Source organism: Hordeum vulgare, chromosome 1H (assembly GCF_904849725.1).
Source record: "Hordeum vulgare subsp. vulgare chromosome 1H, MorexV3_pseudomolecules_assembly, whole genome shotgun sequence".
Classification (NCBI taxonomy): Eukaryota; Viridiplantae; Streptophyta; class Magnoliopsida; order Poales; family Poaceae; genus Hordeum; species Hordeum vulgare.
The window spans coordinates 12262411-12323358 of NC_058518.1; the positions used below are offsets into that span (position 1 = coordinate 12262411).

At 42.4% G+C, this 60948-nt stretch overlaps 5 protein-coding genes and 3 pseudogenes across 5 annotated transcripts; 5 read left to right on the plus strand and 3 right to left on the minus strand.

Annotated features, from left to right (window-relative positions):
• LOC123395323 overlaps positions 1-904 on the plus strand; it is a 1420-nt pseudogene extending 516 nt beyond the window's left edge.
• Positions 905-1049: 145 nt separating this feature from the next.
• On the minus strand, positions 1050-1380 carry LOC123404645. Its single transcript, XM_045098587.1, has one exon. It carries the CDS (start codon positions 1365-1367, stop codon positions 1062-1064), a length of 306 nt encoding a protein of 101 aa, XP_044954522.1. The 5' UTR covers positions 1368-1380; the 3' UTR covers positions 1050-1061.
• A 22631-nt stretch (positions 1381-24011) lies between these two features.
• LOC123395332 (protein FAR1-RELATED SEQUENCE 4-like) lies at positions 24012-26744 on the plus strand. Its single transcript, XM_045090321.1, has 4 exons — positions 24012-24803; positions 25536-25895; positions 26234-26326; positions 26526-26744. Exons 1-4 carry the CDS (start codon positions 24012-24014, stop codon positions 26742-26744), a joined length of 1464 nt encoding a protein of 487 aa, XP_044946256.1.
• A 2051-nt stretch (positions 26745-28795) lies between these two features.
• On the plus strand, positions 28796-30215 carry LOC123395339 (annotated as a pseudogene).
• A 145-nt stretch (positions 30216-30360) lies between these two features.
• On the minus strand, positions 30361-30691 carry LOC123404655. Its single transcript, XM_045098597.1, has one exon. It carries the CDS (start codon positions 30676-30678, stop codon positions 30373-30375), a length of 306 nt encoding a protein of 101 aa, XP_044954532.1. The 5' UTR covers positions 30679-30691; the 3' UTR covers positions 30361-30372.
• Positions 30692-53302: 22611 nt separating this feature from the next.
• LOC123395346 (protein FAR1-RELATED SEQUENCE 4-like) lies at positions 53303-56035 on the plus strand. The gene is made up of 4 exons (XM_045090344.1): positions 53303-54094; positions 54827-55186; positions 55525-55617; positions 55817-56035. The coding sequence occupies exons 1-4, from the start codon at positions 53303-53305 to the stop codon at positions 56033-56035; spliced, it is 1464 nt and encodes a 487-aa protein (XP_044946279.1).
• Positions 56036-58086: 2051 nt separating this feature from the next.
• On the plus strand, positions 58087-59506 carry LOC123395357 (annotated as a pseudogene).
• Positions 59507-59651: 145 nt separating this feature from the next.
• Positions 59652-59982, minus strand: LOC123404664. The gene has a single exon (XM_045098607.1). It carries the CDS (start codon positions 59967-59969, stop codon positions 59664-59666), a length of 306 nt encoding a protein of 101 aa, XP_044954542.1. The 5' UTR covers positions 59970-59982; the 3' UTR covers positions 59652-59663.
• Positions 59983-60948: the final 966 nt, after the last annotated feature.

Below are 60948 nucleotides of genomic sequence, written 5' to 3' on the forward strand. Positions count from 1 at the left end.
GACTATTTTATCAAAATGCAATCCGACAATCCAAACTTTTTTAGTGTCATGGATGTTGATGATGAATCCCGACTTCGGAATGTTTTTTGGGATGATGCAAGAAGCAGAGCAGTGTATGAATCTTTTCATGATGTCATTACTTTTGACACAACATACTTGGTGAACAAATATGATATGCCTTTTGCTTGTTTTGTCGGAGTGAATCATCATGGCCAATCAGTGCTGCTAGGGTGTGCTTTATTATCAAATGAAGATACTCCAACATTTGTCTGGTTATTTGAAGCATGGCTTACTTGTATGTCAAATCGCCATCCAAAAGCTATTATAACTGATCAAGCAAAAGCAATTCAGAATGGTGTGGAAGAAGTTTTCCCTGAATCTCGATATAGATGGTGCTTGTGCTAGTTTCATCATGGATGGCCGAGTCTTAGAGCGTACCGGTTCGGCCGTTGCTATGAAATCGGATGCATGAAATGTTGCTCACCGGAGACGAAACAGGGGTGCTGCCGGAGTTAGAGAAGAAACGCATCGAATCAAGGACGCTGCTACAGATCTGGTGGATGATTTCTGATTCAAATACTCTCAGCAGCAGGATCGGGAGGCCGCAGGATCGGGAGGCCACCACACAGCTTCCATAGCAGCACCACATAGCAGTCTCCCATGGCAGCATGGGTCCATCATTGCAACCTCGCCGGAGCTTCCGACGACCGCCGCGGCGCTCCACTGCAACCTCGCCGGAGCTTCAGCTACCGACCCGGCGCTTCACTGCAACCTCGTCGGAGCTTCATTCCAACCTTGTCGGAGCTCGAACGACCGTTGGCGGTTCACTGCAGCTCCGGCGGCCCTTCAACGCAACTCTGCGCCGCGAGCTCCATGGCAACACCTCGACGTGCGCCACCAGTGAAGCTGTGCCATGCCAACGCAGCGAGCTCCATGGCAACACCTCGACGTGTGCCACCGACGGAGCTTCACTGCGCCACGCCGGCGTGGCGGGCTTCATGGCAGCATCTCGATGTGCGCCACCGGTGGAGCTTCACTGCGCCACGCCGGTGCCACGAGCTTCATGGCAGCACCACGATGGCGTCCGACGAAGCGTCAATGCAGTGCTGCCACCGCGCACGGCGGTGCTCCAACGCAGTGAGACGCCGATGGGGTTGCTGTGGTGAAGCACATGGCAGGGACGGGCGGATGAACATGCGACGGCGATGCGCGTGCTTCGTCGTTTGCAGCACCGGCGGACACCATTGCATCCCCCGGTGAAGCCGCAACACCAGCGCGGCGGAGCTCCACTGCAGCCGCGGCAGCGATGCGCGGTGCTCCAATGTAGCGTCGGCAGCCCGTCGACGCGGAGGTGGCGGCGTTGCCATGGGACTCCTCTCTCGGGAGTGACGAACAGGGGTGGAGGAGGGGAAAAATGTGTGGAACAAGACGTTCGGGAATAGATAAGGTCATGGAGGGGAAGCGGTGGATGGTCGCAGAGGCACGTGTCAAACGCAGAGGGTGGTTTACATGTGGTGATAATCAACCAGTTTATTTTGATGCTTTTTCTTGAATCAATCGATTCTGGATCGGCTCCGGTGTCCCAGATGAACACGCTGCAAGGTAGAGGATGACAGGGTGGGACCCATAGTCAGTGGCGGAGAGCTGAGAAAGAAAAACAGAAAAAAAGGAAGTGGAGGGGTGGGTGCTCGCTGGGCTAAATGGGCCGGTCTGCTATTTCAATAATTCGCATGTGCGAGGTATAGAAATGGGCTTCGTCTGTTGTGCTTCTGTAGCCCAAGGTGAAGAGTAAACACTACGAAAACTAAATCGTGCATAGGAAAGTCTCTTGGCTAAAATAAAATATCAGTTAAATTCCTAAAATACTATAAACACACAGGAAAACACTATAGCTACATAAAAATAATGAACAATTTTTAGAGACCAAAACTAAATAAAATACACACAAAACTTTTGTAAATTATATTTTGGGGCTTTGTAAATGTTCCACAAAACATGTTAAAACTTCAGAGATAAAACCAAATAACAGTTAAAGAATCTGCAAACAAAATATATTGAAGGAGTCATATTTCCTTCTCTCATAATATTTTATTTTTTGAATGAGAATTGTTGTCAATATTCAAAATCGAAATGAGAGAATACTCAATTACTCCACCAATATTATTATTTGAGGAAGTCATATCATCCTCTCTCATTTTTGAATTGGAAATTCCTGAACATTATAGGAGCTTCTCATCCGATTTTTGGCAACTTCCGGGATGTTCTTCCCCTGATTAATTTTTCTGTTTTTTCTTGTCTTATGATTTTTTTCTTATATTTCGAAAATTACTTGATTTCGTCAACATTTTTAATTTTTTTGAAAATTTATGAAAACACAAAAATTACATGAATTCATGATTTTTTTTACAAATTAAAAAATATATTTGTTAACACTATTTAATTTATGAATTTTTTAATTTAATGAACTGTATTCAAATTTATAAATATATTTTCAAATTTTTAAACAGTTTTACTAATTTGGAAAACTGTATAAATGTTTAAACATTTTTTAAATACATGAACTATTTGGAATTGTGGTACTTTTTTGAATGCTTGAAAAATTTAAAATTTATGAACTTAATGTGAATTCCTGAACATTTTATTAATTCTTCCATATTTATCAAATTCATGTACATTTTATAAATTATGGAGAAAAATAGAATCCTCTAATATTTTATGAATCTGAAAACAGGTTTCAAATATTATAAAGAAATCTTGAGTCTGTTAACAAGTTTTTAGACTTATGAAGAAACAAGGTTTTGGGTTTAAAACTCAAGTTGTTGAGTATGAAAAAGTTACAAAAAAGCTAACATTGGAGAAGTGCTGGCAAAACGAAAAATTTCGATGAGCTCGTTTTATAATTTGCTAGTTAAAACGAAAATCCGGGAAGAAAACTAGTTAGAGAACATAGAAGTTCCTTCATATTCAAGCGCAGAGGAAAGGAACATGTTCTTGATGCATGAATCACTTGCTGAGGATGAATTCACAAGGACCTTAGGCCTAGTACTTTTCGCTTGATTCTGGTGATTCTAGGTTTGGAAAATCAAAAGCTTAAAAGAACTCGATTTGATTGTCTAAAATCATCACACAATCGCTAGAATCGGTAGTGCAATCGAAAATCGCGTGCAAACCTTGATTCTGGCGATTCTGGGCACTTCCATAAAATAAAACGATCCAGTTTGAGACAATACACCTATTTCAAACGCAAATTACAAGGGAAATGCCACCAGAGGCTAGCCGCACGAACGAAAACGAGTCGTGCGACTCCTTCCTCTTGCCCTGCATCCCCCACTCCCCGCTCATCCTCGTGGTGGGGTTCCAGGGGCGCCGCCACCCGAGTGCCCGCCCTAGCAGCTCCTCCGCCAGCCCAACGCCGACCCTCCGCCCCACTCCTCCGCTCCGCACGCTCGCCTCCAGGCCGGGAGCCGCTGCTCCGCCCCGTTTGGTGTTCTCAAGATGAAATGACTAATTCTCGGAGGCATACCACGGTACAAACCAGATGCCCAAAAGATGATTGTCACTTCATACATGTGTCTCCACAACTTCATTCGTGATAGCTAGCTGCATGATGAGCATTTTGATAACTTTGATAATGATGCGTATGTGCAACCCCATTGCCATTTACAGGCACCAACGCTCTACCACCCGAAGATGATGGTACCATGGCCGCAACACGTGAGGCTATTGCTACCAGTCTTGTACCAGGAGATTAGTCAATCTATTTGTACTGGAACTTCTTTTGTAGCAAAGAAAACGCGAAAACCTTCGTTACTGTAATATTTATCTATCTAAGATATTCATAAATCGTATTCATGCTCATATTTTATGATAAATTGTTTGAAACATCTAAGTGTTAGCAATCCAGCATCCAATTTTTGTTCAGAGGCGTTAATGATATTTCAACATACAACTTGCCCATAATATCAGACCACAATCTCCGACAAGAACTCGATGGCTGATTCAGGCTGATTTTGAAGGAAGATGATTGTGGTAAAGTTTCCCAAAAGCTGATCCTGGAGAATCAAAAGTTGAAAAGAACTCTGCCTTAGTGTCGTTGTGGGCTATTTGAAAGGTCATACATAAGGATATATACCAGTCGCCTCTTTTGATTTTCTTCATTTCTATCTCAATTTAATGTGTTTCCTTTAAATTTCTATGTTCCTTTGTTTTTATTATTGTTTTTATTTTTCTTCAATTTTCTTTCGTTTATTTTGCTTCTTTCTCTTTTTTTTGTATACATTGGCAAAAAATTATATGTTTAACCATTTTCAATACATGATTTATGTTTAAAAAATGCATGTTTAATGACTTTTTTTATACACATTGTATATTTTCTGTATATGTTAGGAACATTATTTTTACAGCTTGAACATTTCTTAAGTGTATGATTAAGATCGTTTGTTACGCGATCATCATTTTTTTTATGTTTTGATGTTCCATTTTTCAATCCATGTTCTACATTATTTATATACACCAGAATATTTTTTACATGTGTATCATTATTTAAATAGATGATTAATTTTTTCTCAAATAGTTTGTCTTTGATGACTACTTTTTCCGTACACATTATACATTTTCGTATGTGTCTCGAACAGTTCCAATTTTTTTGAAATACACGATTAATTTTTTTTGATATATGTTAAATAATTTGTTTAAAACTAGCAAAATAATCAAAGATTTACTTTTTTTGTGAGAATCAAAGATTTACTTACAAAAATACTCCCTCTGTAAACTAATATAAGAGCGTTTAGATTACTATAGGGGTTCCATGCCACCGACAAATGAGAGGAGCTTAGGCAATAAAATTTAGAGGTGTGGCTGGCCCAATATTATGGCAGGCCTTGGCTTGTCAAGAAGCGCTCTCACTTTCCCTTGACTTATCACTTGCAGCTATACATATAGCTTGAGACTGTCAAGGTGTGATCAAAGATATCCATGAAAATACCGGTGGGCTACACTCTAGCATTATCAAGGAGATTCATCTTACATCTTAGCAGTTCTCTCGCTATTCCATCATCTTCAAAGGAGGAGAAACTAACGTTGAGTCACATAGCCTCGCTAGACATAATCTATGCCTTTTTTTAGATGCCATGTGTGGCTCCTTAATCCTCCAGATCTGCGTTGTATCCCTATAAACTTTTTTAATCAATAAAGTGAAGTGTGTTTAGACTAAAAATAGCTAGAGGAGCTTAGGTGTTTTTTAGAAAAGGAGGATGAGCCCCGACTTGTGCATCTGGAAGATGCATGCAGTTATTTTATTAACTATTCATAAAGACCTTACAAAACAATACATCAATATATCTGAAGCCGTCATCTTGGCAACATCTATCGCTACTCCTATCCAATGATGAAGGGGTGCCGAATGTCCGAACTGAATACTAAATAGACATCACACCAAAGTCTCACATCTAAAGCTGGATGCCCCGATCAAGCCACATACCGGGTCTAGGGCACAAATCGGTTTGATGCACTCTCATAGGTCGTGGTCGTCGTCTTTCATCATCCATCTTCAGAGCACGTACTGACACATTGACCTTGCCAAGCCTGCCATCGATGCCCTCGCGGCGCTAGACAATGCCTCCACCGTACGCGCATTCATCATCATCCATCCGTCATTGAGACTTTGATGCGCCTCGCCGCCGAGACTCTACGACGTTGATGTGTCACAGGGAACATCGCTGCATCGTAGATGCCGTCCACTGGTCCCTCGAGCCTATGTACACCTCCAAGAATGACACCCTTAAGAGGGGTACGACACATGAGTAGCGAATAGAGGGTCTAAAGCTTGTCTCCAATGATGCCTTCAAGAAGGGGATGACGTAGAAAGACGCCGCCATCGCCGACCTTGGCAACGTCCCAAGAGTAGGGTTTTCACCCGGATCCTCTTGAGGACCCTCCATCCAACATCGTGTGCATGGAACCGCTACCAATCATCGTCGCCACGCATGAAGGTCGTACCAGTCGGATCGGATCTGACAGGAGACCAGGCCCACCACACCCCCGCCACCGGGATCAGATTTGATCTAACCCACCGCCGCTGCGGGTACGCAACCAATGTACAACGGGCCGACTCCACCGCATAGTCCCGATGAGGCCGCCGCCACCGTGATCTGCCACCGCTGAGCTGTCGATCCCCGCGCCCGCTTGACTCCGCCTCCTGTCGAGACCGCCCCGCACCAGCCCTTCAAGGCGGAAAGAACGGGATCCTGCCTCCGACTACCGTAAGGGGCTTGCATCGGCCGCCCCGACCGACGACGAGGTTGGCGGAATGTGGTGAGGAGGCTAGGGGAAGGAGATCCCCGCCGCCGCCCGAGTTGCCCGTGGGAGGGGGGCGCGGGGCTGGGAGTTGTGAGATTAGTCCTCTCACGCTTGAGTGCCTAACAAAAATGATACATAAGTACTGGAGAGGAGTGATTCACAGGAAACGACGAACTCACTTGGTGTCATGGGACATCATGCTTAGGCCCAAATCATATGGAAAATTGGACTCCAAGATATGAAACCGTTTACTTTGTGGGCAAGCCCGGCCTGGCCCGGAAATTTCGGACTGAGTTTGGGTTGGTATGGCCGGGCCAGGTTTCTCATGGCCAAGTCTACCCTTAATAGATTCTTGATAGATGTTGGCAATGCGTCCTCGACATGGCAAACTATTGTATATGGGCTTGAGCTGCTAAAGTAAGATCATTTGAAGGATCGGAAACGGTTCCCAAGTTCGAATATGGCATGATCCTTGGATCCTTCGTGACCACTCATGACGCCGATAACTGCAAAGCGACGGTGCCAACAAGTGGGTCGCTGATGTTCTCAACCCCCGATGGCACGCCCTACTCCAGCTGCACTTTTATCAGCCAGACATCGAGAGTATTCTACAGATTAAGACGTCCAACAAACTTGAAGCGGACTTCCTTGCATGGCATCCCAAGTTCCCGCTAAACGAGTGTGCTTCTCCAACATGGATTTTGTTTACGGGGTGTTTCGTTTCAAGGGACTAGACTTTTTTTTTAGTCCCAGGGACTAAAGAAAAAAGTTCCTTCAGTAAAGTCTTTTTTTAGTTCCTTAAATAAAAGTCCCTCCTGTTTGATTACATAGGAACTAAAAGAATTTTTTTTTATTCTAGTCTCTGTAAACAAACAAGGCCTTAACTGTATCCATGCACAATTCAAATCATGGCCTCCCATCACGCCTGGTTTCAAATTGAGTAGGCCCACCTAGCCATCCAATGTATCCCACAGTCACATGATATTCTCTCGCCCGTATATGAAATCATATTTCAACAGCTGTGGGATCGGGTCTTATAGATTCTTCTTTTACTAGGCCATGTAGTACCATGTGCTTTAGATTCTTGTCACCCGCACTGCAACCCACCATTTGTAAGGTGGCATGAGAAACCGCTATTTTTATGCTATGTTTAACCATGGTGTGGCTGACCCAATATTATCGGAGGCTTTGGCTTGTCAAGAAGCGCTCTCACTTGTCCTTAACTTATCACTTGCAGATATACAGATAGCTTCAGACTGTCAAGGTGTGACCAAAGATATCCATGAAAATACAGGTGGGCTACACTCTAGCATTATTAAGGAGATTAATCTTACGTCTTAGCAGTTCTCTCGCTGTTCCATCATCTTTGAAAGAGGAGAAACTAATCTGGAGTCACATAGCCTTGCTACGCATAGTCTATGCCTTTTTTCAGGACGCCATGTGTGGCTCCTTAATCCTTCAGATCTACATTGTATCCCTATGAACTTTTTTAATCAATAAAATGGAGTGTGTTTAGAATACAAATAAAGTTCTACCTAAAAGGGAGTTAAAATGAGGCACCCTGTATCAGAAACTACCATCTCTAAATTACATAACTAGGTACTTTTTCCTCTCCGCCTCTTGAACTTTCCCGTAGGCAAGTACGAGCTTGTAGTGTGGGCGTGGGCAGGTCGCGAGATACCGATTTGATTATATTCATTCCATATAGCGTTGTGATAACTGAGAACTCCTTATTTTGGTGGGCCATGTGAGTGTCTACACAATGCTTATTTGTATACATATTATTGCACATACAAACTTGTTATAACAATGTTGTATAATGCATGTGTAGGATGGTTTTGGACTGAGGAAGCAATTTTTGGTGCATATTTTAAAGTATGAAGAGAATGAAGCTAAAAACAATATCCCATCCATTGAACGAAGCATCATAGATCGCATGTATAGATGGACCTTCATTGCTTCAAAAGATGGACCTTCAAGACATGCTTATTTCTGATTTTTAAAATATACTTTTGTGACCATTATAATACAATTTGTGTGTGAACATGAATTTTATGCGGAGACATGTTTATGGACCGCGTGTTACACACGTTCTCATTTAGTTGGGAATCACACACGTTTAAATGGCTCGGTGAAAAAACTCATTAAATAAAAATCAGATTCAAAATAGATGTTTTTACTATAGATTATGATACGTGTGTTGGATCCCAAATATGTCACACTTTAAAAAAATATTTTGTAGCCATCTGAATTTTTTGATAAAAATATTTTACTATGATGCCATGCGAACTCATTTTATTTAAGACGTGCGTTGCACGTGCATGATTACTAGTCCTATTAAATGATGAAATATTCTCCATGGTTACGGTGCAATCATAAGCAAGGGACATCCGCTAAGAAACAACCTTATACCCTAAGATCCTACTCTAGGATGTGACCGACTCCACCGTCATAACGTTATAGCTGGAAAGTCTCGTTTCGGACAAATCGGAGGAAATATTTTTAAGAATTAGGGTATACATGTGTTTTGGGTGTTCCTAGGGGTTACCTTCACACAATCAAGCAAAAAGTTTCACTTTGCTGCCCCTTTCTGACGCCAGAATCTTTGTAAGAGCTAGGGCATTTTGTCTTTTGAAACAATTAATTAAAAAGTGCAAAATTAATTATGCAACTTCCTATCAAAATTATACTATATTGTTATGCATTTCGTTTATTTTCCAATTGGTTATTCATTTTACAATGGAGTAATGGCCACTGAGGAGCGGGACAAAGCTGTTCTTGGTTTCAAGGGATGGTAAGGGTGGGGCTTCACCCAGCAATAATTGATCTATGGCCAAGCCAAGTTTACTAGAGATGCAAGGTAACTAGTATGAGCTCTAGTAAAATTTTGATATCAAGGGGAATTGTAAAAGGCATTAAAAGAGGGTTTTTACCAAATCACGAGAAGGTGTTTGATGCTGTTTTGGGAAAGTAAAAGGGTTCTTCTTGTCTTGAGATTTAACAGGATCAAAGGGTAGATGGAAATGAGGTTGATCGCCCATTTTGGGATTATATGATGAAAGTTGCCAATGTAAACTTTCTAAACCCTAGAAATGGGCAGGAATAGATTTTCCTAGATCTGGTTATGCAAATCTATTCCCCTAATGCACCATTTGGTGTGGTGGCATTACTTCAGGAATAGAGTGTGTCCAAAATGTTTGCAACCAATTGAGGAAACTTGACAATGCAAAATTTCTTAATTCTAGCTAGAAATCAACATAAATGGGTTTGGGAGGATTTGGACAAGTGGATCTATTCTCCATGATGCACCACTTGGTGTGGACACATTATTAGGTGATTAGAACATGTCCACAATGTTTGAGAATAATTGGAGAAACTTGGCAATGTAAACTTGTCCAAGTTTCGACCTGGACACAGATGGTTTTGGAGTATGTTTGTGAATCATATTAATTTGGATTGAGACGAAACTTGGCAAGGTCATCATATATATCATGTGTGACTTACTAGAATTTTCTTGGAATTATTTAAGAATATTTCTTATAGAAATATTTTAAATACTTCAAATGAACAGAAATGGTTTTGGAGGGATTTGTACAATATTTTGTAACATACTGATAAAGAACTATTTAAAATATCCTAGAAATTCTCAAATTGAACAAACTAATAGAACACACTAGTATTAAACAATAAGAAAAATAATCATTCAAAAATCTATTTTCAAATTAAAGTTATTCACAAACGAGTGATTCACACAAATTTCAAACAATTCAAATTTAAACTATTCAAATTTGAAAACCAATGGCACTAACAGAAAGTTTATAATTTTTATGACCTAAGGCAAAAAGATTCACTCAAAAACACTAAACATTCTAAATGTTATTCAAAATCTAAAAACAAAAATTGTTATGTTTAAAAAAAGAAGAAAACAAATAAAGAAAGAAATAAAACCAAAGGTCCACCTCCCCACACGGAATTTGGATCTTCGATAAGGAGGACCTTTAGTCCCGAGTGGTGATACCAGCAGGGACTAAAGAGTATTTAGTCCCGGTTGGTATCACCAACTGGGACTAAAGGTCTCCCCCTATATAAGCGCGTGTTCTTGCGGTGCCCGTTACCACCCGGGAGAACATGGCACTTCAACGCCACCAGGCTGCTGAAATCCTCTCCGACGCCGTCGCCGATCCACTCGTAGCCATCGGTGATTGCCGTCTCTCAGCTCCCTGCTTGTTGCTGCACTGTCGCCGCGCCTGCACCACCTCGCCCGCGTCTACCCCCACGCCGCCTCCAGACCCTCCGCTGCCCGATCACCTCCGTCGACCGAGCCTCTTCATCGGTCGCCTCGCCTCCGCCACCCGAGCCTCTTCATCGGCCGCCTCGCCTCCGCCACCCGAGCCCATCCGTCGGCTGCCTCGCCCCACCGCCCAGACTGCGCTCCGCCCAGGCCCTGCCGGTGAGAACCCACTGGCCAGCCCCTTCGAGCATTTTTTCTTTTTTCTCGCAATATATGATGATTCAATTTGCAATATGTTTATATGTATGATGAATATATGATGATATGCATGTTCTATGATGTTGTTAAAAGTTGTATGATAATATGTTGTTTATACTAATAATTAATTAATTTGCAATATGTTGTTTATATGTATGATGATAAATTAATTAGCAATATGCATGACCATAAATTAATTTGCAATATGTATGATAAGCATATGTATGATGATAAATAAATTTGCAATATGGTGTCCCCGACGATCGCCGGTGAGGAGTACCCGACGATCGCTGGTGATGAGTCCCCGACGATCGCCGATGAGGATCGAATCCCCGACAATCACCGGTGAGGATCGAGTCTCCGACGATCGTCAGAGGAGTCTCCGACGATCGCCGGTGAGGAGTCCCCGATGATCGCTGGGGAGGAGTCCCCGACAATCGTCGGCAAGGAGTCCCCGATGATCACCGGTGAGGATTCCCCGACAATCGCCGACAAGGAGTCCCGGATGATCACCGGTGAGGACTCCCCGACGATCGCTAGTGAGGAGTCCCAGACAACCACCGCAAAGCGCCATGTCCGGGATGATGCCTGACCTAGGAATTTGTTTTCATAGGAATTTGTTCTCGCATAGGTTATTAAATATGAGTAGCATAATAAAATGAAAATTATCGCATATGAATTTGTTTTCATAGGAATTTGTTCTCGACGACGATGGCCAGCCCGCATCCTCGTCGTGGACTCGGGGTCGTCGACCCGTTTGAGAGGCGCCATGTCCATGACTGGGCTCCGTCGGGCTGGCATTGGGAGGTGCTACCTTTCGGAGCATGCAACTTGGTGAGGAACCGGGGTCTCATCGTTGACCCAGAGCTTCTATGATGGCGGTCGAGTGGGCCACTATCGGTGCAGACGGAGCCGGTCCCCCGAGGAGCTGGTACGTCGCCGTGTCAGGGAGGAGGACGAGCAGGTCCGTTGCTACATGGTTTTGTTGGACGTCACGTTCTCAAATACCCCGCAGTTTCTTCAGGAATCTCACTCGAGCTATGATCCTGTGATGGTACCTTCTCTTTAGGTGTTCACTGCCGCGTAGTACTACAACAACTCTTTGTTTGGTGATCAGTTTGATTGGGCGATATGTACTAGTGATATTATGTGATATTATTGTTGCATTAACTGGATTATTCGAGATATATTAGTGATACTGTATATTGTTGCATTAAATGAATTATTCGAGATGCATAAGTAAATTTTAATCCTCCGCACCATCGTCCCTAGCCTCTCAGAGTGAACCTCGCCTGCGGCAAACTATACTATGATTCAGTTTTTGATTATTTAGTGCATTGTAATTTAAAATGCTAAATCGTTCTATCTTTCTTTTGGATTAGTTAAGCCATGGACGATAGCGGTATATACCATGGAGATGACTTGTTCGACATCATACGCTCCTCCCTATACCAAGAGAATGACGACATGACATCTCAGAACTTCTAAACGAATCCGTTGATGGACTTGAGCAAGAACCAATAGACGTATAAAATGATGGCGAAGAAAATGTTAGATAATTAACAATGTGTGGCAAGGTATATATATATTAAGCCTGGTGATCATTAGTTGTATTAATTGATTTGTGCATATATATCGACAAATCTTTCTTCTTTTAGCCCTCCGAATCGAGCCAATCTTCTAGAAGGATACGAGGCCGGGCCAGAAAGTTGGGCGATGACATAAAGTTAAACATCAATGAAGTCGCCGAAGATGGCGAGCCGATTGATCCTTATGAGAATGCCCGTAAATTTATAAATCAATGCATAGTTATTGTTAGGGACCAAATACCAATTATCATTCGAGAATGGAATCGGCAAAAGGTAGATCGAGGAGTTAGTTACATTGACCAAAGATCGAAAGATTTGCTTTGGGATACCGTCATGTCACATTTCAACCTACCACAGGGTCTCACAGATAGCCAATGGTTGAAAGTCAAGAAATGAGATCTTAAGAAGATGGCCACACAATTTCAGGCATGGAAGAAAAGATTATACAACAACTGCATCAGGGATAAAAAGAAGACTCCACAATTCACTCGAGCACTAGAGAAGATAAAAGATCACTCACACGAGTTTGTGGAGTATAAGGAATCGGATGAAGCTCTGAAAGGTGAAGAAAAAAAAAAGGAAATTGATGAGAAAAAGGAGTATCACCATGTTTTGGGGACAGATGGCTACAAGAGAGCCCTGCCTAAGTGGAAATCACCTGAGGCCAAGATGGTTGCAGAAGGGGTCACTCCAGCTACACAAAAAATTGGCCCGACAGGTCCAAGAATTGGTTTTATGCACATGGGGGAAATTTGGACCCATCAACATGGCATATTATTACAAAGGAAAATCTTAAAACAACCTCAGACACTAATTTAAGCCAGTAAAAGATGCTCGAAATGAGGTGTTCCATCCCGAGAGAAAGAACGATGAGCTTACATGCACCCTGGGGAATCCTGAGCACGGAGGACGAACATGAGGCAAAGGCATTGTTTCGTGGGTTCATGGGGTAACCGGAGTGGAATGACACTTATAGAAACCATCAGAGGAAAAAGAAGCAGGATGCAGACCGTATGCACCAGGTAGAAATAAATAACAAGGAGTTATACCGCATAGTAAGACGGCAGCAGGAGCAACTCGACACAATTAGCCAGCAAAAGGCGGCATGAGCAAGCAGATCCATCATTAGATGTGATATGTCTCCGTCGTATCTATATTTTTTTTATTGTTTTATGCCAATGTTCTACAACTTTCATATACTTTTGGCAACATTTTATATTAATATTGGGACTAACTTACTTATCTAGTGCCTAGTGCGAGTTCCTGTTTGTTGCATGTTTTTGTTTAGCAGAATATCCATATCAAACAATGTCCAAACGCGATAAAAATTTACGGAGAATTATTTTGTAATATATGTGATTTTTGGGAGTTGGAATCAACGTAAACAGAGGACCACAACCTCCACTAGATACCAGGACGCGGCCCATACCCCTGGCGCAGGGTGGTGGTTAGTGGACATCATGTAAGTTGGTTGCAGCTCTACTTACGACACAAGAAAGATAATTTCTAGAAAACATTCCTGTAAAAATTTCAGACCGATCGGAGTTATGGATTTCCAAAAATTTAAGAAACGGTGAAGGGCCAGAAAAGAGAACGCGAAAGAGAAGAGAACAGGAGAGGGAGATTCAATCTCGGAGGGGCTCCTGCCCCTTCGCCGCTATGGAGGCCATGGACCAGAGGGTGAACTCTCCTCCCATCTTGGGGGGGGGGAGACCAAGGAATAAGAAGGAGGGAGTTCTCTCTCCCTCTCTCCCGGCAGCGCCGGAGTGCCGCCGGGGCAAGGAGCATGACATCGATCTACATCAACAATCTTGCCACCGGCAACACCAACTCTCTCCCCCTCTATGCAGCGGTGTAACACCTCTTTTCCCGCTATAACTCTCTACTTAAACATGGTTCTCAACACTATATACTATTTCCCAATGATATGGCTATTCTATAATGTTTGAGTAGATCCATTTTGTCCTATGGACTAATTGGTAAAATTGCTATGATTGGTTTAATTTGCTTGTGGATATGTTGTTGTTCTTTGGTGCCCATCATATGAGCGTGCGTGTGGATCACATCATGGGGTTAGTTGTATGTTGATAGGACTATGCATTGGAGGGCAAGAGTGACAAAATATTTCTTCCTAACATAGAAATTGATGCATAGATGATTAAAGGGGGACCAATATATATCTTAATGCTATGGTTGGGTTTTGCCTTAATGAACATTAGTAGTTGCGTATGATTGCTAATTGTTCCAATCAAAAGTGCATAGAATTTCATGTAAGGGATGACATGCTAGAAGTGTTCTCTCCTACATTAAAACTTGCTATCGGTCTAGTAATGTAGTCAATTTCCTAGGGACAAATCCTTCTCTCGTGTTACAAAAAGCTTGCTACTACACTACTATATTTATTATCTTGCAATTTATTTCTAGTTTTATTCTCGCAAATTACTTCTAGTTTTATTCTTGTTTTAGGTAAAGCAAATGTTAAGTGTGCGTAGAGTTGTATCGGTGCTCGATAGAACTTGAGGGAATATTTGTTCCACCTTTAGCTCCTCGTTGGTTTTGCCACTCTTATTTATCGAAAAGGGCTACAAACGATCCCCTATACTTGTGAGTTATCTAGATCTTTTTCTGGCGCCGTTGCCGGGAAGCAATAGCGTGGGGTGAATATTTCCGTGTGTGCTTGTTTGCTTTATCACTAAGTAGTTTTTATTTTGTTCGTGTTTTCTTTCTTTAGTTACGGGTAAAAAACACAAAATACCAAAAAAAGTTGTACCTACCGAAACAATGTTTGAAGAACCACCCAAAATCTAACATACTACTGAAGCATTTTTCTTGGATCATCTTCGATCCCTATGTGCTCATGCTGAAACCCCAACTAGTTTAGTTGAGGGCAAGCCATTAGATGAGCATGCTTATTATGTGCGACACCGCTTATCTCAAAAAGGAAAACTTTCATGGCATCATATTAATACTTTGCATTGCTATGCTTGGAATTTATGTGAAATATATGATTTTACTTGTTGTTCTGAAGACCCTAAGAAACACCTTCCCTACTTTTGTGAGTTTACTGATAATGGAATCTTATGTTCTTATGCTAAAGGTGTTTATAGTTATTATGATGTTGAACAAATTAAAGAATTTTTTGCTTTTAAGGGTGCTTGTGGAATTGCTTCTTTGATTGAAAAGTATGATGCTACACTTTACAAATCTGATTTTTTTTCCATACTTAAATATTGCTATGAAAATTATGCTTCTAATGCTTATGTTACACTATATATTGAGGAATCCTTTTCTGTCCAAGAAGAGATTAATATTTTGTAGGAGTCCGTCAAAGAAGAAATTTATGAAATGGTGAGCTCATTGGATGAAAAAGATGACGAGGAGAGTGAAGAACAAAAGGAGGAAGAGCGGATTAGCCACCCGTGCCCACCTTCTAATGAGAGTAACTCTTTAAGTCATACATTGTTTAATTTCCCTTCATGCTTACCAAAGGATGAATGCTATGATAACTGCTATGATTCCGTTGATTCTTTTGAAATATCCCTTTTTGATGAAATTGATGCTTGCTATGCTTGTGGCCAAGATGCCAATATGAATTATGATTGTGAAGATGAACTTGCTATAGTTCCTTATGTTAAAAATGATGTTGTTCTATTGTACACACACATGATAGTCCTATTATATTTTTGAATTCTTCCAACAACACTATTTCGGAGAAGTTTGCTCTTATTAAGGATTATATTGACGGGTTGCGTTTTACCATTGCACATGATGATTTTGATGGATATAATATGCATGTGCCTGCTGCTCCTACTTGCAATTATTATGAGAGAGGAACTACATCTCCATCTCTTTATGTTTCCAACACGATAAAATTGCAAGAAACTACTTATGTTATGTATTGGCCTTTACTTGATGTGATAGCCGAACATTTCTTGCTGGAGCCCTCTCCTTTAAAACCACATGACGTCAGCCTCACATTTTCCATGATGCCCTCTCTCTCTTTCACATCATAAACTTCATGGAACATCTAGAAAAATAAAACAACTTGGCATGTTGCCTTGAATTGGTCAATCAAGGCCATGACAAAGAATTACGTTCATTTCAAGTATGTCGAGTAAGAATGTGCTCTCAGACGAAGCCTTCTGGTCTATCCAGCCATCCTCCATTGAACATGGTTTAGCTTTGGACATTCTTGAAAATGACACCAACTTTTTCAAGCAGGTGAAAATGCCCATGGTAGGTACCCATGCCAGGTTTGAATGATTTCCGAAATCATATGAAAAGTGCGACACGCTCGACTATTTATCGATCTTTTTTTTACCGAGAAGATTCCGGAATGCAAAATTTATCGAAAACCAAAACAATTTGGCATGGTGCCTTGAATTGGCCGTACAAAAGCATGTATGAGAAATTGGGGCCATTTTAGGGATGTCAAAAAAAAACGAGCTCCCGGCGGAACCTGCCCGAACACCCTCCGTTTAATATGGTGTTTTTTGGAGATTCATGAAATGATCTCAACTTTTGCTAGCATGGTGGGCATGCCCCTGATCGGCATCCATGCAAAGTTTGAATAAAAAGACTATATAAATCATAATTTAAGCATGTACATAAAACTGTTATTTCATTTTATTTTTGTATTTCTGCACGCGACAATGGACTGGCCAGTCGGGAGGCCTCCCGTGAAAGAAGTATTTAATTCATGAACGTTTGTTTGTTAAATTCATGAACTTTTATTCAAATTATTGAACCTTTTCACTTTTGTGAACATTTTTGTCGAATTCGTGAACTTCTTTTCAAATCGACGAACGTTTTTCAATCACCAGATTTCGCCCCCTCCTTGGAGCGCTAGGGATGGGCAAAAAGAAGGGCGAATCCAAGACTGAAAAAACAATATCAGTTTTCTGTCAGAATAGATTCCGAAAGCAGAACAATATCAGTTGGATTCAAATTCCTGTATGTACTAGCTAGGAGTACTTACTATATATATTGTACTAACGTACGTAGTACGCCTATTTATATACACAAGGGAATATACTAAGAGCACGCGCTTAGGCACGAAAACCATTGAGTCCCGGCCACAGCGACAGACATCGATCGATCGTCGTCGCCAACTCATCATGGGCAGCGAATCGTCGTGGTCGTCGTCTTCTTCTCCTGAGCAGATGATCGACGGGGCAGTCAAGGCTTTCATGTGCCTCCCCGGATGCAGGGATCAGTTCGAAGCCGTGCTGGACGCGTTCCAGGAGGTCGACGGATCTACGGAGAAGCAAGCGGCGTGCTTCGAGGCGGGGGAGGCGCTGCGAAAGTGCATGCTTGCTAGCGCCGCCGCGTACGAGTCCTACATCCGCGACGCCGACAAAAAGACATCGAGCCAAGCATAGCCCCTATATTTACATCTTAATTAGCAGCAAAAGTGATCTACCGAGCCTTCTTAGATTCGACAAAGAAAAGCTCTATTATGCATGTCTTACGTCGATTAATTATTAAGTACTAGTGTGTTTACATTTAGCACGTTTTTTATGTCTTCACTTGGAAGGATATTTGATTCTTTATGAATTTTTGATTTTGCTAACCTCATGTACCATGGGTCAGGTTATTTGTTTCTTTTATGTGTGAGAGAGTTATGTTTTAGTGACCGACTATATGTCAGGCAGGCGTCGATTTTTTCTTTTTTTTACCAGTCACTTTCTTTAGGCACTATCGGATTTTCATCCAACGGCTGTAGACAATGCACTGTTTATCTTCTTCCTCCCTTCCTTCGATGTTCCTCTATGCCTCCACCACTAAAATAGGTAATGTGGCACTGACTTTCTTCTTCTACGGTGATGTTGGAACAAAGGAAGAGGTGACTGATGCCTGAAAAAATTAGGTACCCGATAAATCCCAAAACCGTATTTTTATGTATGCACTTTTCTTGTAAGTTACATACACTTTGTAAACGCTTTTGGCCTGCAATATCTCATGCGGCGCCCCAGTAAGCAGGTTTTTAGTATGGCGCGCCGGCTAACCACCCTTTTCAAGCAGACCCTTGTCTCGTCTTAACAAGGATAGGAAATCCTCAAAAACGAGACAAAAAATGAAACACAAGGCAAAAACACACACACTATTTAGAGCATCGTCGACCATGACCGATAAGCAGCCAAACTCATGGACGACGACACCAAGAAGATAGCGACGCCATGCATCGCCGTTGTCATGTCACCAACACCCAAATGCATCACCAGCACCTGCGCAGAGACACCTGCAGAAGATCTCCGCCGACCCATGCGGACCCAATGGGTGCAGCCGATCTATCGCTATGCGCTTGTCCGGACGAGAGAAAGGAGCAAGGTTCCCTAGGGAACTGCACTGCCGCTGCCCTCACTCGAGCTCGCCCGGTATTTGACGACTGCGGCGAAACGAGGTGAATGCAATGCTCTATTGTTTTCTTCTTCTCAAGACAGCAGGAAACCTCCTCCACGCCCTGGGCCTTTTAGCACCCAATTGTGGAGATAGAGGGCTGACAGGAGCCAGGCCCCCATGATTTCAAATATGTGCTTGTTTTACGGTATTAATATGTTCCTAAATACTAAAAAATCCAGCTGCACTATTTGACTGAAACGAACGCAGGAGTGTGCAGCAAGGATTTACTACATGAATGCGATAATGTCATTTCACTTTATTCCGTTTCATTTTTCTTAAAATACTATAACTTTTGAACCGAGCGTCAAAACGGTGATACTTTTCATGGTTGTGTTTCTTACGCCGAGCTCCCTAAAACTAGATCCCATATGTATAGATTTTGATCGGCAACCTTGGATGATATTTGAGGCAACTTTAGTGCTATATGAAAGCAGCTCTCGTGTTGTGGTTGTCCATTAAGGGACATAAGTTACATACAATGTCGAAAACTTTTAATCAAATATCTATCATGATTCCAAATTTTAAAACTATGTGGGGATGGATCGTACGACAACCTTTTTTTCTAGGATAGTTTGCCGCCTATGCTACCGAGCACGCATGTTTTGACTAATCAGGTCACGGGTGTTAACTAGTTACGAAAATAAGGACATATCACAAGATGCATAGGGGTAATGAAAAAATTTATGGGGGGCGGTTCAAATAGTTGCCCACAAGCTTACACAAGTTGTTCAAATTTTACACGATTTGCTCGCAAAAATCATCAAAATCGCTAAATATAATGATGAAAAATACACATGAGTTGCTTTTTAAATGTACTGGAGTTGCACAAAAACGCACTAAAACTTGCTAACTTTTTTTGTGATACTCGAGTGCAGTTATGACAACTATTTACAATTAGCAGGCAACTGAACATCAACCGTAGGCAATTGATCATCAGTTGTAGGCAACTGAGTATCAAAATTCAGCAATTTCACGGTATTTGTAGGCAACTAAGCATCAACCATACACAACTAATCAACATTCATAGGAAACTAGGCATCAATGTTTAGCAATTTCATAGTATTTGTAGGAAATTAAGCATCAACCGCATTCAATTACTTGTACGTCGCACTAAATGCGTCTTATGTTTTGTGTGATTTTCCCATTTTTACAAAAATCAACCAAATAGGTAGTCCAACTAGGCTAAAAAATGAGTTGCTTTTTTATAACACTAAAGTTGCATCAGTATCATCAAAAGTTGCCCAAAAAAGTTTGTCAAAAACTATCCATATGGGATCTATCTTTAAAGAACTCGTCGCAAGAAAGTCAGCCGTGAAAACGGATCTCAATTCCGATTCGAATCAAAAGTTATGACTTTTATTTTTTTTTAAATGCTAATAAATGCACGTGGTTTTTTTGTTGTTGTTCGCAATTGCGTCCGCTACCGCGAGCGGGCGTCGCTGAGCTCGGTAGCCACGTCCTAATATCTTTTGACTTTTAGAGAAAAATGCACATGCTAGTGTAATTTGGCATTTGGCCTTCGTCATTGAAATTTCAAGCTATTTGGCACATCTGAAAATATGGTATTATTTCAGTGACAAAAATGCTGTAAAAATTCCAAAATTCTTTGTAATTTTATAATTTTTTTCAAAATTGAAAACAAAAGTTTAAATTACCAAACATATCTATAAAGAAGTAGAAGCAAAAATCCAGAAAATAAAAATACAGAAAAAGGAAAATTCAAAACGGAACATTCTCAAAATATAGTAAATTTGTTCCCGTCGCAAGCTCCGAGAAAATTGCCGACTTAGACGCTCCCGTATCATATTGCCAAAGTTTGCCTACCACCTAACAGGGCCGCACCACCACCCTGATGGTCTAGCACAACAAAATCATCGTCTATCGTTGTCCCCGAAAACCGGAGACTCTAGGTGACCAAACAAGCCAATAGAAGAGGAGAGAAGCCAAGCCATATAGGAGACGACATTGCCGCCCTGGAATCAACCGGTGGAAGCAGCGCCGGTGGAGGCCCATGTGCACGAGGTCAACCCACCGATGGAAGCAGCGCCGGTGGAGGCCCATGTGCACGAGGTCAACCCACCGATGGAAGCGGCGCCGGTGGAGGCCCATGTGCATGAGGTCAACCCACCGCGCAGCGCGGCCACCCATCGGTTGGTGGCATGCATTGTGCCGAGGTGGCCGCAGGAAGGCACTTGCCAGAGCTCCGCATCCTCGAGGACAGGCCATAGTTTGACATCTTCTACTCTCTATCTTTGAGTTTGAATTTCTGATGTTTAGCTGTTGAGTCAATCGGTGTAAGCGTGTTGCATTGTTGAAGATATAGAAGTTGGTGTTAGAAGGGGTGACGCGAGTGGGTAGTAGTAACTGGAGACATAGTGCTACGATGGGATCAAACACATCAAAAAGAAGCATTACTTGATATCAAAACCCTAGATGGTTGTTGACTTGTCTAGTTTGTAGATGTGACATGTGGGTCTGCTGGCGTTTTTTTTTTGCCATTATGCTCTATGAGTATGATTTGCCAAAAATCAGAGTGAATGGGTAGGTACAAGCATATATATATATATATATATATATATATATATATATATATATATATATATATATATATATATATATATATATATATATAAGTATTTTTTAGTCCAGGTTGATGTCTAAAACCGGTACTGAGGACTGACCTTTAGTCCCGGTTCCAGACACGAATCGTCGGACCCTTTAGTCCCGGTTGGTGGATGGAACCCAGACTAAAGGTCCCACACGAACCAGGATTGGTGCCCGCCGAGTCCGGACCGGCGTCCTGGTCGTTCGAAGTCGATCAGGACTGATGCACGCATTAGTCCCGGTTCGTAAGTCGATCAGGACTGTTGCTCTGATCTGACAAAGAACAAATCTATGTTTACTACTAGTGTGTACACATCATCCGCCGTGCCTCTCGTGAAAGCTAACTTATACCTTTCAGGAAAGAAAAAAAAATAGAAAACACATTTTTTTTCGTTTCTGAGAAGCATGATCGTGCCTCTCGTACAAACAAATCCACGAAACAAAACCGTACATCTCATAAAAAGGAAGTTTTTTTCTTTTCTGAATGGCAGGCCGAGGCTCTCACAAGAGCAAATCCGCGCCTCTCAGGAAAGCAAAATTACACCTCTTGTAAAAAAAAAAACACGAAAAAAACGTTATTTCCGTTTCAGGGAGTGATCGAGTGATAGTTGGGGGTCTTCCTAACAAACACTGGTCAACTAGTTGCTCCTGCTTGCTCCAGGCTAATGCACAGCCGAGGGACAAGTTATTTTCCTTTGCTTAGTATATGGCGATGGCCCAAATTAACCTGGTTCGTTCGGCTTCCGAGCGACGGACGACTTCAGAACGAAACTGGTGACGGACAAGAATACTAGTTCGAGTCGAACTCATCATCATCTGGATATCAAAGTACGTACGTGCGTTCATCCATCCATAAATACAAGAGAAAGGAGCACACACCTAGCTACGAAAACCATCTGAGTCCACGGTTTTTTCGCCCTAGCTACATCTTCTCGTAGTTAGACCGCCTATCATCGTCACCGTCCTCATGGAGAGCGAATCCCCGTCGTCCTCGTCAGCGGATCCTCACCCGTCGGCGCAACCCTATGCCGTCGTCGACATGGCTATCAAGTGTTTGAACCAAGGCGCATGCCGAGACAAGATCGAGGCGTTGGCTGCCGCGTGCGTGGGGCAAGAACCACCACCGGACGCCGACGCCGACGAGGCCCGCGCCAGCGCGCGGGAGGCGCTGGTGAAGTGCATAATGGACGTCGTGGCAGCCGCTGCCCGTGAAACGGCGGAGCAGGAGGGAAAGTCGAGCTGATTGTGATCGACGCCGGTTCTCTCATTACTCATTAGCTAATTGGCGCTATATACAACCTAGTTTCTTCATGGATGTTTTGGATAGCTTAATGATGTGGAGTTTTTATGATGTAGAGTCGTAACTTATTTTAGATCCGTGCTATTTGGTTTTGAGAGGGTTGTCTTGTGTACGCACATCATGTGCGCAGCTTTGTAATGCTTTCATCATTAGTTAATTCAGCCCTATATATACAATAATGCTACACCCACGTAGAGCTACGTGAGTTTATGTGCTGATTAGGATCGACGCTGACCTGGCCGCGCATACCGTCTGGAGCGAGAAACAGAAATAATTGCGGGCATAAAAATTATTTGTGGTGAAAAAACAAACGCAACCCCCAGGCGATAGATGTCAAGCACAGATCGGCCCGACGGCCGCGCGACGCGGCGAGTAACCTGCCGCTAATTACGCAAGGGGAAAACAGAAAGGCACAGACAGATCCGTTTTCCCAGATTTTAAGATCGCCGCCTTCAACTTTTGATCATCGGTACTGCTAAACGAAATTTCCACGCGTTCCCGATCACAGTGCTTGCATCGTTGGTGGCCTGCGTGGTGTGCCTGGCCTAGCTGACGACGGGGAGGATACAAGGTTCAGTCTGCTGCTACTGCTGTTGTTCGCTGTATTCTGTATTCTGCGTTTAAGTCAGGAGTATTGTTCATGGTTAAATATATGTGTTGTTATTGTTTGACCATTGGTGTTAGATAGACACTACTAGTAATGCTAAGGTCGTGGTGGTAATCTAGTACCCTTGCTGATTTTCATAGCTGCTCATGTGTACGTATCCTGAATTCCTGATGCTTGTTGAGCTGGTGATGGGTGCTTCTACTTCTCGAATCCAATCTTTAATGGAGATTCCTCCCAGGATTGATGACGAGATCTGCTAATTTTGTGATTAGTTTGACCATTCGTGTATGCAGATGCTGGTAATGCTACGGTCGTGGTGGTAATCTAGTATTCCGGTTGCACGCTGGTGGGCAGTTCGTGCAGGAGTTAAAAATCCCTGCGAGGTCGCTTGATCCGAATACGATACACTGCTTTCGTCAAATATGTGTACTGTTATCGATTTAATCGTCTTGTTATGTTCAGCATGAAGGTCACAAGTTCATGGTTAACATGCCAACATTTAGGTCACTCTGTTACAAATTTAGTTTTGATTTCGTAGAAGAGTGACTTTTTTTCATGATCATAGCAATGGATGATGGAATAGTTGGTGTTCAAGAATCAAGTGACATGTATATTTCAAGTGATGACGACGGCATTAAGCAACAAAATCAAAGCAACATGGAAATTGAACATGACCATATTGAAGATCAACCAGATTCGTTACTTGGAGACCCTGAATTGGGGATGACCTTCGATACTGAGAATGAGGTGCGAGAGTACTATATCAAATATGCTAAAGCAAAAGGCTTTGGTGTGACGAGAAGAATCTCACATAGTGATGATAATGGACAAGTAAAGTACCTTACACTTTGTTGCTCTCGGTATGGTAAGACTCAATCGAACTCAAGAAATATGTTGAAGCCAAACCCAACAGCCGGGATAGGATGTGAAGCTAAAATTTATGTTACACGTGGTCCTGATGGGAAGCTTCATCTTTCAAAGGCGATTTTGGATCACAATCATGCATTGAGTCCACATAAATCTCGGTTATTTAGATGCAATAAGAAGTTAAATTTCCATGTCAAGCGCAGGCTTGAGCTGAATGACCGCGCCGGAATAAGAGTAAACAAGAATTTCAATTCTTTTGTTGTGGCAGCAGATGGTCATGAGAACCTAACTTTTGGTGAGAAAACTTGTCGCAATTTTCTAGAGATAACAAGAAGGTTAAAACTTGGTAGTGGTGATGCTGAAGCGGTTCGTGACTATTTTATCAAAATGCAATCCGACAATCCAAACTTTTTTAGTGTCATGGATGTTGATGATGAATCCCGACTTCGGAATGCTTTTTGGGCTGATGCAAGAAGCAGAGCAGTGTATGAATCTTTTCATGATGTCATTACTTTTGACACAACATACTTGGTGAACAAATATGATATGCCTTTTGCTTGTTTTGTCGGAGTGAATCATCATGGCCAATCAGTGTTGCTAGGGTGTGCTTTATTATCAAATGAAGATACTCCAACATTTGTCTGGTTATTTGAAGCATGGCTTACTTGTATGTCAAATCGCCATCCAAAAGCTATTATAACTGATCAAGCAAAAGCAATTCAGAATGGTGTGGAAGAAGTTTTCCCTGAATCTCAATATAGATGGTGCTTGTGGCACATAATGAAAAAGATACCCGAGAAGTTAGGTGGATATGATGAATATGATCACATCAAGGTTGTTGTTGGCAGGGCGGTTTACAATTCATTAACAATTACAGAGTTTGAAGTTGCTTGGATGCATATGGTTGAGAAGTATAGTCTTGATGATAATGAATGGCTTAAAGGGCTTTATGAGCATCGGAACCGTTGGGTTCCAGCTTTTGTGAAAGATGCCTTCTGGGCAGGTATGTCTACTACACAACGTAGTGAGAGTATGAATGCCTTCTTTGATGGATATGTTAACGCAAAAACTACATTGAAGCATTTTGTTAGCCAATATGAGAATGGTCTCCGTGATAAAGTTGAGAAGGAGAATATTGCTGATTTTAATTCCATCAATTCAACCATACCTTGCATCACACGCTTTGCCATCGAGAAGCAATTTCAATCAGCCTATACAAATGCAAAGTTCAAAGAATTTCAAGAAGAGCTAACAGACATTATGTATTGTGATCGGAAGTTCATAGAAAAGGAAGGGGCAATAGAAACATATGAAATAACTGAGGATGTGTTAATTGATGAGGAAAAAGGATGGAGAAAAGATATTGTGTACCATGTTTATTTCAACGAGGAAGAGTTCGAAGTTAAGTGTTCATGTCGTCGCTTCGAGTTCAGGGGTATACTCTGTAGGCATGTATTATGTGTGCTCACTCACATGAAAATCAAGGAGGTTCCTCCACAATACATTGTTGATCGGTGGAAAAAGAATGTGAAAAGAAAGCATAATTTTATCAGATGCACATATGGTGGCATGGAAGACACGCCTGTTGCAAAACGTTTTGATAGATTGTGCAATTCTTTCTACCCAGTTGCTGAGCTAGGCGGCATGTCAGATAATTCATGCAATTCTTTGATTGAAAAACTTCACACCCTCAAAGTTGAGTACTCTAGCAGCTCAAATTCTGAAAATGATAAGGAACAGGTTGGTACACAGGAAGATGCACCTTCTAGTGCGAAGGCAACAAGTAAAACTATACTAAGTCCAATAGCTGTTAGATGTGCTGGACGTCCTCCTTCATTGAGGAAAGAATCAAAGGTTGATAAGCTTATTCGTCAAGCAAACGAAAAGAAGAAGAAAGCTGAACAAAGAGACAAGAAAAAAGCTGAACAAGAGAAGAAGAAAGCTGAACAAAAGAAAATGAAAAAAGAAGAACAGGAGAAGAAGAAAGCTGAACAAAAGGTATTGTAGCCTATATTACGTGTGATCACAAACTACTTTTTTCTTCTTGTAAAAACTCACTAATGTTGCACTTATTTCAGGCTCACTCCATGAATTTAAACAAGAAAAGGTCCAATAATAAAAGGAAACAATCAGACGCTAATATTCTAGAACAAGATCTTATGGAACATGCGGTATTTGATTCTTGTTCTCCGTTCTACAATAATACTATTTTTTATAGCTAATAGATCTGCAATCTGAAACAGAGTCAGGAAGCAATTTATTTGGATGACATAGCTTGTAGTAGCACAGTTCAGGTATTTTATTTTGTCAAATTTTGATTTGCAGTAAAAACTTGGTAATCCATTAATATAATGACTTTATTTGGCACAGGGATCATTTGACTTTGGCATAGCGACTGGCAACATAAATCCAACCCCAGCAGCTGCAATACCATATGAAGGTTCATCATCAATGGTTATGCCTCCAATTCTAGGAGAATATACAAGTATGATGTTTCAGGTTCAGCAAGCATCGACTGTACTGTCCAGTCCTGCAGAATTACGCTTCAATGGAATTGGAGGGCTCAACAATACGACGGATCAGATTTAGACATGATTTATGTAATTTGAAGATGTTTGATGCAGTATTTTTCTATGCACTTGGCAACTTTAATGTAATATTTGATGGAGTATATGTTTTGTCATCTTGTTTTCCCTAATGTACTACAAAATTATTTATAGGATTGTAAATTTTCATGGATATTTGTGTGCGCACATTGCTGGTAGTTTATCAAGTATAAGCACACTGGAGATTCACGTCAGCCCTTCTTTTCATATCTCTGAATATTTTGATCTCTGAAACTGCACTTTGTGTCTCTAATCATCTCTGTGTAAAGCTGAACAAAGTCCAGAGCTTTGATGTGGCCCAGCCAAGCTACCAACAGGATGCAAAGCAGAACAAAATTCAGACCAAAGCAGCACGGTACAATTTCTAAGCAACAAACTTATGTAGCTCGTCGATCTGGCCCAGCCATGGCCTGAGACCGAAGAGGTTGACCGACTGGACGCTCGACAGCAAGTTGACCAGCGTCGTCGGCCACCACACGACGAGTCAGTACATCGAATTTGGCTACATGGGACTTCACCAAGGCGCCGCCAGCGTCCATACGAGGAGGCCGCCTCGTCGCCAAGAGCCGGCCGTGACGCTGTCAACGATTAGGAGATCACCTCCCCACATCGGAGGAGCCATGCATGGCGCATCCAACTAGTACGAGACTGCCTCTCCGCCTCAGAGTAGCCCGTTGTCGCGCCGCGGAAGATATCTTCGCGTCCGGCAGTAACAGAGGAACTCGCCGCGTTGCGCTGCCGATCGATGGGAAACTCGCCGCGTCGCGCGGCCGTCGGGCCGATCTATGCCTGACATCTATCGTCTGGGGGTTGCGTTTGTTTTTTCACAGCAAGTAATTTTTATGCCCGCAATTATTTCTGTTTCTCGCTCCAAACGCAATAATGCTACACTCACGTAGAGCTACGTGAGTTTACGTGCTGATTAGGATCGACGCTGACCTGGCCGCGCATACCGTCTGGAGCGAGAAACAGAAATAATTGCGGGCATAAAAATTATTTGTGGTGAAAAAACAAACGCAACCCCCAGGCGATAGATGTCACGCACAGATCGGTCCGACGGTCGCGCGACGCGGCGAGTAACCTGCCGCTAATTACGCAAGGGGAAAACAGAAAGGCACAGACAGATCCGTGTTTCCACATTTTAAGATCGCCGCCTTCAACTTTTGATCATCTGTACTGTTGAACGAAATTTCCACGCGTTGCCGATCACAGTGCTTGCATCGTTGGTGGCCTGCGTGGTGTGCCTGGCCTAGCTGACGACGGGGAGGATACAAGGTTCAGTCTGCTGCTACTGCTGTTGTTCGCTATATTCTGTATTCTGCGTTTAAGTCAGGAGTATTGTTCATGGTTAAATATATGTGTTGTTATTGTTTGACCATTGGTGTTAGATAGACACTACTAGTAATGCTAAGGTCGTGATGGTAATCTAGTACCCTTGCTGATTTTCATAGCTGCTCATGTGTACGTATCCTGAATTCCTGATGCTTGCTGAGCTGGTGATGGGTGGTTCTGCTTCTCGAATCCAATCTTTAATGGAGATTCCTCCCAGGATTGATGAGGAGATCTGCTAATTTTGTGATTAGTTTGACCATTCGTGTATGCAGATGCTGGTAATGCTACGGTCGTGGTGGTAATCTAGTACTCCGGTTGCACGCCGGTGGGCAGTTCGTGCAGGAGTTAAAAATCCCTGCGAGGTCGCTTGATCCGAATACGATACACTGCTTTCGTCAAATATGTGTACTGTTATCGATTTAATCGTCTTGTTATGTTCAGCATGAAGGTCACAAGTTCATGGTTAACATGCCAACATTTAGGTCACTCTGTTACAAATTTAGTTTTGATTTCGTAGAAGAGTGACTTTTTTTCATGATCATAGCAATGGATGATGGAATAGTTGGTGTTCAAGAATCAAGTGACATGTCTATTTCAAGTGATGACGACGGCATTAAGCAACAAAATCAAAGCAACATGGAAATTGAACATGACCATATTGAAGATCAACCAGATTCGTTACTTGGAGACCCTGAATTGGGGATGACCTTCGATACTGAGAATGAGGTGCGAGAGTACTATATCAAATATGCTAAAGCAAAAGGCTTTGGTGTGACGAGAAGAAGCTCACATAGTGATGATAATGGACAAGTAAAGTACCTTACACTTTGTTGCTCTCGGTATGGTAAGACTTAATCGAACTCAAGAAATATGTTGAAGCCAAACCCAACAGCCGGGATAGGATGTGAAGCTAAAATTTATGTTACACGTGGTCCTGATGGGAAGCTTCATCTTTCAAAGGCGATTTTGGATCACAATCATGCATTGAGTCCACATAAATCTCGGTTATTTAGATGCAATAAGAAGTTAAATTTCCATGTCAAGCGCAGGCTTGAGCTGAATGACCGCGCCGGAATAAGAGTAAACAAGAATTTCAATTCTTTTGTTGTGGCAGCAGATGGTCATGAGAACCTAACTTTTGGTGAGAAAACTTGTCGCAATTTTCTAGAGAAAACAAGAAGGTTAAAATTTGGTAGTGGTGATGCTGAAGCGGTTCGTGACTATTTTATCAAAATGCAATCCGACAATCCAAACTTTTTTAGTGTCATGGATGTTGATGATGAATCCCGACTTCGGAATGTTTTTTGGGATGATGCAAGAAGCAGAGCAGTGTATGAATCTTTTCATGATGTCATTACTTTTGACACAACATACTTGGTGAACAAATATGATATGCCTTTTGCTTGTTTTGTCGGAGTGAATCATCATGGCCAATCAGTGCTGCTAGGGTGTGCTTTATTATCAAATGAAGATACTCCAACATTTGTCTGGTTATTTGAAGCATGGCTTACTTGTATGTCAAATCGCCATCCAAAAGCTATTATAACTGATCAAGCAAAAGCAATTCAGAATGGTGTGGAAGAAGTTTTCCCTGAATCTCGATATAGATGGTGCTTGTGCTAGTTTCATCATGGATGGCCGAGTCTTAGAGCGTACCGGTTCGGCCGTTGCTATGAAATCGGATGCATGAAATGTTGCTCACCGGAGACGAAACAGGGGTGCTGCCGGAGTTAGAGAAGAAACGCATCGAATCAAGGACGCTGCTACAGATCTGGTGGATGATTTCTGATTCAAATACTCTCAGCAGCAGGATCGGGAGGCCGCAGGATCGGGAGGCCACCACACAGCTTCCATAGCAGCACCACATAGCAGTCTCCCATGGCAGCATGGGTCCATCATTGCAACCTCGCCGGAGCTTCCGACGACCGCCGCGGCGCTCCACTGCAACCTCGCCGGAGCTTCAGCTACCGACCCGGCGCTTCACTGCAACCTCGTCGGAGCTTCATTCCAACCTTGTCGGAGCTCGAACGACCGTTGGCGGTTCACTGCAGCTCCGGCGGCCCTTCAACGCAACTCTGCGCCGCGAGCTCCATGGCAACACCTCGACGTGCGCCACCAGTGAAGCTGTGCCATGCCAACGCAGCGAGCTCCATGGCAACACCTCGACGTGTGCCACCGACGGAGCTTCACTGCGCCACGCCGGCGTGGCGGGCTTCATGGCAGCATCTCGATGTGCGCCACCGGTGGAGCTTCACTGCGCCACGCCGGTGCCACGAGCTTCATGGCAGCACCACGATGGCGTCCGACGAAGCGTCAATGCAGTGCTGCCACCGCGCACGGCGGTGCTCCAACGCAGTGAGACGCCGATGGGGTTGCTGTGGTGAAGCACATGGCAGGGACGGGCGGATGAACATGCGACGGCGATGCGCGTGCTTCGTCGTTTGCAGCACCGGCGGACACCATTGCATCCCCCGGTGAAGCCGCAACACCAGCGCGGCGGAGCTCCACTGCAGCCGCGGCAGCGATGCGCGGTGCTCCAATGTAGCGTCGGCAGCCCGTCGACGCGGAGGTGGCGGCGTTGCCATGGGACTCCTCTCTCGGGAGTGACGAACAGGGGTGGAGGAGGGGAAAAATGTGTGGAACAAGACGTTCGGGAATAGATAAGGTCATGGAGGGGAAGCGGTGGATGGTCGCAGAGGCACGTGTCAAACGCAGAGGGTGGTTTACATGTGGTGATAATCAACCAGTTTATTTTGATGCTTTTTCTTGAATCAATCGATTCTGGATCGGCTCCGGTGTCCCAGATGAACACGCTGCAAGGTAGAGGATGACAGGGTGGGACCCATAGTCAGTGGCGGAGAGCTGAGAAAGAAAAACAGAAAAAAAGGAAGTGGAGGGGTGGGTGCTCGCTGGGCTAAATGGGCCGGTCTGCTATTTCAATAATTCGCATGTGCGAGGTATAGAAATGGGCTTCGTCTGTTGTGCTTCTGTAGCCCAAGGTGAAGAGTAAACACTACGAAAACTAAATCGTGCATAGGAAAGTCTCTTGGCTAAAATAAAATATCAGTTAAATTCCTAAAATACTATAAACACACAGGAAAACACTATAGCTACATAAAAATAATGAACAATTTTTAGAGACCAAAACTAAATAAAATACACACAAAACTTTTGTAAATTATATTTTGGGGCTTTGTAAATGTTCCACAAAACATGTTAAAACTTCAGAGATAAAACCAAATAACAGTTAAAGAATCTGCAAACAAAATATATTGAAGGAGTCATATTTCCTTCTCTCATAATATTTTATTTTTTGAATGAGAATTGTTGTCAATATTCAAAATCGAAATGAGAGAATACTCAATTACTCCACCAATATTATTATTTGAGGAAGTCATATCATCCTCTCTCATTTTTGAATTGGAAATTCCTGAACATTATAGGAGCTTCTCATCCGATTTTTGGCAACTTCCGGGATGTTCTTCCCCTGATTAATTTTTCTGTTTTTTCTTGTCTTATGATTTTTTTCTTATATTTCGAAAATTACTTGATTTCGTCAACATTTTTAATTTTTTTGAAAATTTATGAAAACACAAAAATTACATGAATTCATGATTTTTTTTACAAATTTAAAAATATATTTGTTAACACTATTTAATTTATGAATTTTTTAATTTAATGAACTGTATTCAAATTTATAAATATATTTTCAAATTTTTAAACAGTTTTACTAATTTGGAAAACTGTATAAATGTTTAAACATTTTTTAAATACATGAACTATTTGGAATTGTGGTACTTTTTTGAATGCTTGAAAAATTTAAAATTTATGAACTTAATGTGAATTCCTGAACATTTTATTAATTCTTCCATATTTATCAAATTCATGTACATTTTATAAATTATGGAGAAAAATAGAATCCTCTAATATTTTATGAATCTGAAAACAGGTTTCAAATATTATAAAGAAATCTTGAGTCTGTTAACAAGTTTTTAGACTTATGAAGAAACAAGTTTTTGGGTTTAAAACTCAAGTTGTTGAGTATGAAAAAGTTACAAAAAAGCTAACATTGGAGAAGTGCTGGCAAAACGAAAAATTTCGATGAGCTCGTTTTATAATTTGCTAGTTAAAACGAAAATCCGGGAAGAAAACTAGTTAGAGAACATAGAAGTTCCTTCATATTCAAGCGCAAAGGAAAGGAACATGTTCTTGATGCATGAATCACTTGCTGAGGATGAATTCACAAGGACCTTAGGCCTAGTACTTTTCGCTTGATTCTGGTGATTCTAGGTTTGGAAAATCAAAAGCTTAAAAGAACTCGATTTGATTGTCTAAAATCATCACACAATCGCTAGAATCGGTAGTGCAATCGAAAATCGCGTGCAAACCTTGATTCTGGCGATTCTGGGCACTTCCATAAAATAAAACGATCCAGTTTGAGACAATACACCTATTTCAAACGCAAATTACAAGGGAAATGCCACCAGAGGCTAGCCGCACGAACGAAAACGAGTCGTGCGACTCCTTCCTCTTGCCCTGCATCCCCCACTCCCCGCTCATCCTCGTGGTGGGGTTCCAGGGGCGCCGCCACCCGAGTGCCCGCCCTAGCAGCTCCTCCGCCAGCCCAACGCCGACCCTCCGCCCCACTCCTCCGCTCCGCACGCTCGCCTCCAGGCCGGGAGCCGCTGCTCCGCCCCGTTTGGTGTTCTCAAGATGAAATGACTAATTCTCGGAGGCATACCACGGTACAAACCAGATGCCCAAAAGATGATTGTCACTTCATACATGTGTCTCCACAACTTCATTCGTGATAGCTAGCTGCATGATGAGCATTTTGATAACTTTGATAATGATGCGTATGTGCAACCCCATTGCCATTTACAGGCACCAACGCTCTACCACCCGAAGATGATGGTACCATGGCCGCAACACGTGAGGCTATTGCTACCAGTCTTGTACCAGGAGATTAGTCAATCTATTTGTACTGGAACTTCTTTTGTAGCAAAGAAAACGCGAAAACCTTCGTTACTGTAATATTTATCTATCTAAGATATTCATAAATCGTATTCATGCTCATATTTTATGATAAATTGTTTGAAACATCTAAGTGTTAGCAATCCAGCATCCAATTTTTGTTCAGAGGCGTTAATGATATTTCAACATACAACTTGCCCATAATATCAGACCACAATCTCCGACAAGAACTCGATGGCTGATTCAGGCTGATTTTGAAGGAAGATGATTGTGGTAAAGTTTCCCAAAAGCTGATCCTGGAGAATCAAAAGTTGAAAAGAACTCTGCCTTAGTGTCGTTGTGGGCTATTTGAAAGGTCATACATAAGGATATATACCAGTCGCCTCTTTTGATTTTCTTCATTTCTATCTCAATTTAATGTGTTTCCTTTAAATTTCTATGTTCCTTTGTTTTTATTATTGTTTTTATTTTTCTTCAGTTTTCTTTCGTTTATTTTGCTTCTTTCTCTTTTTTTTGTATACATTGGCAAAAAATTATATGTTTAACCATTTTCAATACATGATTTATGTTTAAAAAATGCATGTTTAATGACTTTTTTTATACACATTGTATATTTTCTGTATATGTTAGGAACATTATTTTTACAGCTTGAACATTTCTTAAGTGTATGATTAAGATCGTTTGTTACGCGATCATCATTTTTTTTATGTTTTGATGTTCCATTTTTCAATCCATGTTCTACATTATTTATATACACCAGAATATTTTTTACATGTGTATCATTATTTAAATAGATGATTAATTTTTTCTCAAATAGTTTGTCTTTGATGACTACTTTTTCCGTACACATTATACATTTTCGTATGTGTCTCGAACAGTTCCAATTTTTTTGAAATACACGATTAATTTTTTTTGATATATGTTAAATAATTTGTTTAAAACTAGCAAAATAATCAAAGATTTACTTTTTTTGTGAGAATCAAAGATTTACTTACAAAAATACTCCCTCTGTAAACTAATATAAGAGCGTTTAGATTACTATAGGGGTTCCATGCCACCGACAAATGAGAGGAGCTTAGGCAATAAAATTTAGAGGTGTGGCTGGCCCAATATTATGGCAGGCCTTGGCTTGTCAAGAAGCGCTCTCACTTTCCCTTGACTTATCACTTGCAGCTATACATATAGCTTGAGACTGTCAAGGTGTGATCAAAGATATCCATGAAAATACCGGTGGGCTACACTCTAGCATTATCAAGGAGATTCATCTTACATCTTAGCAGTTCTCTCGCTATTCCATCATCTTCAAAGGAGGAGAAACTAACGTTGAGTCACATAGCCTCGCTAGACATAATCTATGCCTTTTTTTAGATGCCATGTGTGGCTCCTTAATCCTCCAGATCTGCGTTGTATCCCTATAAACTTTTTTAATCAATAAAGTGAAGTGTGTTTAGACTAAAAATAGCTAGAGGAGCTTAGGTGTTTTTTAGAAAAGGAGGATGAGCCCCGACTTGTGCATCTGGAAGATGCATGCAGTTATTTTATTAACTATTCATAAAGACCTTACAAAACAATACATCAATATATCTGAAGCCGTCATCTTGGCAACATCTATCGCTACTCCTATCCAATGATGAAGGGGTGCCGAATGTCCGAACTGAATACTAAATAGACATCACACCAAAGTCTCACATCTAAAGCTGGATGCCCCGATCAAGCCACATACCGGGTCTAGGGCACAAATCGGTTTGATGCACTCTCATAGGTCGTGGTCGTCGTCTTTCATCATCCATCTTCAGAGCACGTACTGACACATTGACCTTGCCAAGCCTGCCATCGATGCCCTCGCGGCGCTAGACAATGCCTCCACCGTACGCGCATTCATCATCATCCATCCGTCATTGAGACTTTGATGCGCCTCGCCGCCGAGACTCTACGACGTTGATGTGTCACAGGGAACATCGCTGCATCGTAGATGCCGTCCACTGGTCCCTCGAGCCTATGTACACCTCCAAGAATGACACCCTTAAGAGGGGTACGACACATGAGTAGCGAATAGAGGGTCTAAAGCTTGTCTCCAATGATGCCTTCAAGAAGGGGATGACGTAGAAAGACGCCGCCATCGCCGACCTTGGCAACGTCCCAAGAGTAGGGTTTTCACCCGGATCCTCTTGAGGACCCTCCATCCAACATCGTGTGCATGGAACCGCTACCAATCATCGTCGCCACGCATGAAGGTCATACCAGTCGGATCGGATCTGACAGGAGACCAGGCCCACCACACCCCCGCCACCGGGATCAGATTTGATCTAACCCACCGCCGCTGCGGGTACGCAACCAATGTACAACGGGCCGACTCCACCGCATAGTCCCGATGAGGCCGCCGCCACCGTGATCTGCCACCGCTGAGCTGTCGATCCCCGCGCCCGCTTGACTCCGCCTCCTGTCGAGACCGCCCCGCACCAGCCCTTCAAGGCGGAAAGAACGGGATCCTGCCTCCGACTACCGTAAGGGGCTTGCATCGGCCGCCCCGACCGACGACGAGGTTGGCGGAATGTGGTGAGGAGGCTAGGGGAAGGAGATCCCCGCCGCCGCCCGAGTTGCCCGTGGGAGGGGGGCGCGGGGCTGGGAGTTGTGAGATTAGTCCTCTCACGCTTGAGTGCCTAACAAAAATGATACATAAGTACTGGAGAGGAGTGATTCACAGGAAACGACGAACTCACTTGGTGTCATGGGACATCATGCTTAGGCCCAAATCATATGGAAAATTGGACTCCAAGATATGAAACCGTTTACTTTGTGGGCAAGCCCGGCCTGGCCCGGAAATTTCGGACTGAGTTTGGGTTGGTATGGCCGGGCCAGGTTTCTCATGGCCAAGTCTACCCTTAATAGATTCTTGATAGATGTTGGCAATGCGTCCTCGACATGGCAAACTATTGTATATGGGCTTGAGCTGCTAAAGTAAGATCATTTGAAGGATCGGAAACGGTTCCCAAGTTCGAATATGGCATGATCCTTGGATCCTTCGTGACCACTCATGACGCCGATAACTGCAAAGCGACGGTGCCAACAAGTGGGTCGCTGATGTTCTCAACCCCCGATGGCACGCCCTACTCCAGCTGCACTTTTATCAGCCAGACATCGAGAGTATTCTACAGATTAAGACGTCCAACAAACTTGAAGCGGACTTCCTTGCATGGCATCCCAAGTTCCCGCTAAACGAGTGTGCTTCTCCAACATGGATTTTGTTTACGGGGTGTTTCGTTTCAAGGGACTAGACTTTTTTTTTAGTCCCAGGGACTAAAGAAAAAAGTTCCTTCAGTAAAGTCTTTTTTTAGTTCCTTAAATAAAAGTCCCTCCTGTTTGATTACATAGGAACTAAAAGAATTTTTTTTTATTCTAGTCTCTGTAAACAAACAAGGCCTTAACTGTATCCATGCACAATTCAAATCATGGCCTCCCATCACGCCTGGTTTCAAATTGAGTAGGCCCACCTAGCCATCCAATGTATCCCACAGTCACATGATATTCTCTCGCCCGTATATGAAATCATATTTCAACAGCTGTGGGATCGGGTCTTATAGATTCTTCTTTTACTAGGCCATGTAGTACCATGTGCTTTAGATTCTTGTCACCCGCACTGCAACCCACCATTTGTAAGGTGGCATGAGAAACCGCTATTTTTATGCTATGTTTAACCATGGTGTGGCTGACCCAATATTATCGGAGGCTTTGGCTTGTCAAGAAGCGCTCTCACTTGTCCTTAACTTATCACTTGCAGATATACAGATAGCTTCAGACTGTCAAGGTGTGACCAAAGATATCCATGAAAATACAGGTGGGCTACACTCTAGCATTATTAAGGAGATTAATCTTACGTCTTAGCAGTTCTCTCGCTGTTCCATCATCTTTGAAAGAGGAGAAACTAATCTGGAGTCACATAGCCTTGCTACGCATAGTCTATGCCTTTTTTCAGGACGCCATGTGTGGCTCCTTAATCCTTCAGATCTACATTGTATCCCTATGAACTTTTTTAATCAATAAAATGGAGTGTGTTTAGAATACAAATAAAGTTCTACCTAAAAGGGAGTTAAAATGAGGCACCCTGTATCAGAAACTACCATCTCTAAATTACATAACTAGGTACTTTTTCCTCTCCGCCTCTTGAACTTTCCCGTAGGCAAGTACGAGCTTGTAGTGTGGGCGTGGGCAGGTCGCGAGATACCGATTTGATTATATTCATTCCATATAGCGTTGTGATAACTGAGAACTCCTTATTTTGGTGGGCCATGTGAGTGTCTACACAATGCTTATTTGTATACATATTATTGCACATACAAACTTGTTATAACAATGTTGTATAATGCATGTGTAGGATGGTTTTGGACTGAGGAAGCAATTTTTGGTGCATATTTTAAAGTATGAAGAGAATGAAGCTAAAAACAATATCCCATCCATTGAACGAAGCATCATAGATCGCATCTATAGATGGACCTTCATTGCTTCAAAAGATGGACCTTCAAGACATGCTTATTTCTGATTTTTAAAATATACTTTTGTGACCATTATAATACAATTTGTGTGTGAACATGAATTTTATGCGGAGACATGTTTATGGACCGCGTGTTACACACGTTCTCATTTAGTTGGGAATCACACACGTTTAAATGGCTCGGTGAAAAAACTCATTAAATAAAAATCAGATTCAAAATAGATGTTTTTACTATAGATTATGATACGTGTGTTGGATCCCAAATATGTCACACTTTAAAAAAATATTTTGTAGCCATCTGAATTTTTTGATAAAAATATTTTACTATGATGCCATGCGAACTCATTTTATTTAAGACGTGCGTTGCACGTGCATGATTACTAGTCCTATTAAATGATGAAATATTCTCCATGGTTACGGTGCAATCATAAGCAAGGGACATCCGCTAAGAAACAACCTTATACCCTAAGATCCTACTCTAGGATGTGACCGACTCCACCGTCATAACGTTATAGCTGGAAAGTCTCGTTTCGGACAAATCGGAGGAAATATTTTTAAGAATTAGGGTATACATGTGTTTTGGGTGTTCCTAGGGGTTACCTTCACACAATCAAGCAAAAAGTTTCACTTTGCTGCCCCTTTCTGACGCCAGAATCTTTGTAAGAGCTAGGGCATTTTGTCTTTTGAAACAATTAATTAAAAAGTGCAAAATTAATTATGCAACTTCCTATCAAAATTATACTATATTGTTATGCATTTCGTTTATTTTCCAATTGGTTATTCATTTTACAATGGAGTAATGGCCACTGAGGAGCGGGACAAAGCTGTTCTTGGTTTCAAGGGATGGTAAGGGTGGGGCTTCACCCAGCAATAATTGATCTATGGCCAAGCCAAGTTTACTAGAGATGCAAGGTAACTAGTATGAGCTCTAGTAAAATTTTGATATCAAGGGGAATTGTAAAAGGCATTAAAAGAGGGTTTTTACCAAATCACGAGAAGGTGTTTGATGCTGTTTTGGGAAAGTAAAAGGGTTCTTCTTGTCTTGAGATTTAACAGGATCAAAGGGTAGATGGAAATGAGGTTGATCGCCCATTTTGGGATTATATGATGAAAGTTGCCAATGTAAACTTTCTAAACCCTAGAAATGGGCAGGAATAGATTTTCCTAGATCTGGTTATGCAAATCTATTCCCCTAATGCACCATTTGGTGTGGTGGCATTACTTCAGGAATAGAGTGTGTCCAAAATGTTTGCAACCAATTGAGGAAACTTGACAATGCAAAATTTCTTAATTCTAGCTAGAAATCAACATAAATGGGTTTGGGAGGATTTGGACAAGTGTATCTATTCTCCATGATGCACCACTTGGTGTGGACACATTATTAGGTGATTAGAACATGTCCACAATGTTTGAGAATAATTGGAGAAACTTGGCAATGTAAACTTGTCCAAGTTTCGACCTGGACACAGATGGTTTTGGAGTATGTTTGTGAATCATATTAATTTGGATTGAGACGAAACTTGGCAAGGTCATCATATATATCATGTGTGACTTACTAGAATTTTCTTGGAATTATTTAAGAATATTTCTTATAGAAATATTTTAAATACTTCAAATGAACAGAAATGGTTTTGGAGGGATTTGTACAATATTTTGTAACATACTGATAAAGAACTATTTAAAATATCCTAGAAATTCTCAAATTGAACAAACTAATAGAACACACTAGTATTAAACAATAAGAAAAATAATCATTCAAAAATCTATTTTCAAATTAAAGTTATTCACAAACGAGTGATTCACACAAATTTCAAACAATTCAAATTTAAACTATTCAAATTTGAAAACCAATGGCACTAACAGAAAGTTTATAATTTTTATGACCTAAGGCAAAAAGATTCACTCAAAAACACTAAACATTCTAAATGTTATTCAAAATCTAAAAACAAAAATTGTTATGTTTAAAAAAAGAAGAAAACAAATAAAGAAAGAAATAAAACCAAAGGTCCACCTCCCCACACGGAATTTGGATCATCGATAAGGAGGACCTTTAGTCCCGAGTGGTGATACCAGCAGGGACTAAAGAGTATTTAGTCCCGGTTGGTATCACCAACTGGGACTAAAGGTCTCCCCCTATATAAGCGCGTGTTCTTGCGGTGCCCGTTACCACCCGGGAGAACATGGCACTTCAACGCCACCAGGCTGCTGAAATCCTCTCCGACGCCGTCGCCGATCCACTCGTAGCCATCGGTGATTGCCGTCTCTCAGCTCCCTGCTTGTTGCTGCACTGTCGCCGCGCCTGCACCACCTCGCCCGCGTCTACCCCCACGCCGCCTCCAGACCCTCCGCTGCCCGATCACCTCCGTCGACCGAGCCTCTTCATCGGTCGCCTCGCCTCCGCCACCCGAGCCTCTTCATCGGCCGCCTCGCCTCCGCCACCCGAGCCCATCCGTCGGCTGCCTCGCCCCACCGCCCAGACTGCGCTCCGCCCAGGCCCTGCCGGTGAGAACCCACTGGCCAGCCCCTTCGAGCATTTTTTCTTTTTTCTCGCAATATATGATGATTCAATTTGCAATATGTTTATATGTATGATGAATATATGATGATATGCATGTTCTATGATGTTGTTAAAAGTTGTATGATAATATGTTGTTTATACTAATAATTAATTAATTTGCAATATGTTGTTTATATGTATGATGATAAATTAATTAGCAATATGCATGACCATAAATTAATTTGCAATATGTATGATAAGCATATGTATGATGATAAATAAATTTGCAATATGGTGTCCCCGACGATCGCCGGTGAGGAGTACCCGACGATCGCTGGTGATGAGTCCCCGACGATCGCCGATGAGGATCGAATCCCCGACAATCACCGGTGAGGATCGAGTCTCCGACGATCGTCAGAGGAGTCTCCGACGATCGCCGGTGAGGAGTCCCCGATGATCGCTGGGGAGGAGTCCCCGACAATCGTCGGCAAGGAGTCCCCGATGATCACCGGTGAGGATTCCCCGACAATCGCCGACAAGGAGTCCCGGATGATCACCGGTGAGGACTCCCCGACGATCGCTAGTGAGGAGTCCCAGACAACCACCGCAAAGCGCCATGTCCGGGATGATGCCTGACCTAGGAATTTGTTTTCATAGGAATTTGTTCTCGCATAGGTTATTAAATATGAGTAGCATAATAAAATGAAAATTATCGCATATGAATTTGTTTTCATAGGAATTTGTTCTCGACGACGATGGCCAGCCCGCATCCTCGTCGTGGACTCGGGGTCGTCGACCCGTTTGAGAGGCGCCATGTCCATGACTGGGCTCCGTCGGGCTGGCATTGGGAGGTGCTACCTTTCGGGGCATGCAACTTGGTGAGGAACCGGGGTCTCATCGTTGACCCAGAGATTCTATGATGGCGGTCGAGTGGGCCACTATCGGTGCAGAGGGAGCCGGTCCCCCGAGGAGCTGGTACGTCGCCGTGTCAGGGAGGAGGACGAGCAGGTCCGTTGCTACATGGTTTTGTTGGACGTCACGTTCTCAAATACCCCGCAGTTTCTTCAGGAATCTCACTCGAGCTATGATCCTGTGATGGTACCTTCTCTTTAGGTGTTCACTGCCGCGTAGTACTACAACAACTCTTTGTTTGGTGATCAGTTTGATTGGGGGATATGTACTAGTGATATTATGTGATATTATTGTTGCATTAACTGGATTATTCGAGATATATTAGTGATACTGTATATTGTTGCATTAAATGAATTATTCGAGATGCATAAGTAAATTTTAATCCTCCGCACCATCGTCCCTAGCCTCTCAGAGTGAACCTCGCCTGCGGCAAACTATACTATGATTCAGTTTTTGATTATTTAGTGCATTGTAATTTAAAATGCTAAATCGTTCTATCTTTCTTTTGGATTAGTTAAGCCATGGACGATAGCGGTATATACCATGGAGATGACTTGTTCGACATCATACGCTCCTCCCTATACCAAGAGAATGACGACATGACATCTCAGAACTTCTAAACGAATCCGTTGATGGACTTGAGCAAGAACCAATAGACGTATAAAATGATGGCGAAGAAAATGTTAGATAATTAACAATGTGTGGCAAGGTATATATATATTAAGCCTGGTGATCATTAGTTGTATTAATTGATTTGTGCATATATATCGACAAATCTTTCTTCTTTTAGCCCTCCGAATCGAGCCAATCTTCTAGAAGGATACGAGGCCGGGCCAGAAAGTTGGGCGATGACATAAAGTTAAACATCAATGAAGTCGCCGAAGATGGCGAGCCGATTGATCCTTATGAGAATGCCCGTAAATTTATAAATCAATGCATAGTTATTGTTAGGGACCAAATACCAATTATCATTCGAGAATGGAATCGGCAAAAGGTAGATCGAGGAGTTAGTTACATTGACCAAAGATCGAAAGATTTGCTTTGGGATACCGTCATGTCACATTTCAACCTACCACAGGGTCTCACAGATAGCCAATGGTTGAAAGTCAAGAAATGAGATCTTAAGAAGATGGCCACACAATTCCAGGCATGGAAGAAAAGATTATACAACAACTGCATCAGGGATAAAAAGAAGACTCCACAATTCACTCGAGCACTAGAGAAGATAAAAGATCACTCACACGAGTTTGTGGAGTATAAGGAATCGGATGAAGCTCTGAAAGGTGAAGAAAAAAAAAAGGAAATTGATGAGAAAAAGGAGTATCACCATGTTTTGGGGACAGATGGCTACAAGAGAGCCCTGCCTAAGTGGAAATCACCTGAGGCCAAGATGGTTGCAGAAGGGGTCACTCCAGCTACACAAAAAATTGGCCCGACAGGTCCAAGAATTGGTTTTATGCACATGGGGGAAATTTGGACCCATCGACATGGCATATTATTACAAAGGAAAATCTTAAAACAACCTCAGACACTAATTTAAGCAAGTAAAAGATGCTCGAAATCAGGTGTTCCATCCCGAGAGAGAGAATGATGAGCTTACACGCACCCTGGGGAATCCTGAGCACGGAGGACGAACATGAGGCAAAGGCATTGTTTCGTGGGTTCATGGGGTAACCGGAGTGGAATGACACTTATAGAAACCATCAGAGGAAAAAGAAGCAGGATGCAGACCGTATGCACCAGGTAGAAATAAATAACAAGGAGTTATACCGCATAGTAAGACGGCAGCAGGAGCAACTCGACACAATTAGCCAGCAAAAGGCGGCATGAGCAAGCAGATCCATCATTAGATGTGATATGTCTCCGTCGTATCTATATTTTTTTATTGTTTTATGCCAATGTTCTACAACTTTCATATACTTTTGGCAACATTTTATATTAATATTGGGACTAACTTACTTATCTAGTGCCTAGTGCGAGTTCCTGTTTGTTGCATGTTTTTGTTTAGCAGAATATCCATATCAAACAAAGTCCAAACGCGATAAAAATTTACGGAGAATTATTTTGTAATATATGTGATTTTTGGGAGTTGGAATCAACGTAAACAGAGGACCACAACCTCCACTAGATACCAGGACGCGGCCCATACCCCTGGCGCAGGGTGGTGGTTAGTGGACATCATGTAAGTTGGTTGCAGCTCTACTTACGACACAAGAAAGATAATTTCTAGAAAACATTCCTGTAAAAATTTCAGACCGATCGGAGTTATGGATTTCCAAAAATTTAAGAAACGGTGAAGGGCCAGAAAAGAGAACGCGAAAGAGAAGAGAACAGGAGAGGGAGATTCAATCTCGGAGGGGCTCCTGCCCCTTCGCCGCTATGGAGGCCATGGACCAGAGGGTGAACTCTCCTCCCATCTTGGGGGGGGGGGAGACCAAGGAATAAGAAGGAGGGAGTTCTCTCTCCCTCTCTCCCGGTGGCGCCGGAGTGCCGCCGGGGCAAGGAGCATGACATCGATCTACATCAACAATCTTGCCACCGGCAACACCAACTCTCTCCCCCTCTATGCAGCGGTGTAACACCTCTTTTCCCGCTATAACTCTCTACTTAAACATGGTTCTCAACACTATATACTATTTCCCAATGATATGGCTATTCTATAATGTTTGAGTAGATCCATTTTGTCCTATGGACTAATTGGTAAAATTGCTATGATTGGTTTAATTTGCTTGTGGATATGTTGTTGTTCTTTGGTGCCCATCATATGAGCGTGCGTGTGGATCACATCATGGGGTTAGTTGTATGTTGATAGGACTATGCATTGGAGGGCAAGAGTGACAAAATATTTCTTCCTAACATAGAAATTGATGCATAGATGATTAAAGGGGAACCAATATATATCTTAATGCTATGGTTGGGTTTTGCCTTAATGAACATTAGTAGTTGCGTATGATTGCTAATTGTTCCAATCAAAAGTGCATAGAATTTCATGTAAGGGATGACATGCTAGAAGTGTTCTCTCCTACATTAAAACTTGCTATCGGTCTAGTAATGTAGTCAATTTCCTAGGGACAAATCCTTCTCTCGTGTTACAAAAAGCTTGCTACTACACTACTATATTTATTATCTTGCAATTTATTTCTAGTTTTATTCTCGCAAATTACTTCTAGTTTTATTCTTGTTTTAGGTAAAGCAAATGTTAAGTGTGCGTAGAGTTGTATCGGTGCTCGATAGAACTTGAGGGAATATTTGTTCCACCTTTAGCTCCTCGTTGGTTTTGCCACTCTTATTTATCGAAAAGGGCTACAAACGATCCCCTATACTTGTGAGTTATCTAGATCTTTTTCTGGCGCCGTTGCCGGGAAGCAATAGCGTGGGGTGAATATTTCCGTGTGTGCTTGTTTGCTTTATCACTAAGTAGTTTTTATTTTGTTCGTGTTTTCTTTCTTTAGTTACGGGTAAAAAACACAAAATACCAAAAAAAGTTGTACCTACCGAAACAATGTTTGAAGAACCACCCAAAATCTAACATACTACTGAAGCATTTTTCTTGGATCATCTTCGATCCCTATGTGCTCATGCTGAAACCCCAACTAGTTTAGTTGAGGGCAAGCCATTAGATGAGCATGCTTATTATGTGCGACACCGCTTATCTCAAAAAGGAAAACTTTCATGGCATCATATTAATACTTTGCATTGCTATGCTTGGAATTTATGTGAAATATATGATTTTACTTGTTGTTCTGAAGACCCTAAGAAACACCTTCCCTACTTTTGTGAGTTTACTGATAATGGAATCTTATGTTCTTATGCTAAAGGTGTTTATAGTTATTATGATGTTGAACAAATTAAAGAATTTTTTGCTTTTAAGGGTGCTTGTGGAATTGCTTCTTTGATTGAAAAGTATGATGCTACACTTTACAAATCTGATTTTTTTTCCATACTTAAATATTGCTATGAAAATTATGCTTCTAATGCTTATGTTACACTATATATTGAGGAATCCTTTTCTGTCCAAGAAGAGATTAATATTTTGTAGGAGTCCGTCAAAGAAGAAATTTATGAAATGGTGAGCTCATTGGATGAAAAAGATGACGAGGAGAGTGAAGAACAAAAGGAGGAAGAGCGGATTAGCCACCCGTGCCCACCTTCTAATGAGAGTAACTCTTTAAGTCATACATTGTTTAATTTCCCTTCATGCTTACCAAAGGATGAATGCTATGATAACTGCTATGATTCCGTTGATTCTTTTGAAATATCCCTTTTTGATGAAATTGATGCTTGCTATGCTTGTGGCCAAGATGCCAATATGAATTATGATTGTGAAGATGAACTTGCTATAGTTCCTTATGTTAAAAATGATGTTGTTCTATTGTACACACACATGATAGTCCTATTATATTTTTGAATTCTTCCAACAACACTATTTCGGAGAAGTTTGCTCTTATTAAGGATTATATTGACGGGTTGCGTTTTACCATTGCACATGATGATTTTGATGGATATAATATGCATGTGCCTGCTGCTCCTACTTGCAATTATTATGAGAGAGGAACTACATCTCCATCTCTTTATGTTTCCAACACGATAAAATTGCAAGAAACTACTTATGTTATGTATTGGCCTTTACTTGATGTGATAGCCGAACATTTCTTGCTGGAGCCCTCTCCTTTAAAACCACATGACGTCAGCCTCACATTTTCCATGATGCCCTCTCTCTCTTTCACATCATAAACTTCATGGAACATCTAGAAAAATAAAACAACTTGGCATGTTGCCTTGAATTGGTCAATCAAGGCCATGACAAAGAATTACGTTCATTTCAAGTATGTCGAGTAAGAATGTGCTCTCAGACGAAGCCTTCTGGTCTATCCAGCCATCCTCCATTGAACATGGTTTAGCTTTGGACATTCTTGAAAATGACACCAACTTTTTCAAGCAGGTGAAAATGCCCATGATAGGTACCCATGCCAGGTTTGAATGATTTCCGAAATCATATGAAAAGTGCGACACGCTCGACTATTTATCGATCTTTTTTTTACCGAGAAGATTCCGGAATGCAAAATTTATCGAAAACCAAAACAATTTGGCATGGTGCCTTGAATTGGCCGTACAAAAGCATGTATGAGAAATTGGGGCCATTTTAGGGATGTCAAAAAAAAACGAGCTCCCGGCGGAACCTGCCCGAACACCCTCCGTTTAATATGGTGTTTTTTGGAGATTCATGAAATGATCTCAACTTTTGCTAGCATGGTGGGCATGCCCCTGATCGGCATCCATGCAAAGTTTGAATAAAAAGACTATATAAATCATAATTTAAGCATGTACATAAAACTGTTATTTCATTTTATTTTTGTATTTCTGCACGCGACAATGGACTGGCCAGTCGGGAGGCCTCCCGTGAAAGAAGTATTTAATTCATGAACGTTTGTTTGTTAAATTCATGAACTTTTATTCAAATTATTGAACCTTTTCACTTTTGTGAACATTTTTGTCGAATTCGTGAACTTCTTTTCAAATCGACGAACGTTTTTCAATCACCAGATTTCGCCCCCTCCTTGGAGCGCTAGGGATGGGCAAAAAGAAGGGCGAATCCAAGACTGAAAAAACAATATCAGTTTTCTGTCAGAATAGATTCCGAAAGCAGAACAATATCAGTTGGATTCAAATTCCTGTATGTACTAGCTAGGAGTACTTACTATATATATTGTACTAACGTACGTAGTACGCCTATTTATATACACAAGGGAATATACTAAGAGCACGCGCTTAGGCACGAAAACCATTGAGTCCCGGCCACAGCGACAGACATCGATCGATCGTCGTCGCCAACTCATCATGGGCAGCGAATCGTCGTGGTCGTCGTCTTCTTCTCCTGAGCAGATGATCGACGGGGCAGTCAAGGCTTTCATGTGCCTCCCCGGATGCAGGGATCAGTTCGAAGCCGTGCTGGACGCGTTCCAGGAGGTCGACGGATCTACGGAGAAGCAAGCGGCGTGCTTCGAGGCGGGGGAGGCGCTGCGAAAGTGCATGCTTGCTAGCGCCGCCGCGTACGAGTCCTACATCCGCGACGCCGACAAAAAGACATCGAGCCAAGCATAGCCCCTATATTTACATCTTAATTAGCAGCAAAAGTGATCTACCGAGCCTTCTTAGATTCCACAAAGAAAAGCTCTATTATGCATGTCTTACGTTGATTAATTATTAAGTACTAGTGTGTTTACATTTAGCACGTTTTTGATGTCTTCACTTGGAAGGATATTTGATTATTTATGAATTTTTGATTTTGCTAACCTCATGTACCATGGGTCAGGTTATTTGTTTCTTTTATGTGTGAGAGAGTTATGTTTTAGTGACCGACTATATGTCAGGCAGGCGTCGATTTTTTCTTTTTTTTTACCAGTCACTTTCTTTAGGCACTATCGGATTTTCATCCAACGGCTGTAGACAATGCACTGTTTATCTTCTTCCTCCCTTCCTTCGATGTTCCTCTATGCCTCCACCACTAAAATAGGTAATGTGGCACTGACTTTCTTCTTCTACGGTGATGTTGGAACAAAGGAAGAGGTGACTGATGCCTGAAAAAATTAGGTACCCGATAAATCCCAAAACCGTATTTTTATGTATGCACTTTTCTTGTAAGTTACATACACTTTGTAAACGCTTTTGGCCTGCAATATCTCATGCGGCGCCCCCAGTAAGCAGGTTTTTAGTATGGCGCGCCGGCTAACCACCCTTTTCAAGCAGACCCTTGTCTCGTCTTAACAAGGATAGGAAATCCTCAAAAACGAGACAAAAAATGAAACACAAGGCAAAAACACACACACTATTTAGAGCATCGTCGACCATGACCGATAAGCAGCCAAACTCATGGACGACGACACCAAGAAGATAGCGACGCCATGCATCGCCGTTGTCATGTCACCAACACCCAAATGCATCACCAGCACCTGCGCAGAGACACCTGCAGAAGATCTCCGCCGACCCATGCGGACCCAATGGGTGCAGCCGATCTATCGCTATGCGCTTGTCCGGACGAGAGAAAGGAGCAAGGTTCCCTAGGGAACTGCACTGCCGCTGCCCTCACTCGAGCTCGCCCGGTATTTGACGACTGCGGCGAAACGAGGTGAATGCAATGCTCTATTGTTTTCTTCTTCTCAAGACAGCAGGAAACCTCCTCCACGCCCTGGGCCTTTTAGCACCCAATTGTGGAGATAGAGGGCTGACAGGAGCCAGGCCCCCATGATTTCAAATATGTGCTTGTTTTACGGTATTAATATGTTCCTAAATACTAAAAAATCCAGCTGCACTATTTGACTGAAACGAACGCAGGAGTGTGCAGCAAGGATTTACTACATGAATGCGATAATGTCATTTCACTTTATTCCGTTTCATTTTTCTTAAAATACTATAACTTTTGAACCGAGCGTCAAAACGGTGATACTTTTCATGGTTGTGTTTCTTACGCCGAGCTCCCTAAAACTAGATCCCATATGTATAGATTTTGATCGGCAACCTTGGATGATATTTGAGGCAACTTTAGTGCTATATGAAAGCAGCTCTCGTGTTGTGGTTATCCATTAAGGGACATAAGTTACATACAATGTCGAAAACTTTTAATCAAATATCTATCATGATTCCAAATTTTAAAACTATGTGGGGATGGATCGTACGACAACCTTTTTTTCTAGGATAGTTTGCCGCCTATGCTACCGAGCACGCATGTTTTGACTAATCAGGTCACGGGTGTTAACTAGTTACGAAAATAAGGACATATCACAAGATGCATAGGGGTAATGAAAAAATTTATGGGGGGCGGTTCAAATAGTTGCCCACAAGCTTACACAAGTTGTTCAAATTTTACACGATTTGCTCGCAAAAATCATCAAAATCGCTAAATATAATGATGAAAAATACACATGAGTTGCTTTTTAAATGTACTGGAGTTGCACAAAAACGCACTAAAACTTGCTAACTTTTTTTGTGATACTCGAGTGCAGTTATGACAACTATTTACAATTAGCAGGCAACTGAACATCAACCGTAGGCAATTGATCATCAGTTGTAGGCAACTGAGTATCAAAATTCAGCAATTTCACGGTATTTGTAGGCAACTAAGCATCAACCATACACAACTAATCAACATTCATAGGAAACTAGGCATCAATGTTTAGCAATTTCATAGTATTTGTAGGAAATTAAGCATCAACCGCATTCAATTACTTGTACGTCGCACTAAATGCGTCTTATGTTTTGTGTGATTTTCCCATTTTTACAAAAATCAACCAAATAGGTAGTCCAACTAGGCTAAAAAATGAGTTGCTTTTTTATAACACTAAAGTTGCATCAGTATCATCAAAAGTTGCCCAAAAAAGTTTGTCAAAAACTATCCATATGGGATCTATCTTTAAAGAACTCGTCGCAAGAAAGTCAGCCGTGAAAACGGATCTCAATTCCGATTCGAATCAAAAGTTATGACTTTTTTTTTTAAATGCTAATAAATGCACGTGGTTTTTTTTGTTGTTGTTCGCAATTGCGTCCGCTACCGCGAGCGGGCGTCGCTGAGCTCGGTAGCCACGTCCTAATATCTTTTGACTTTTAGAGAAAAATGCACATGCTAGTGTAATTTGGCATTTGGCCTTCGTCATTGAAATTTCAAGCTATTTGGCACATCTGAAAATATGGTATTATTTCAGTGACAAAAATGCTGTAGAAATTCCAAAATTCTTTGTAATTTTATAATTTTTTTCAAAATTGAAAACAAAAGTTTAAATTACCAAACATATTTATAAAGAAGTAGAAGCAAAAATCCAGAAAATAAAAATACAGAAAAAGGAAAATTCAAAACGGAACATTCTCAAAATATAGTAAATTTGTTCCCGTCGCAAGCTTCGAGAAAATTGCCGACTTAGACGCTCCCGTATCATATTGCCAAAGTTTGCCTACCACCTAACAGGGCCGCACCACCACCCTGATGGTCTAGCACAACAAAATCATCGTCTATCGTTGTCCCCGAAAACCGGAGACTCTAGGTGACCAAACAAGCCAATAGAAGAGGAGAGAAGCCAAGCCATATAGGAGACGACATTGCCGCCATGGAATCAACCGGTGGAAGCAGCGCCGGTGGAGGCCCATGTGCACGAGGTCAACCCACCGATGGAAGCAGCGCCGGTGGAGGCCCATGTGCACGAGGTCAACCCACCGATGGAAGCAGCGCCGGTGGAGGCCCATGTGCATGAGGTCAACCCACCGCGCAGCGCGGCCACCCATCGGTTGGTGGCATGCATTGTGCCGAGGTGGCCGCAGGAAGGCACTTGCCAGAGCTCCGCATCCTCGAGGACAGGCCATAGTTTGACATCTTCTACTCTCTATCTTTGAGTTTGAATTTCTGATGTTTAGCTGTTGAGTCAATCGGTGTAAGCGTGTTGCATTGTTGAAGATATAGAAGTTGGTGTTAGAAGGGGTGACGCGAGTGGGTAGTAGTAACTGGAGACATAGTGCTACGATGGGATCAAACACATCAAAAAGAAGCATTACTTGATATCAAAACCCTAGATGGTTGTTGACTTGTCTAGTTTGTAGATGTGACATGTGGGTCTGCTGGCGTTTTTTTTTTGCCATTATGCTCTATGAGTATGATTTGCCAAAAATCAGAGTGAATGGGTAGGTACAAGCATATATATATATATATATATATATATATATATATATATATATATATATATATATATAAAAGTATTTTTTTAGTCCAGGTTGATGTCTAAAACCGGTACTGAAGACTGACCTTTAGTCCCGGTTCCAGACACGAACCGTCGGACCCTTTAGTCCCGGTTGGTGGATGGAACCCAGACTAAAGGTCCCATACGAACCAGGATTGGTGCCCGCCGAGTCCGGACCGGCGTCCTGGTCGTTCGAAGTCGATCAGGACTGATGCACGCATTAGTCCCGGTTCGTAAGTCGATCAGGACTGTTGCTCTGATCTGACAAAGAACAAATCTATGTTTACTACTAGTGTGTACACATCATCCGCCGTGCCTCTCGTGAAAGCTAACTTATACCTTTGAGGAAAGAAAAAAAAATAGAAAACACATTTTTTTTCGTTTCTGAGAAGCATGATCGTGCCTCTCGTACAAACAAATCCACGAAACAAAACCGTACATCTCATAAAAAGGAAGTTTTTTTCTTTTCTGAATGGCAGGCCGAGGCTCTCACAAGAGCAAATCCGCGCCTCTCAGGAAAGCAAAATTACACCTCTTGTAAAAAAAAAAACACGAAAAAAACGTTATTTCCGTTTCAGGGAGTGATCGAGTGATAGTTGGGGGTCTTCCTAACAAACACTGGTCAACTAGTTGCTCCTGCTTGCTCCAGGCTAATGCACAGCCGAGGGACAAGTTATTTTCCTTTGCTTAGTATATGGCGATGGCCCAAATTAACCTGGTTCGTTCGGCTTCCGAGCGACGGACGACTTCAGAACGAAACTGGTGACGGACAAGAATACTAGTTCGAGTCGAACTCATCATCATCTGGATATCAAAGTACGTACGTGCGTTCATCCATCCATAAATACAAGAGAAAGGAGCACACACCTAGCTACGAAAACCATCTGAGTCCACGGTTTTTTCGCCCTAGCTACATCTTCTCGTAGTTAGACCGCCTATCATCGTCACCGTCCTCATGGAGAGCGAATCCCCGTCGTCCTCGTCAGCGGATCCTCACCCGTCGGCGCAACCCTATGCCGTCGTCGACATGGCTATCAAGTGTTTGAACCAAGGCGCATGCCGAGACAAGATCGAGGCGTTGGCTGCCGCGTGCGTGGGGCAAGAACCACCACCGGACGCCGACGCCGACGAGGCCCGCGCCAGCGCGCGGGAGGCGCTGGTGAAGTGCATAATGGACGTCGTGGCAGCCGCTGCCCGTGAAACGGCGGAGCAGGAGGGAAAGTCGAGCTGATTGTGATCGACGCCGGTTCTCTCATTACTCATTAGCTAATTGGCGCTATATACAACCTAGTTTCTTCATGGATGTTTTGGATAGCTTAATGATGTGGAGTTTTTATGATGTAGAGTCGTAACTTATTTTAGATCCCTGCTATTTGGTTTTGAGAGGGTTGTCTTGTGTACGCACATCATGTGCGCAGCTTTGTAATGCTTTCATCATTAGTTAATTCAGCCCTATATATACAATAATGCTACACCCACGTAGAGCTACGTGAGTTTATGTGCTGATTAGGATCGACGCTGACCTGGCCGCGCATACCGTCTGGAGCGAGAAACAGAAATAATTGCGGGCATAAAAATTATTTGTGGTGAAAAAACAAACGCAACCCCCAGGCGATAGATGTCAAGCACAGATCGGCCCGACGGCCGCGCGACGCGGCGAGTAACCTGCCGCTAATTACGCAAGGGGAAAACAGAAAGGCACAGACAGATCCGTTTTTCCAGATTTTAAGATCGCCGCCTTCAACTTTTGATCATCGGTACTGCTAAACGAAATTTCCACGCGTTGCCGATCACAGTGCTTGCATCGTTGGTGGCCTGCGTGGTGTGCCTGGCCTAGCTGACGACGGGGAGGATACAAGGTTCAGTCTGCTGCTACTGCTGTTGTTCGTTGTATTCTGTATTCTGCGTTTAAGTCAGGAGTATTGTTCATGGTTAAATATATGTGTTGTTATTGTTTGACCATTGGTGTTAGATAGACACTACTAGTAATGCTAAGGTCGTGGTGGTAATCTAGTACCCTTGCTGATTTTCATAGCTGCTCATGTGTACGTATCCTGAATTCCTGATGCTTGTTGAGCTGGTGACGGGTGCTTCTACTTCTCGAATCCAATCTTTAATGGAGATTCCTCCCAGGATTGATGACGAGATCTGCTAATTTTGTGATTAGTTTGACCATTCGTGTATGCAGATGCTGGTAATGCTACGGTCGTGGTGGTAATCTAGTATTCCGGTTGCACGCTGGTGGGCAGTTCGTGCAGGAGTTAAAAATCCCTGCGAGGTCGCTTGATCCGAATACGATACACTGCTTTCGTCAAATATGTGTACTGTTATCGATTTAATCGTCTTGTTATGTTCAGCATGAAGGTCACAAGTTCATGGTTAACATGCCAACATTTAGGTCACTCTGTTACAAATTTAGTTTTGATTTCGTAGAAGAGTGACTTTTTTTCATGATCATAGCAATGGATGATGGAATAGTTGGTGTTCAAGAATCAAGTGACATGTATATTTCAAGTGATGACGACGGCATTAAGCAACAAAATCAAAGCAACATGGAAATTGAACATGACCATATTGAAGATCAACCAGATTCGTTACTTGGAGACCCTGAATTGGGGATGACCTTCGATACTGAGAATGAGGTGCGAGAGTACTATATAAAATATGCTAAAGCAAAAGGCTTTGGTGTGACGAGAAGAATCTCACATAGTGATGATAATGGACAAGTAAAGTACCTTACACTTTGTTGCTCTCGGTATGGTAAGACTCAATCGAACTCAAGAAATATGTTGAAGCCAAACCCAACAGCCGGGATAGGATGTGAAGCTAAAATTTATGTTACACGTGGTCCTGATGGGAAGCTTCATCTTTCAAAGGCGATTTTGGATCACAATCATGCATTGAGTCCACATAAATCTCGGTTATTTAGATGCAATAAGAAGTTAAATTTCCATGTCAAGCGCAGGCTTGAGCTGAATGACCGCGCCGGAATAAGAGTAAACAAGAATTTTAATTCTTTTGTTGTGGCAGCAGATGGTCATGAGAACCTAACTTTTGGTGAGAAAACTTGTCGCAATTTTCTAGAGATAACAAGAAGGTTAAAACTTGGTAGTGGTGATGCTGAAGCGGTTCGTGACTATTTTATCAAAATGCAATCCGACAATCCAAACTTTTTTAGTGTCATGGATGTTGATGATGAATCCCGACTTCGGAATGCTTTTTGGGCTGATGCAAGAAGCAGAGCAGTGTATGAATCTTTTCATGATGTCATTACTTTTGACACAACATACTTGGTGAACAAATATGATATGCCTTTTGCTTGTTTTGTCGGAGTGAATCATCATGGCCAATCAGTGTTGCTAGGGTGTGCTTTATTATCAAATGAAGATACTCCAACATTTGTCTGGTTATTTGAAGCATGGCTTACTTGTATGTCAAATCGCCATCCAAAAGCTATTATAACTGATCAAGCAAAAGCAATTCAGAATGGTGTGGAAGAAGTTTTCCCTGAATCTCAATATAGATGGTGCTTGTGGCACATAATGAAAAAGATACCCGAGAAGTTAGGTGGATATGATGAATATGATCACATCAAGGTTGTTGTTGGCAGGGCGGTTTACAATTCATTAACAATTACAGAGTTTGAAGTTGCTTGGATGCATATGGTTGAGAAGTATAGTCTTGATGATAATGAATGGCTTAAAGGGCTTTATGAGCATCGGAACCGTTGGGTTCCAGCTTTTGTGAAAGATGCCTTCTGGGCAGGTATGTCTACTACACAACGTAGTGAGAGTATGAATGCCTTCTTTGATGGATATGTTAACGCAAAAACTACATTGAAGCATTTTGTTAGCCAATATGAGAATGGTCTCCGTGATAAAGTTGAGAAGGAGAATATTGCTGATTTTAATTCCATCAATTCAACCATACCTTGCATCACACGCTTTGCCATCGAGAAGCAATTTCAATCAGCCTATACAAATGCAAAGTTCAAAGAATTTCAAGAAGAGCTAACAGACATTATGTATTGTGATCGGAAGTTCATAGAAAAGGAAGGGGCAATAGAAACATATGAAATAACTGAGGATGTGTTAATTGATGAGGAAAAAGGATGGAGAAAAGATATTGTGTACCATGTTTATTTCAACGAGGAAGAGTTCGAAGTTAAGTGTTCATGTCGTCGCTTCGAGTTCAGGGGTATACTCTGTAGGCATGTATTATGTGTGCTCACTCACATGAAAATCAAGGAGGTTCCTCCACAATACATTGTTGATCGGTGGAAAAAGAATGTGAAAAGAAAGCATAATTTTATCAGATGCACATATGGTGGCATGGAAGACACGCCTGTTGCAAAACGTTTTGATAGATTGTGCAATTCTTTCTACCCAGTTGCTGAGCTAGGCGGCATGTCAGATAATTCATGCAATTCTTTGATTGAAAAACTTCACACCCTCAAAGTTGAGTACTCTAGCAGCTCAAATTCTGAAAATGATAAGGAACAGGTTGGTACACAGGAAGATGCACCTTCTAGTGCGAAGGCAACAAGTAAAACTATACTAAGTCCAATAGCTGTTAGATGTGCTGGACGTCCTCCTTCATTGAGGAAAGAATCAAAGGTTGATAAGCTTATTCGTCAAGCAAACGAAAAGAAGAAGAAAGCTGAACAAAGAGACAAGAAAAAAGCTGAACAAGAGAAGAAGAAAGCTGAACAAAAGAAAATGAAAAAAGAAGAACAGGAGAAGAAGAAAGCTGAACAAAAGGTATTGTAGCCTATATTACGTGTGATCACAAACTACTTTTTTCTTCTTGTAAAAACTCACTAATGTTGCACTTATTTCAGGCTCACTCCATGAATTTAAACAAGAAAAGGTCCAATAATAAAAGGAAACAATCAGACGCTAATATTCTAGAACAAGATCTTATGGAACATGCGGTATTTGATTCTTGTTCTCCGTTCTACAATAATACTATTTTTTATAGCTAATAGATCTGCAATCTGAAACAGAGTCAGGAAGCAATTTATTTGGATGACATAGCTTGTAGTAGCACAGTTCAGGTATTTTATTTTGTCAAATTTTGATTTGCAGTAAAAACTTGGTAATCCATTAATATAATGACTTTATTTGGCACAGGGATCATTTGACTTTGGCATAGCGACTGGCAACATAAATCCAACCCCAGCAGCTGCAATACCATATGAAGGTTCATCATCAATGGTTATGCCTCCAATTCTAGGAGAATATACAAGTATGATGTTTCAGGTTCAGCAAGCATCGACTGTACTGTCCAGTCCTGCAGAATTACGCTTCAATGGAATTGGAGGGCTCAACAATACGACGGATCAGATTTAGACATGATTTATGTAATTTGAAGATGTTTGATGCAGTATTTTTCTATGCACTTGGCAACTTTAATGTAATATTTGATGGAGTATATGTTTTGTCATCTTGTTTTCCCTAATGTACTACAAAATTATTTATAGGATTGTAAATTTTCATGGATATTTGTGTGCGCACATTGCTGGTAGTTTATCAAGTATAAGCACACTGGAGATTCACGTCAGCCCTTCTTTTCATATCTCTGAATATTTTGATCTCTGAAACTGCACTTTGTGTCTCTAATCATCTCTGTGTAAAGCTGAACAAAGTCCAGAGCTTTGATGTGGCCCAGCCAAGCTACCAACAGGATGCAAAGCAGAACAAAATTCAGACCAAAGCAGCACGGTACAATTTCTAAGCAACAAACTTATGTAGCTCGTCGATCTGGCCCAGCCATGGCCTGAGACCGAAGAGGTTGACCGACTGGACGCTCGACAGCAAGTTGACCAGCGTCGTCGGCCACCACACGACGAGTCAGTACATCGAATTTGGCTACATGGGACTTCACCAAGGCGCCGCCAGCGTCCATACGAGGAGGCCGCCTCGTCGCCAAGAGCCGGCCGTGACGCTGTCAACGATTAGGAGATCACCTCCCCACATCGGAGGAGCCATGCATGGCGCATCCAACTAGTACGAGACTGCCTCTCCGCCTCAGAGTAGCCCGTTGTCGCGCCGCGGAAGATATCTTCGCGTCCGGCAGTAACAGAGGAACTCGCCGCGTTGCGCTGCCGATCGATGGGAAACTCGCCGCGTCGCGCGGCCGTCGGGCCGATCTATGCCTGGCATCTATCGTCTGGGGGTTGCGTTTGTTTTTTCACAGCAAGTAATTTTTATGCCCGCAATTATTTCTGTTTCTCGCTCCAAACGCAATAATGCTACACTCACGTAGAGCTACGTGAGTTTACGTGCTGATTAGGATCGACGCTGACCTGGCCGCGCATACCGTCTGGAGCGAGAAACAGAAATAATTGCGGGCATAAAAATTATTTGTGGTGAAAAAACAAACGCAACCCCCAGGCGATAGATGTCACGCACAGATCGGTCCGACGGTCGCGCGACGCGGCGAGTAACCTGCCGCTAATTACGCAAGGGGAAAACAGAAAGGCACAGACAGATCCGTGTTTCCACATTTTAAGATCGCCGCCTTCAACTTTTGATCATCTGTACTGTTGAACGAAATTTCCACGCGTTGCCGATCACAGTGCTTGCATCGTTGGTGGCCTGCGTGGTGTGCCTGGCCTAGCTGACGACGGGGAGGATACAAGGTTCAGTCTGCTGCTACTGCTGTTGTTCGCTATATTCTGTATTCTGCGTTTAAGTCAGGAGTATTGTTCATGGTTAAATATATGTGTTGTTATTGTTTGACCATTGGTGTTAGATAGACACTACTAGTAATGCTAAGGTCGTGATGGTAATCTAGTACCCTTGCTGATTTTCATAGCTGCTCATGTGTACGTATCCTGAATTCCTGATGCTTGCTGAGCTGGTGATGGGTGGTTCTGCTTCTCGAATCCAATCTTTAATGGAGATTCCTCCCAGGATTGATGAGGAGATCTGCTAATTTTGTGATTAGTTTGACCATTCGTGTATGCAGATGCTGGTAATGCTACGGTCGTGGTGGTAATCTAGTACTCCGGTTGCACGCCGGTGGGCAGTTCGTGCAGGAGTTAAAAATCCCTGCGAGGTCGCTTGATCCGAATACGATACACTGCTTTCGTCAAATATGTGTACTGTTATCGATTTAATCGTCTTGTTATGTTCAGCATGAAGGTCACAAGTTCATGGTTAACATGCCAACATTTAGGTCACTCTGTTACAAATTTAGTTTTGATTTCGTAGAAGAGTGACTTTTTTTCATGATCATAGGAATGGATGATGGAATAGTTGGTGTTCAAGAATCAAGTGACATGTCTATTTCAAGTGATGACGACGGCATTAAGCAACAAAATCAAAGCAACATGGAAATTGAACATGACCATATTGAAGATCAACCAGATTCGTTACTTGGAGACCCTGAATTGGGGATGACCTTCGATACTGAGAATGAGGTGCGAGAGTACTATATCAAATATGCTAAAGCAAAAGGCTTTGGTGTGACGAGAAGAAGCTCACATAGTGATGATAATGGACAAGTAAAGTACCTTACACTTTGTTGCTCTCGGTATGGTAAGACTTAATCGAACTCAAGAAATATGTTGAAGCCAAACCCAACAGCCGGGATAGGATGTGAAGCTAAAATTTATGTTACACGTGGTCCTGATGGGAAGCTTCATCTTTCAAAGGCGATTTTGGATCACAATCATGCATTGAGTCCACATAAATCTCGGTTATTTAGATGCAATAAGAAGTTAAATTTCCATGTCAAGCGCAGGCTTGAGCTGAATGACCGCGCCGGAATAAGAGTAAACAAGAATTTCAATTCTTTTGTTGTGGCAGCAGATGGTCATGAGAACCTAACTTTTGGTGAGAAAACTTGTCGCAATTTTCTAGAGAAAACAAGAAGGTTAAAATTTGGTAGTGGTGATGCTGAAGCGGTTCGTGACTATTTTATCAAAATGCAATCCGACAATCCAAACTTTTTTAGTGTCATGGATGTTGATGATGAATCCCGACTTCGGAATGTTTTTTGGGATGATGCAAGAAGCAGAGCAGTGTATGAATCTTTTCATGATGTCATTACTTTTGACACAACATACTTGGTGAACAAATATGATATGCCTTTTGCTTGTTTTGTCGGAGTGAATCATCATGGCCAATCAGTGCTGCTAGGGTGTGCTTTATTATCAAATGAAGATACTCCAACATTTGTCTGGTTATTTGAAGCATGGCTTACTTGTATGTCAAATCGCCATCCAAAAGCTATTATAACTGATCAAGCAAAAGCAATTCAGAATGGTGTGGAAGAAGTTTTCCCTGAATCTCGATATAGATGGTGCTTGTGCTAGTTTCATCATGGATGGCCGAGTCTTAGAGCGTACCGGTTCGGCCGTTGCTATGAAATCGGATGCATGAAATGTTGCTCACCGGAGACGAAACAGGGGTGCTGCCGGAGTTAGAGAAGAAACGCATCGAATCAAGGACGCTGCTACAGATCTGGTGGATGATTTCTGATTCAAATACTCTCAGCAGCAGGATCGGGAGGCCGCAGGATCGGGAGGCCACCACACAGCTTCCATAGCAGCACCACATAGCAGTCTCCCATGGCAGCATGGGTCCATCATTGCAACCTCGCCGGAGCTTCCGACGACCGCCGCGGCGCTCCACTGCAACCTCGCCGGAGCTTCAGCTACCGACCCGGCGCTTCACTGCAACCTCGTCGGAGCTTCATTCCAACCTTGTCGGAGCTCGAACGACCGTTGGCGGTTCACTGCAGCTCCGGCGGCCCTTCAACGCAACTCTGCGCCGCGAGCTCCATGGCAACACCTCGACGTGCGCCACCAGTGAAGCTGTGCCATGCCAACGCAGCGAGCTCCATGGCAACACCTCGACGTGTGCCACCGACGGAGCTTCACTGCGCCACGCCGGCGTGGCGGGCTTCATGGCAGCATCTCGATGTGCGCCACCGGTGGAGCTTCACTGCGCCACGCCGGTGCCACGAGCTTCATGGCAGCACCACGATGGCGTCCGACGAAGCGTCAATGCAGTGCTGCCACCGCGCACGGCGGTGCTCCAACGCAGTGAGACGCCGATGGGGTTGCTGTGGTGAAGCACATGGCAGGGACGGGCGGATGAACATGCGACGGCGATGCGCGTGCTTCGTCGTTTGCAGCACCGGCGGACACCATTGCATCCCCCGGTGAAGCCGCAACACCAGCGCGGCGGAGCTCCACTGCAGCCGCGGCAGCGATGCGCGGTGCTCCAATGTAGCGTCGGCAGCCCGTCGACGCGGAGGTGGCGGCGTTGCCATGGGACTCCTCTCTCGGGAGTGACGAACAGGGGTGGAGGAGGGGAAAAATGTGTGGAACAAGACGTTCGGGAATAGATAAGGTCATGGAGGGGAAGCGGTGGATGGTCGCAGAGGCACGTGTCAAACGCAGAGGGTGGTTTACATGTGGTGATAATCAACCAGTTTATTTTGATGCTTTTTCTTGAATCAATCGATTCTGGATCGGCTCCGGTGTCCCAGATGAACACGCTGCAAGGTAGAGGATGACAGGGTGGGACCCATAGTCAGTGGCGGAGAGCTGAGAAAGAAAAACAGAAAAAAAGGAAGTGGAGGGGTGGGTGCTCGCTGGGCTAAATGGGCCGGTCTGCTATTTCAATAATTCGCATGTGCGAGGTATAGAAATGGGCTTCGTCTGCTGTGCTTCTATAGCCCAAGGTGAAGAGTAAACACTACGAAAACTAAATCGTGCATAGGAAAGTCTCTTGGCTAAAATAAAATATCAGTTAAATTCCTAAAATACTATAAACACACAGGAAAACACTATAGCTACATAAAAATAATGAACAATTTTTAGAGACCAAAACTAAATAAAATACACACAAAACTTCTGTAAATTATATTTTGGGGCTTTGTAAATGTTCCACAAAACATGTTAAAACTTCAGAGATAAAACCAAATAACAGTTAAAGAATCTGCAAACAAAATATATTGAAGGAGTCATATTTCCTTCTCTCATAATATTTTATTTTTTGAATGAGAATTGTTGTCAATATTCAAAATCGAAATGAGAGAATACTCAATTACTCCACCAATATTATTATTTGATGAAGTCATATCATCCTCTCTCATTTTTGAATTGGAAATTCCTGAACATTATAGGAGCTTCTCATCCGATTTTTGGCAACTTCCGGGATGTTCTTCCCCTGATTAATTTTTCTGTTTTTTCTTGTCTTATGATTTTTTTCTTATATTTCGAAAATTACTTGATTTCGTCAACATT

Bases quoted from the DNA above. Each gene is read 5' to 3' on its own strand.
- LOC123395332 (XM_045090321.1), top strand. From the start codon at position 24,012: ATGACCTTCGATACTGAGAATGAGGTGCGAGAGTACTATATCAAATAT. The intron at 24,804-25,535 runs TTTGAAGCATGG...TACCATGTTTAT, and splicing joins CTCCAACATTTGTCTGGTTA to TTCAACGAGGAAGAGTTCGA. The intron at 26,327-26,525 runs GTATTTGATTCT...TATTTGGCACAG, and splicing joins AAGATCTTATGGAACATGCG to GGATCATTTGACTTTGGCAT.
- LOC123395346 (XM_045090344.1), top strand. From the start codon at position 53,303: ATGACCTTCGATACTGAGAATGAGGTGCGAGAGTACTATATAAAATAT. The intron at 54,095-54,826 runs TTTGAAGCATGG...TACCATGTTTAT, and splicing joins CTCCAACATTTGTCTGGTTA to TTCAACGAGGAAGAGTTCGA. The intron at 55,618-55,816 runs GTATTTGATTCT...TATTTGGCACAG, and splicing joins AAGATCTTATGGAACATGCG to GGATCATTTGACTTTGGCAT.
- LOC123404645 (XM_045098587.1), bottom strand. From the start codon at position 1,367: ATGGCAACGCCGCCACCTCCGCGTCGACGGGCTGCCGACGCTACATTG.
- LOC123404664 (XM_045098607.1), bottom strand. From the start codon at position 59,969: ATGGCAACGCCGCCACCTCCGCGTCGACGGGCTGCCGACGCTACATTG.
- LOC123404655 (XM_045098597.1), bottom strand. From the start codon at position 30,678: ATGGCAACGCCGCCACCTCCGCGTCGACGGGCTGCCGACGCTACATTG.